Source organism: Amblyomma americanum, chromosome 1, assembly GCF_052857255.1.
Source record: "Amblyomma americanum isolate KBUSLIRL-KWMA chromosome 1, ASM5285725v1, whole genome shotgun sequence".
Lineage (NCBI taxonomy): Eukaryota > Metazoa > Arthropoda > Arachnida > Ixodida > Ixodidae > Amblyomma > Amblyomma americanum.
The window spans coordinates 274,066,240-274,138,124 of NC_135497.1; the positions used below are offsets into that span (position 1 = coordinate 274,066,240).

Here is a 71,885-nt window from a genome sequence, read left to right on the forward strand (position 1 = left end):
CTCCATCTCATGATCCGGATCAGCTGCCACTACCTGCCCTAAGTAGACGTATTCCGGCACAATTTCTAGGCTCTCGCTGCCAATTGTGAACTGTTGTTCCCTTGCTAGGCTGTTGAACATTACCTTGGTTTTCTGCATGTTAATTTTTAGACCCATCGATCTGCTCTGCCTGTCTAACTCGTTGATCATGATTTGCAGTTCACCTCCTGAGTGACTCAGCAAGGCAATGTCATCAGCAAATCTCAGATTATTTAGGTATTCTCCATATATTCTTATTCCCAACTGTTCCCAATTCAGGCCTCGAAATACCTCCTGAAAGACACGTGATAGCGTAGTAAAAGAGCACGTACGAGGGAGTTGAGGAACGGGTGCTCGAACGCAACGGAGTGCGCATCCCAAGAAGACACTGCGCATTTTAAACGGATGTAAAGGCACAGTGCTGTCTGTCACGGATCTCCCCGGAGAACACTAGGACCGAAAGAATGGACTAGGCGACAGGTGTACCCACACAAATGCACATTTAATACACCCTACCTGACACACACACTAGCACACAAAACTAACACAAAACACAAAGATTAAAAATACACACGACACGGGCTCACTGCTACCAGCGTCTACTACTAGCGTTCTACTGTTAGCGGTCGGCGTTCGTGCTCACGGTTGGTTCGGTGCGGCTGCGGCGTTGTATGGATCCAGTAGTCGGCGTCGAGTAGGCGTTCGACATGCTGCGGCTGGCGTCGCTGGCGGCGTCGTACAAGCTCTCGGTCCAACCGCCCTTGGAGCTGATGCCGGTGCTGTTGGCGTTGGGGGCACCACCCGGTTGGGTGGCAACAGGGCCGGAGACGTCCTTTACCGTAGCAGGTGGTAGCGTCCTCAGTTAACTCCCCGTAACGGGCTCAGGAACGGCACGGTGTCCACGATGCGAAGCCGTAGAACGCGAGCTCACCGGAGCAGTGGCCGGCGTCGCTCTCTTCCAGCCGAAGCATCCATGACTCGCCGCAGCCTCTGCATCTCCGTTCTTCCCCACCGTGCCTCGCTATCCCTCGCCCTTTTATAGCCTTCGGGATCGTCCACGTAATCCTTGTCGTCTTCTCCTTCTTCTCTTCTCCACCAATCATCTCTCTCCACCTCACCGAATGCTTCTCCACCAGTCATCTCTCTCCATCTCACCGAATGCTTCTTCATCTTCTTTATTCTTCGGTTAAACCACGCCGTCTTCTTCACACCTCTTTCCTTCATAATTTTATTCTAGACTCATTATTATATCTGACACTCTCAAGGAGTATCTTTAGTTATCTCGTGAAGATAGTGTGCAATCATAAGAGGACAGAGTATATCTCGTGTAAGTTCTCTTCTATATAAATCCCTGCTATCCCCGTTATACTTCGCTGCATACGAAATTAGCCCGTTTATAGCTGCGCTGTTGTGGTGCGTGCCGCATGAAATGGATGCGAACTATTACATGAGGATGGCCGGGGGTGAGGGCCGGGGGTGAGGGGTGTGGGTCAACACGAACCCATGCAAAACATCTACCACTGTTGTTTATCCCATTGACTGAAAACGCACCTTCAAGCCTTGAAAAACCGGTGCTCAGGGCTACCCCATGATGACGCCCCCGGCCCCTTTCCTACCTCGAGCCCGCTAGCGATTGTAGCGCCACCTCGGTTGTTTGTAAACATTCAGGAATTCTACAGCTGTTAAAAGTAGAAACACTTGTCTCCACTAAGAGGTCATCTCAACGCGAAGTCAACGTATTATTTTATGACCGTCAAATTATACGTATCAAAATATTAACGACGAAAGACAATGAATTAGAGCCACACGTCAGGGCATGAAACGAGTAGCATTTATACTAAGCTAAGGCCTCCGAGATCGGGTCTCAAGACAAGGTTTGCTGAACTGACCTGACGCCGGTGACGCCAGCTATAGTCGGATACAACTCAAGAACGAAGCGACAGACGCCCGTCAAAGGAGACCCTCGAGGCAATGGCGTTGACCGGTTTTTCATGACGCCACAGTTAATCCGATTTAGCCGTGGTTATTTCCTATCCTTCTGCCACCATCTGCTATTTCACGCTGGCAGCTTAGAAGTAAACGGTCAAGGGGAGAATCGGTCGACACCATTGGCCGGAGTGACTCCTCTGAGGGGAATCTGTCGCTTTGTTATTGAGTTGCATCCGAGTATAGTTTAAGAGTAACGTTGCCTGTCGCCATGGCACAAGGTATATTCGTTTGCTCAAGATGGGATCAAAGCCCCATTTTTCCTAGCATTTCACCCTGTTTAAGCCGAGCAGCAGGCCAGGGAAAGCTTGTACCCTTTGTATCACCGCTCGGTACCCAGCGACACTGGAGATCGAACCTCACACTTCATGCATGCGAGGCGGATGCTCAACCTCGCGACTGAACACTTGTAGCAACGGTTTTCGCCTCCACTAGCTCCACCACAGATCCTATCTTAGGCTTTATCGCGGAGCACATCTTTCCTAATCAAGTACAACTGGTAGCGTTGTTTCATGAAACTGTGGACAAATTTTTAGGCATGAAAAATTTCTCTTAGCTCACGAGACGTTGCCTGGCAGAGCGCGGGGTACTTCGCCACTGCTGCAGCGGATGCGTTGCTTTTATCGTCGTAGAGGTTTAACCCTAGACAGCCGTCAGAAATGCACAAGGTAATGAACAAAGTTCATCACAAGAACTCAATATGGCGGTGCTCTAGTACTGCCTTGTACAATTAAAGCCTGGACCACGGAAGGTTCCCGCTGGAACACCGGAACTAAACAGACGCTACTCGCCCATCCCTACCGAACGCCATTTTTGAACTCCATTCGAGCGTCATCCACAGGAATAACAACTACACATTTAATGTAGTGGCATTTCGAAAACGTTTCCGGTCATTCGCAGCTCTCACTTTTCAAACAAACATGTATGTAATCAACTTACCATCCCACCGGCTTACTCAGCTCTCTACGCAGTTTACATCAACAAGCGCCTTCTTCCGTTGCAATGTCCTAAGATAAAGCATTGTTCTCCTCAATGCAATTTCGATTCCCAAGTTCGCACTGTTTCTTGATTTCCGCAGCACACACCAGGTGTCGCCAGCTGTTCCGTGTTCGTTTTCGAGACAGATTGACGAAAAGAATTCTGCTTAGGGAGTAGCTGTGGCCAGCGAGGCAGGTGAAAACGACCTACAGAAGAACGTCGCGTTTCTCATCTTCTCACAAGCGTTTGCGGGTCGGTAGGCTGGAAACGCTGATTGGTCAAAAAAATGTGACGTCACGTTTGTAACGTCATGGTCACGTGACGTTTAATGACGTCATGTCCGGTTGGAGACAAGACAGCAGAGACCCCGTCCAGATGACCGAAGCGCAGCAACCAATTGCCTCCGCGACTAAAGAAATAGTCCCGCTCAAAAAATTGTGACTGCTTCTAAAACGCGTATTTCTCGGTATAAATAAGATTTGTGTATCTTGATGAGTGGTTTAGTAAAACTATCATGATGCAAATGCTTCAGCACATGCCGGATCGCGAGAGAAAAATAACTCCGTGCCTTCTACAACGCTGTGCGTCGTCTGCTACGGAGCGAGATCGACGGCACCGGGCGTGTAATTACAAAACAGTCTGGCTCAATAGCATAGGATTCATATGTACTTTTTGTGTGTTTTCACAAGCTTATTTTCTTAATGTGTGAGGCTTATTTTTCAATTGCTACTTGTTTCTTTTTTATTGCGGTTGCGAACCTACAATCTCGTGAGTTCGCGCACGGCATTCCGTACCTCTTTTCCGCCATGGAGCCCAGCGAGGTGACATCGGAACGCGAGCCTTTGTTGCCGAACGAGCCTTGTGTCGCATCGATGATCACACCACCAAGGAGCCTCGGCAAGAGCAAGAGCGGCCGCATCCTGAACAGCGATTCACGCAACATGATCTTCCACTGCTACACGTTTTGGCGTAACAGGGAGCCTGAACGCAGCGTAGAGGAGACGAGCAAGTTTGTCGCTGACATGCTCGGTGTCAGCGAAAGGACTGTGTTCAGGGTGAGGGAGGAAGTTAAAGCTTCGCATTTTTCGGGTAGAAAACTGACGACGCCGTCGCGAAAGCGTCCACGCAATGCGGAGAAGAGAAGACGCAGCGCGAAGTTTGACAGCCTCACGTTGTGCGCGCTGAGGTCATGTGTGCACGATTTCTTTCGCCGCAACGAGATACCGACGGTCGAGAAGATCACTATCGAGTTCTCGGACCGTATGGAGCTGCCATCACTAAGGCGGTGTACTGTGCGCCGCCTGCTTGCCGAGATCGGCTTAAAGCACAAAAAGAGAAGCCGCAACTCGCTGCTTATCGACCGGGATGACATCACCGATTGGCGGAATCGCTACCTCCGTGACGTGGAGCGCTACTGAGCGGAAGGCCGAAAGATCTTCTGCCTGGACGAGACATGGCTGACAGCGGGACACACTCGGTCGATCGTGTGGACAGACACCGTGGTGCAGAAGCGCGGACGCCTGTTCGCTCGAGCAAATGGCCTAACGACGGGTCTAAAACAACCTTCTGGGCAAGGTCAGCGCCTGATCGTCTCGCACATCGGCAGCAAGGATGGCTTCGTCGACGGCTGCTTGGATGTTTTCCGAGGCCAAAATACAGGCGACTACCACGAGGAAATAGACGGCAATCGCATTGAGGGCTGGTTTAATGGCGTTCTGCAGAAGTTGCCAGCTGGTAGCGTCATTCTTTTAGACAATGCACCTTACGATAGCTGGCGAGAAGAGAAATTGCCAACGACGGCCTGGAAGAAAGAGAAGATACAGGAGTGGCTCACAAGCAAGAACATCACCTCCGCTGAAAGGATGATAAAGAAGCAGCTGCTTGAGCTGGTGGCATCTGTAAAGTCACGCTTTCTGAGCTACATCGTAGACAATGCAGCTGTAAGCGCCGGTTGCATTGCACTCAGGCTCCCGCCATACCACTGCGAATTTAATCCCATTGAGCTTGTGTGGGCCTAGGGTGAAAAATGGCATCGCTGCGGACAACAGAAACTTCAAGCTGTCCACAGTCGACGCCATCTTGAGGAAGAAAATCAAGCACGTAGCGGTGGAAGACTGGGCGAAGAGCATTCGGCACATGATGGACTTGGAGGCAAAGTTCAGACTTGACACGTCTGGGAGTGAGCACATTCAACCCATCATCATCCAGCTGGGTGAAGATGACACTGAAGAAACCGACTCCGACTGCGAGCTGTCTGGCATTGAGCCACTCGACGAAGCATAACGGCTTCTTTTAACGAAAGAACAGCCTTTATTAGGGCTACCAAAATTTTTCCGGTTGGTTCGCAACAGACAGCCATCCATTCCGTGACCTCTGAAATAAATAAGCAGTTCCATTTATGGCGTATTCCTTATAATAGAAGCTCAATTCTGATAAGCAACGTCCTGCACACATTGTGCTTGATTTAAGAAGTAGCACAGAAACATGTTTAAATGCTGGTATATCTGAATTGAAACACAACTGTTAACTCTGATTATCTTTGGCGGGCTCAAAATGCTCATTCAGGCAGCCACCATCGAGTTTGACGGACCCCATGTTGAAATAACAGTATACAAGGCACGCTTTATAGCTCTGTTAGCAGTCTGCACTGGAAATCACAGTCATGTCATAGCCAGTGCTGCTGCGATACCAGTAATCAACACGAAACTGACAGCCACTGTTAGCAGCTTGCACGCCAAAGCACATTCATGTGGTTGCATAGTTTATTTTGGTTATCTGGCTCACACAAGTAATGAGAATAAGAGAATAAATATAAAACATCATTAGCTTATTGAGGCCCAAAATGCTCATTCAGGCAGCCATCGTCGAGTTTGACGGGCCCCATGTTGAAATAACAGTAGTCAGAGCACGCTTTATGGCTCTGTTAGCAGTATGCACCTAAAATCGCAGCCTTGTCAAAGCCAATTTTTAATTTATTTATCGGACTTTGGCACTAACGCGAATGCAAGCACAATTATTAACGTGAATAACTTTGCTAGCATTTTTTTGTCATATTTAGGTACCGGAAAAATGCTCAGCAAGGTTGAACGTGTTTTAGGGAGTCACTTTGTTGAATACAAGCCGTAGGCAAAATGACGGCCAGATTCAGACAGTGATATTGGTGCTTTGCTGGACTCCATTCACTAGAAAACTGCACTTGTAATGATGAAAGCGTCAAGACAGGAAATGATAATCCACTGCACAATGTTATGTGTACCCCCACATGTGACGGGCAGCGAAACCATCTACTGAATGCAACAACATTGCAAGATGCGGTTGCACAATATGGCACCCTTTCATGTGCACTCCTGGCGAGCTGCCGTATGCACTGATGCATAAACACATTAACAGGGGTAAGAGACAAAGTTATTGCGCAAGCCACGTGATGCTTTTAATATTTTGTATCGGTCAGTATTTCTGTTGTCACAGCTGATAGAAGTTTCTTTACTGCAAGTTGGTTAATCACGTTGCGACAACAGCACAAGAAGCAAGGTCAGAATAGTAGGAGAAAACACAGCAAGATGGCAGACTGAGGAGGCAAGGTAGACAAGAGTGTAAGGATTTAATGACACCGAAGAGGCCAGCCCTGCTATTCACAGGACTTGGTGCTTTGAATGAGACAAGTTAATGAAATTGTAAAGGAAGAGGTGGATGCAGCATGCTTACAAGAACAAACACAAAAATAAAAGGACAGAAATAGGAATAATAAACACATACACGCACAGAAGCACTCGCATATTCACACACATGCACACAAACGTGAGCGCGAAAACTAAGATCTAAAATGCAAAAAAGGGGAAAATAACAAATATAAACAAACACGCAAGAAAACATGCACACACATTTAACGCAGACGCGAGTAGAGGTATTAGGAGTCAGTTCACAAGCAGCTGTGCCTACTTTGTTGTACTTTTATTTGATGTACATATTGGCTCTGTTGCCTTCACTGACTTGGAATTTTTTTAGTAGCAACATATCATAACAATCGAAAAGCAGCGCAAAGCTGTGTTGTGGGAAAGCAAGTCGAGCGCTGGCAGCACAACTGATGTGCGATTGTGTCACAGCAGGCATTCTACAGCTGGCGCGTGCAGTGAGTGAAGAATTCTAAGCCATACAGAGACGCGAATTCATGCCAAGCTCCCTTGTAAAGGTACCAGTGTATCGGTCATAATTTTATATTAGTACTAAGGCTGACATTAAGGAAACAAACACTGCTCCCACACGCCTGGCCGTTAATCATCAAATGACATTCGCTCAAGCAGCGCGTGTTAGTCACTGATTGTTAGCACTGGTGGAAAGTGATCAATCGACGGTGCTACACAACACTCGAACGACGCCCTGCTAGACGCTCGGCTATCTTGTCATACTGCTGCCAACGATCGAACGTTTGCGCGCTGAGCTGGCAGCAACAAATGTTTGCGTTGGAGGTTGCTTCCGCAGATCTTTTCGGTTGAGGAACTCGTAGGTTGGTTTCATCCGCGCACGCTTTTCTCATTTATCCTCAGAATGGTTTTGCTCCATCACTTCGCCACGTCCGACGAGAAACGCAGGGGCACAGTACACAAACACACCCGCCGCTCACAGTAGGTACCAGACTTTGGCAAATTCTCCTTGTCGTAACTTCACTTAGGAGCAAAACAAAACACCACAGAACAAACACGCACGATATTTGTTTGCAGCGGTGTGCCGCTGCGGGATCCTGTTTCCAGACGAAGCGCAGCGCAGTCACGGATGTTCGCTGTAACCTTTTTTCGTCGCCTCACGGCTCAGAACAAACGCACGCGGCAGAAGTTCTGCAACGTAAGCTTGCAATAATATTTCCGGCATGACACGCCCACAAAAAATTCGATGTCACTCTGACGAAGGGAGACGCACACAGCTGACGCGGCCCGGCACAGTTCGAAGCGAGGGCGGCCATGTTAGGCATGTTCTCCGTCGGCGGGGTCACCGGCCGTCCGGCTCATGACGTCACCTGAAGTGCGCACATATTGGCGGAGGCTCGTGTGCATCCGCCTTTGAGGGGCAAATGCCGCTGCCTTCTTAAGTTGTACCCGACTATGGGCTCCGTGCGCTGCAGTTTGGCGCGCGCGAGTGGCGCCGCCTGGTTAACAGCGGTGGCGAAAGGCGGACGCAGCCAGCGCAGCTCTCTGGTTCAGTTTGCAGTGAGCGAGGCGAGCGGTGAGGTGTTTCGTCCGATGGCGAAAACAAACTTGGATAATTATGGGTGCTCTACCTACTGCTGTGTTTACTCAATGTCATAACCGCTATAAAAACACTACAGTCAAAGTACCGAGTATATTTAAACGCTTTTCTTTGACATCGTGGATGCGCGCTCATGCACAAAGGGTATACTGGAAATGAGTGCACTGTGGAATTAAATTCATGAGAGTGAACTGGAAAAGGGTTTACATTGACTAGGGTGTTTCGAACGTGACATCATTGGTAGGAGCTGCTTTATGTCTTTATGTAGAGCGAAGGAATGCGTTCAGTCAGTCACAGGAAATGGTCTGCGGTGAAGTTCTTGGAGCTAGCATCTGAAGTTTAAGTCTTCGTTTGTTATGCTCATCTGTGGTTCAGCGTGTCAATTTTGTTTCTAGTTTTTTTTTTTTCGTGCGTATGTGTATGCAGTGGGAGCGACGTCGTACTTCTGAGAGTGCTTATGTCGTTTTTCACATTGTTTCACCTAAGCTTTTGTGTATTTATTTGCATCATTTTATTTCCTTCAGTGGTTTAAAATTTTGTATCTTTATTTGTTGCATTTATGAGATCTCAAATCCTGTTCTAGACGAATAAAAAGAAAAATAGAGAGTGGTTCAAATTTCTCTCTCTCTCTCTCTCTCTCTCTCTCTCTCTATATATATATATATATATATATATATATATATATATATATATATATATATATATATATATATATATATATATATATATATATATATATATTCCTTGGATTTCACAACATCACTAAACCCTTAATTTCTGGAATTAATCTTTTGATTTTAATTAGGTTTATCGTCCCAATGCAACGAGAACTATAAGGGGCGCCATAGTAGGAGGTTCCAGATAATTGCAACCACTTGGAGTTCTTTAACGTGCACTGACATCGCGCAGAACGCGGGCCTCTAGGATTTTGCCTTCACCGAAATGCGACCGCCGCAACCAGGATCGAGCACGAGTCATTTGGGTCAGCAGCTGAGCACCATAACCACTGAGCCACCGCGGCGGACTCTCTATAGTTAAGTATTTACCAAAAGAGAAATACGACCAAAATAATTCATGTAATTGGTGTCTTCATGAAATTCCTGAAATGAAAGTCCTGTGGAAGATACGTAGCAAGAAATTCATCGTCTTTTTGCATGCTTAGAGCTATGCTTCTCTCAGAGGAATACAAAAAGTAAAGAAATGTCGATCCTGCAGGATGTAGAGCACTATCATCTGATATATATGTGTAGTAAGTTTGCGTTTTCGCATTTCTAGCCGACCATTCACATAGTCGATGTCACAGTGGATGTAAATTACATAGCTGATTTCATTATTTGGGTCAGAGCCTTGTTTCTCAAACTGTAAAGGTACTTAATTAATCTCAATAAGCTCAACTGCCCTGCCAAATATTGCAGTGCCGTCGGGACTGCAACACAATCATGGTTGCTCGGAATCGGTGATCAGCCCAACCTGAAAGCAATTGAAATGAAATGCAGCAGTGGTGGCGTCAAGGCTTTCAATGCGTTGAAATCCGCAGAGAAGGCGTTCACTTACCGCCGTATTCAAGAATGAATCTTAAGGTGTGACTTAAGTTCTGAGTAAAGTATGAGTGGCGAAGGAAGTTTCAAAAACGGCACTTAAGCAGCACTTATGAAAGTAGCGCTTTTAGATGTAAGTAGGCGCCATGGGAACGAGGCTAAGCAAACATTTCTGTATATCTAATAAATTCATGAACAAATAAAGAACAGAAGCGCCAAAACAGCGCTGCTAATACATAGTACAAGTCTCAACTAACGTTTTAACAACAACAAAAAGTTTTTTTCGCCTAGCTTTGGAGAACTAATATTACTTGTCTGGCCACAAACAAAGACGTCACTATAGTAGCGCGCGTAGTACTGCTCCTGTCGACGTCGTAGTCTTTCCGCTCGCGCGCGTCCATCGGTTGCATCATCGCCAGCATCGCCAGCTCTTTGTCTCTGCTTTATATTGTTATCGCGCATTTTAATTGTAAATTCACTGCTTGTATCGTATGTATTTTTGGTATTATATTTATTGATAGTGTGTAGTCATTTGTAGTGTGTTTTGTTTTCTGTACTGCGTTATTCTTTGGTGCTGTGTTGCGACGCGCGCGGGATGGAGAAAATGGAGAAGGGCAAAATTAACTTCTCCAGAGTAGAGCGAGCTCTTCTCCTCGACCTCGTCGACAAGCACAAGGCCGTACTAGAGAACAAGAGAACTGATGCAGTGTCAGTTGCACGGAAAAGGAAAGAGTGGGAGCTTATAGAAACCCAGTTCAACTCCAGTCACAACGTGAGCCCACGGACATGGCTCCAGCTGAAGAAATGCTGGGAGAACTGGAAAAATAAGTGGCGAAAGGCGAAAGCGGACGACAACCGGGAGATATTTAAGACCGGTAAGTCCTGTTTTCTTTCATCTTTGATTCTTTTTTGCTGACGAATTCAGAGGTTCTCTCCCAGATTACAGAACTGTTCCGATTGCTTGCTGCCTGCATTTTATGACTAGATTCCCCCTCCGCCCCTCAAAAAAAAAAAAATACAGAGAATGTTTACGACATTCGAATCTGAGCGAAAGCATGAATTTGTGCTACGTAGAAGACGACGGTGAGCAGGCAGTGCCGCGGGACGGAGCAAATAAAAGTCGAAGACGACGCTAATTCACGGCGCGAGAATGTGGAGCAGTTTAACAAGAGGTGTGTTCGCTCCGACGGTAGCGTAGTGGTCTCGCCCAACAGCCGTTAAAGATCTGTTCGCGCAGCCGCGGGTTCGATTCCCGTTCGTTGGTATTGATCGAATTTCCTTTTTCATAATTTGACCTCAGCTATATATATACCTCAGCACATGAGGAGTGATCGACTGCATTAAAAAAATGTTTATCCATACTATTTCAATGCTAGTAATCATGGTCATGAACAAAGCTCAGTTAACAGTTTCTGTTGGGACATGATGGATTTTGGTTACTTAAATTAAGCATTTTAAAGACTGTCTATGAAGCCAGTGAGCCCAGCTCCACTGTGCTCTACATTAATAACGCCCTAAAATTGAAAAGAAGTTGCCCACTCTGCCTGCTTCTGGTCTTTTGACGTTACACCTACCATTTTGCTTTCCGTCGCTCGCTGTGTTGTCCTTAAGCTGAACCCTTTTCGTTAGCCTCCACTTTTCTCTTGAGGAACAGTGGTACACTGACATTCATGATCTAAGAAAGCCTGCCATATGCACTCCATTCCATTCTTATCCTTCTATTATTTCCGTTGATGATTCGGATCAGCTGTCACTAGTTGCCCTAAGTGACCTGTTCCTCTGCCACTTCCAGCACCTCGCTACCAATTGTGAACTGTGAGGTGCTGGAACTTGTGCTGCCAATTTTCTTGCTGTGCGTTTTCACCGCCACAGTTAGTATCTAGCTTTCACGCACCCGCAGTTTGGAGTCAGCATGTTTAAGGTTGTTTCACCCGGAGAGTATTACTAAATAAATGCAAATATCGTGCTTCTGTCAGAGAAAAAGGCTCCTGCTTGCGCGAATAAAGATGCATGTTTTCGTTGCTTCGTAGCGCTTAAATTCTGAAAGATACTTTGGCGTTCATGTTGAATGTGCTTAGTGTTTGTGAATATTCATCGAGGGATTTTTCCAGTGGTTGTAACAGCGCTTTCTGTGAATACCTAGGCGGCGGCTCAGCGGCCCCCAGCCAGCTCACTGAAGACCTGCAAAGAGTTGGCAGTGTCGCATCCCACATGGGGGTTCGCTTGGCGAATCCCTTCGACAGTGATCGCCACCAAGCAGACCCAGGCGGCGAGTCCCAACCCACACGATCGGTGGCCGCCCTGCTTTCGCGCACTCAAGATGGTTCTATTCCAGGAGCCAGTGGTATGACTTATTATATATATATATATATATATATATATATATATATATATATATATATATATATATATATATATACATATATATATATATATATATATATATATATATATATATATATATATATATATATATATATATATATATATATATATATATATATATATATATATATATTGTACTGCAAGCTCCAAAAAATATATATGAAATTATTTTTCTTGGAATACATATTCTGTGTATGTACTGCTTTTCTGTTTTTATGCCTAGAGGATTAGATGAAACACTCCAGCAAAATTGAATTGCAACATCCCTGCCTGGCGCTTGTGTCTGACCATTTTTGCTGTTGTAGGCTGCTTCTGTGCTTATTATTTTGTTGTTGTTTTTCTGAGCATATGAGCTCTTCTGTCATTAAAAGTGTGCATAACAGCTGTAGCCATGTCCAATTTTCTGTGGCATCTGTGTTGTCTTGACCTGTCATAAAAATATTGGCCTGTGTGACCAGTGTTATCAAAGCTACAGCTAAGAGGTGCGAATGCACTGGCCGAACATATTTTCCAAGGTGGTCATCCAAGGAGCATGATTGGCAGTGTATGTGACGAATGTATTCCGGAAATGTTTCCCTTCTAAGCAGGCTAAGTGCATGTTTTATGCCTCCTGTTTTGTTACATAAACGAACTCTAACGGAAGCATTGATTGAGTTACTGCACGACCAAAAATGGTAAAATGTCACCTGAAGGACATTGAAAGCAACGAATACAAGCGTGCAAAATAGCGCAGAATGCGTTTAAAGTACCCACTTCATTGTAAACCAGTCAAAGGCTAAGGTAGCCTACAGTACTAGCAAAGGTTGAAGTGTTTCTTGATCTAAAGCGACATTGCATTGGATTTGCCCTCATTTCAAGGTCTAATAGCAAGCACTTCCTCCGCATTAGGTGATGCAGAGGACCCGCTGTGGTCCTGGCACTATGAAGAGGGTAGCCCGCAGCAAGATGAGCAAATGGAAGAGGAGCAAGTGGCCATGGCAGCCTCCTTAACATCAGCCACAACGGCAACCGCAGCACCCTCGGTGCTTCCTGCTGCCTCTACAGCAAGGGCAGCAGGTACCAGCCGCATGAGCTCACAGAGGCAGTCGCTTGCTGTGCCACCTGCGCCAAGTGCTTTTTTTGTTCCGGCAACACCGGCAGCCGCAGCACCCTCACCCTCAGTGCTTCCTGCTGCCTCTGCAGAAAGCGCAGCAGGTACCAGCCGCACTGCGGGCATGCATAGGCAGTCGCTGGTCGAGCAAGAGCTAGCAGCTCGCCTTAGCGATATTTCTACCGAGAGGGCACAAAAGTGTAAAGAGCACCGGCTGTGGATGCGACTCTTACGAGCAGACCACCGCGACAAGCTCGCAAAGCGAGCGGCAGTCCATCAGCTCGAGATGGAAAATCTTAAGCTTAAGAATGACGTGAAACGGTCCAAAAAGATCCTTTTGGAGCTTCAAATAAAAGCAGTAAAGGGGGAACTTTGAGGAGGGTGATGTTGGAGGTGGGGCAGGGGGACATAATCTGAAAAATGAAAGCACTGCAACTATGGCCAAGTCGCCTGAGAGAAGGGATGAAGTGGGGGGGTATACAAATAAGGAGCCAGATGAAGTCGGTATAATGCCAGACGGTGTTCTTTAATGTGCACTGACATTGCATAGAACACAGGAGTCTGCAATTTGCCCCTAACGAATGCAGCTGCCACAGCCAAGAGGCTAGTACCATAGCCCCTGAGCCATCGCAGCAGGTGAAAAATTTGTAACCTCTTATAGGAGCTCTGAAAGGGGCTCTAGTAAAGTTACAATATGCCTGGGACGTTAAAGCATGCCAGTTCACGAATATTGTGTAGCAAGAATTTTTTTAATGCGCTTTGTAGCGGCTGAGCTCTCTGCAGTCAAAATTTGAATTCTCTCCTCTCATCACACTTTGCACGCTGGAAGGTCGGCGCTCCTCTGCCGGCCCCACCTCCGGGGTGCGAAGCTTCCTGACCCACCAGAGCTACGCGGCTTACTGGCCGTGGCCATAGTAGCTGCCCGACGTCTGAAAGAATGCAACCAGTAGCCATCTCTCAACTTATATACGCATTTGTGAGCGATGGAGAAGGGCGCGAGCATGTAAGTCTCCGGGAAGTGCTGGCCAACTTTGGCGCGTGATTGTGGGTTCTCTGCAGGTGTAGAGGTGTATTATTTGGCTCGGATGTTCATGACAAGCAAATGCAGTGATTGAGAGAGTTGATGTGCTCTCCTCGGAAGGTGTTTCACAGCGCCTTTAAGTCTTGCTTGAATTTCAACCTCATCCAGCTTCTCTTAGTTGCTTTTTACTACAGAATGTCTGTGGTGTTTAGGATAGTCAAGCTGCCGCATTGCCTCAGTGGTTATGGCGCTCGGCTGCTTACGCAAAAGCCGTAGGTTCGATCCCAGCTGCTGCGGTTGAATTTTGGTGGAGGCGAAATTCTAGAGGTTTGTGTACCGTGTGATGTCAGTGCACGTTAACGAACCCCAAGGAGTTTATATTTACGGAGCCATTCACTACTGCGTTCCTCGTAACCCGACTCAGTTTGGGACATTAAACCCCCTTAAAGATAGCCAGTTGCTATATCCAGTTTGTAGTATGGTTTTATGCAGGGTAAAAGCATGCAGATTCTGTTTTTAGCTGCCACATGGTTGTGCAGTATGGTTTTAGTAATGTGTTCTGTTTGAACCAAATGTTTTGTCGTTCTTATTAATCAGTAGAGGAAAAGAGCGCGGACCTCCTGCCGTGAGTTATTTCATGAGGACGTAACTGCCACTTTGAGGCCGACTTGGCACTTTCTACGGGGTTGGTTGACTGCACTTTTTAGACATTCTTGTGGTCCAGCCACTTCTTTCCCGGAACCACGGCAGTAGACTAAAAGCTGGTTTAAAAAGCCCCTCTGCTACATTTCCTGTTTGATGTTTTGAAGTGTACGTAGTGCTATTTTTTGCTAATTCCCAGGTTTCCTGCATATGTAAGTGAATGCTGTTTTGAAATCTACTTTTCTTCCTTTGTTTGGTACAGTCGTTTTTCAGCAATATTTTTTTTCTCATTATTTCTTTTGCATAGCGCATAGGTTTCTTAACAGCTTTGTACCATGCATGATCATCTGTTGAATCTAATGTACAGTCATGCCATGTTAATTTTACCCCTATTGAAAGGGGCAGTTTTTCTGGGACCAAACTTTTGGATTGTATTTATGCCTCATTCAAATCCAATGTCTATGTCGAGACAATGGGCAGGGTGAAAATGCATATAGCCTATTGGGACATATGTATTTTTGTCTTGTTATTATGGACAGCGATGAAAACCAAATCCCAAGTGCCTCTACCAGATGTTGTACCCCTTGTATATTGATATTGATTGTTTTAAAGCTCCTCGCGATTACAATAACGCTCCCGTGTTTCCCAATTTCCACGTGCCACTATAGCAGGCTGCAGCCATAAAGCTTTATTTAAAGAATATTTGCTTCTTTTTCTTCACAATTCATTATTACGGCCAACTCACTCCGAAACTTTTACCCACTTTCCGAAACTTTTACCCACTTTCCGAATCTTTTACCCACTTTCCGGCTGTCCTGGTCCGAAGCTATTTTGCCAGTTTGTGGCGCCGCGAAGAAAAACACAAACTGTGGAAGAAAAACTCAAAGGATATTTATTTTTTCTATTGCATTTTGCTGGCAACTTCTCTACCGATATTTCGGAAGCGTGTGATAGCGCTCGAAACATTCTCCTGGGTGCAGGCCAGGGTTGTTACTGCAGGTTTTACAGAAAAACACAGTTTCCCTCCGGCCTCCGCTTGTTTTTCTATCGCTACAAACTGCACAGTCCTTGCTGCTTCGGCCTGGCAGCTTGTATATGAAATGGCTCTTCCCATCTAGCCTTTCCTTGCACTCCTTCCGCGCAGACGGGCCGCGCTTTTTGGCTCTAGCCCTCACGTCACCCACCAGCTGTTGGATGAGGTTGCGGCGGTACTGCAGGTGTCGCTGTTCTTTCTCACCACGATTCTGCAGCTGTGTGCGCCTCAAAATAAAGCTGTTTACGGTGGAAACTTCCAAAAGCCAAAAAAAAAGCTTTCGCCACCATTTCATTGTCTTTCAACAAAATGCATAGCTGGCGCAGTAATGGTCCGCACGGTCAACTGCACCCATGTTTTGTGTGTAGTCACATATGACCACTGGTTTCTTCAACGTCACTTTCTTTCCACCTGCTTGTGTCCTTGTCATTTCTTTGAGAGATACATTGTGGGCAGAACTGAGCATCGTCACTTGACGCTTGTCTCGCCACTAAAGCACCATGTAGGAGCGTCCTTTTCTGAAAGCTGCCACTTCGCCCTTTTTCAGTTTTTTCTTGACCTGCTGTGGCATTTGCTTGCGATTTGGCATCACGGTACCAGTCAATTGTACTCTCTGTAGAAGTAACTCCTCGGCAAGCACTGGAGAAGTGTAAAATCTGTCTGTGTAGAGGTGGTAGCCACTCCCCGGCGTAGCTTGCTGCACTTTCTGGAGCAAGTGAAGAACAATCCTGCAGGTGAAGGGCAGCTCGGGACGGCCGAGACTGTCAGTTGTTGTGCTGGCGTAGTAGGGCTCGATTGCCGAAATGTACCCCGTTTGGCAGTCAGCAAGTGCGTAAACACGCATGCCCCATTTGGTTGGCTTCTGTGGATTGTAGCATTTGAACGAGACACGGCCCTTGAAGCCAACAGTGCTCTCATCGATGCAAATTTTGGGGCCGGCTCTGAAATGCTCTCTGCATTTCGCGTCGATGTAATGCACGACGTCCCTGATCCTGCTTCCACGTGTTGCTGGCCGACCTGAAGAGGCATCATGGCACGGGGTAACGTGCAACATCCAAAACATTTGCAGAAATCTTTTCCGGCAGAAAACGTGCGGGAAGAAAGGCATCTTGTTGACAATATCTTGGCTAAAATACTCCTTCAGTTCTGGTCTTGGATTCAAGGCCATGTCTATGATTACACCAAGAAAAGCCTTGAATTCTGTCAAGGTCACGTCTTCCCAGTCCTTCCAAATTGAGTCCTTTGGAAGCTCACCGGCACTCGAAATCTTTTCACGCGCATAGCGGTTTGTTTCGCGCACAATATTGTCCGTCAGCTCGTCTGTAAAAAACAGCTGAAAATATTCCAGCTCAGAGTTGAGATTACAAGTGCTTACTTGTGATCCTGAGTTCGTGACAGTGAAGGGAAATTGTGTGAAATCGGGCATATTATCCGCGTACACCTACCAGTCCGCAGCACGTGGTCGAGCACTGTTCCCTTGTGTGTCAACAGAGGTGCTGTCTCCACCGCCGCCGTCGTCATCGTCACTCGCTTCAGTGGAAGAACTGTCATCACTGTCCGATGGAGGCACGTAATTCTCTTCCTCACTGAAGTCGTCTTCGCTTTCGCTAAATGCACCACCGAAAAACGCACGCGGTGAAAATGTTGCCATGCTTGTCAACGAACCGCGCCAACGTGCGTTCCGTGCTCAAGTGAGAACGCTCTGGCGGCTCTAGTATCGAGAACATTGTGCTGCGCCCTAGTGCAAAAAAAAAGTAAACTTCAAGAAACAAAGCTTACTTCACCCTCAAGAGATGGTGCATTATGTACACAAAAATGCGCACGATTCGTGGTGAGAAAAACCGCGAAATTTAACGGCGAACACCCTTGTCGGGCGTTGCCCGACAGCGGACCGCTACGGCCGTGTAGCGTTGTCGGGCCCTGCCCGACAACGGACCGCAAAGGGTTAAAGATAGCCAGTTGCTATATCCAGTTTGTAGTATGGTTTTATGCAGGGTAAAAGCCTGCAGATTCTGTTTTTAGCTGCCACATGGTTGTGCAGTATGGTTTTAGTAATGTGTTCTGTTTGAACCAAATGTTTTGTCGTTCTTATTAATCAGTAGAGGAAAAGAGCGCGGCACTCCTGCCGTGAGTTATTTCATGAGGACGTAACTGCCACTTTGAGGCCGACTTGGCACTTTCTACGGGGTTGGTTGACTGCACTTTTTAGACATTCTTGTGGTCCAGCCACTTCTTTCACGGAACCACGGCAGTAGACTATAAAAGCTGGTTTAAAAAGCGCCTCTGCTACATTTCCTGTTTGATGTTTTGAAGTGTACGTAGTGCTATTTTTTGCTAATTCTCAGGTTTCCTGCATATGTAAGTGAATGCTGTTTTGAAATCTACTTTTCTTCCTTTGTTTGGTACAGTCGTTTTCCAGCAATGTTTTTTTTTCTCATTATTTCTTTTGCATAGCGCATAGGTTTCTTTACAGCTTTGTACCATGTATGATCATCTGCTGAATCTAATGTACAGTCATGCCATGTTAATTTTACCCCTATTGAAAGGGGCAGGTTTTCTGGGACCAAACATTCGGATTGTATTTATGCCTCATTCAAATCCAATGTCTATGTCGAGACAATGGACAGGGTGAAAATGCATATAGCCTATTGGGACATATGTATTTTTGTCTTGTTATTATGGACAGCGATGACAACCAAATCCCAAGTGCCTCTACCAGATGTTGTACCCCTTGTATATTGATATTGATTGTTTTAAAGCTCCTCGCGATTACAATAACGCTCCCGTGTTTCCCAATTTCCATGTGCCACTATAGCAGGCTGCAGCCATAAAGCTTTATTTAAAGAATATTTGCTTCTTTTTCTTCACAATTCATTATTACGGCCAACTCACTTTATGGGCACTTTTGTTGGGGAACACTGTCAAGTTTTTTGCTTGTGTGTGATGTTCCTGCCCCAGTGTTGGCCACTGTGGGTATTGCATAAATAAGCAAATAAAATGCAGCACCAAGTGCACTCAGGGTTTTTTCTTCATTTTGTAACAGTGCAATTTACAAAACTTCCTTGAGTTGTGGAAAACACTGTTCACCAAACCATGGCATATGCTGAACAAATTTTAAGAGAACCTATAAACTTTCAAACTACACATGAGAGAAATGGGTGGGATGGTTTTCTCAGGAGGAGGAGGAGGAAAGGCAGGGAGGTTAACCAGTGAATAATCGGTTTGCTACCCTGCACGGGGGGAAAGTAGTGAGGAGAGAAAAAGATGAAGGAGAAAAGACAGTTGCAGGAAATTCAAGTCACTATGTAAAGTCACAGCATTCAGCAAAATCAGCCTATCGTGCAGGCCAGAAGTCTTCAAAAAGCGGAGCAGTGCCTTGCAGGCCTTCACCGCCGTGGCCAGTGACCGAGAATCTTCGTTTCCGTCAGTGGGTGCAGGTCTAGATTCTCCAGTGCACGGCAGCGAGACTGTCTTTCGGCGCTGTAGGCAGGGCATTCACAAAGAATGTGGGCTGTAGTCTCATCACACCCGCAGATGGCACAGCAGGGCTGTCACACATACCTATTAAGAAGGAGTAGTGCTTGGTGAAAGCTACACCAAGCCACAGGCGACGCAACAAAGTTGCTTCACATCGCGGTAGGCCAGATGGAAGCCAAAGCTTTAGATCTGGGTCTAAGGTTTTTAAAGGCAAATGCGAGAATTAGCCTGAATTCCACGCGGCAAGCGTGATGTCCCGCAACAGTGCTGCGTCGGGTCTCGTGATGGGGATGGACACACAATCACCCTCGTGGTGAGCAGTTCGCGCGGTCTCGTCCGCATGGTGGTTGCCTGTGATGCCGCTGTGTCCTTGCAGCCAATGGTAAACAATATCGTGCCCTTTGTTGGTGGCTGTGTGGTGGAGCTCTCGGATTTCGGCAACAAGGTGTTCATGGAACCCATGACGAGCAGATTGTAGCGCTTGGAGGGCTGCTTTTGAATCAGTGAAAACAGACCATTGCCGGGCTGTTTCTTCACTGATATGCCACTTGAGAGGTTCATTGATTACCATTGCCAACAATACTGGACCCATATTCCCAGCCTTCACCGAGGACAACCGCGTCATTTCCCCATTCTTATTTCCAAGTTGACCAGTTCAGTCTTGCACTGGCATCTGCTAGCCATCCTGATTAGCTTGGTTTCTAGAGCAACTGCCCCAACGGGCAGTAGTCATAGGCTTGGTCCTTGTACCGGGATGAATTTATGTTTCAGTTGGCCGTTAGAAAGATAGAACAATGTCCTTTTCACACTTTGGTACCTTTGGCCGCAACGAATGCAATTTTGTGTGATACAAAGCTTTGCACTGGCATTTTCTCATATCCATAACATAGAAGCTGTATGTCCGGGAGGTCACTTGAAATTAGGGGCTTGAGCTAGTGGCTTGCAAAAACCGCTTGTGTCTAACCTCCTAATTTTCCGGCACCACTCATGGATGTGCACAGTGAGTAGGTTTTTCTAAGTGCTGGCACAGGTGTTTTTAAACAACAAAATCTAGGCTCCAACTGCCGTTCTTCCAAGTGACATTGAAACTTTAAGGTTTCTTGGAGGCAGCTGTGTGCACCGTGAGTTGCATGATTCGCCATATCTTCGTCATAACTTATCCGTGCTTTGTTCAACAATTTACATACTCAAGAGTTCAACAAAGCTTTCTGTGGTCAGGTATTGCAATCGAAGTGAAGGAATGTAGTCACTGACCATAATTTTTTGTAGCTGTGTGGCAGGGTGTAGGTGCATGCTAATCAGCGATTCCTGCCTTGCTTGAAATCTATATGTCCTTAGAGGGTTTCGCTAAGCAATTTGGATGAAATTAGCATTTATTAGAAGCAGGAAGAATTATGGTGCATACGTAATCATATGCCGCCGAGGCTGTAAAAGTCTGAAGGCTTGAACCGGACGCTCGGTGGATCATTTACAAATGTACAACAAGCAAGTAAGTAATTAAGTGGTTTATTAAAATAATAATAATAAAAAAGAAAGGAAAATATTTTTGCTAGCCTACCATCGATACTGAAGCACCTGAGTTGGGCCAGCAGAAATAAACGATAGCAGGCAGAATGGAGAAATGAAATGAAAGAGGTGAGGGGACAGGAAGAGAGGATAGGGGGGAGAGGTAATGTACACAAAAACTATTTACACAATAATAAATATGTACAGGTTGCGCACGTGATTAGTTCATGGTGAAGCAATAAAAAAGCGCACAGCACAATGTTCACTACAGCTGCAGGGGGCGCCCAGCTGTTAGTCGGCCAAGGTAGCACTGCCAAGGTAGCACTCGCTGAGCATTCGGTCTCTGCGCGTAACTACCTGGCGGACACAACAACAAATAAGGAAATAAAAACTGGTGTAGTGCAACAGTGCATGAAAAAATCAGTGAAATATGATACAGTACAATATGATACATTATGATACAGAAAATGATACAGTACAGTCTCAGTACAACACTACTAATATTGTGAGAGCAGAAATACACAGGTGCAAGAGAAACAGTTTTTTCGCAGGTAATAAGGGCGAAAATGCAAGAACCAGAGAAGTGCACAATGCGTATGTCGTGCTATTCCATGTCGGCGCATGTTAAACGACTCCAGTTGTTCTAAATTATTCCCAAGCCTTCCATTAGAGCCTCTTTTATAACTCATGTCATATCAGGGCATTAAACACCACAATTTAAAATTTTTATACCAATTTTAAGAAATATTTGAAACATGTGCAATGCAACAAGAAACAATATTTCATGGGTAATAGTGAACTCTTGAAGGGAAGGCTAGGATGTAGATTTTTATGTAGAAACAAGGCAAGGAAAAAGATAGTTGTCCTTCACACATTACTTCTGCAAGTTGTATGTCCAGCATGATGATGCCCCTCAGTGAAAGTACTGGGCAATGATCCTGTCTCTAGTTCTAAAACCACTTGCCGAATCCACTAGTGGCACTGTGGCTGGCGGCTGGGCTGCTCTAGAGACAGGAACAGGCGCAGTACAATCACGAGTGGCATCGTACAGTAGAGCGGGTGGGACGGGGTCCTTGAGCAGCCGGCCCAAGTTGTGCAGCGCCGCACATGCCGTAATCACGATAGGCACCGTGGCCGTCTTGATTTGTAGTGTCATGTCGAGGCATGGAAACCTTCTCTTCCACACCCCGAAGGTTCGCTCGATGCTGCATCGCGTTCTTATTTGGGACTTGTTATACCTGTAGAAAATAAACGTTTTCTTTATTGAGAGCTGCCTTTACCTTTGTTAAAACTACAGCTTGAACTTACTTGTACTGTGGACTTCCTGGTAGAACATCATCTCTCAAAGGAGTCATCAGGTATGGCCTGCATGCATAGCCCATGTCACCAAGGAGGATGCCGGGAATGTCCCCCTGTTCGTACTGCACCCTGGCTCGACTGTTATCAAAAATGCGGCTGTCATGAGCCGAACCGGGCCAGCTGGCAACGAGGTCCAGAAACTGAAGTTTGGGACCTGTGATTGCCTGCAAAATAAATAAATTAGCACGAGTAAGATCGACTTGACCTGCACTGCGGCGAGAATGTTATTCTGGAATATGGAAGGAAATAGTGTAGGGCAGCTGAATAAAAATGTGTGCTTGTGTAAACCACTTGCATATAACATCAACACTGCTTGTTTTGAGCAATTTATATTCGTGGACACTGCATAAAAAAGTTGCAGCAACAATGCACACTTGTCTCGTACTGTTATGTTATTTTCATGCCTGTCATTACTGAAGGCATGTGCTACATATGCAAAACAACTCACTACTGTAATAGGTTACCTCTGCATTGAAAACAGTTAAAACGAAGGCTTATTTGTGATGAAATAGGACCAGGTAATTATTGTCAAAGCTTACTCTACTCAAAAATAAGAATTAAGTTTGCATACAACACAATATTCCTACGGCCTGTACTCAGCTGCAAATCCAGGAAAAATCGCCGATTTAAACATTTTTCACAGAACTGTTTGCTAGTAGCAACATATTCTTTTGTTATGCTGTTATTGTTGTGATTATCAGCAGCAACGACGTAACGATGGTGAAATTACGAATTTATGCTATCAATACTAATATAACGCGAGGAGAAGAGAAAATTAAAAATACAATTACGGTAGTAAGGCAGCCTCGACCCCTGTTTGCGCCAGGGCAACTGAAATGCTGGCTTCTCCAAGTATGGTATCGAAGGGTGGCTGACATGCAGTCATTAGCTCAATACTTCAATACCTTGGAACCGATTATAGTGCGAAGGGCATTCCGAAGCATTAAATGGTGCCTCCCGCCGAATACTGAACATTATTTTTTCTCAGTTCGCCGAACATAATTTTTTTTTTGTCGCAGAACTTACCTGAACATTGATGGAGAAGTATCCTTTCCTGTTGCGGAAGACTTCTGCATCATTTTCTCCCGGACTCTTTATCGGGATGTGGGTGCAGTCGATGCAGCCGGTCACGCCAGGGAACTTCGCCACTGCGTAAAATTCCTCCATAACTCCCGGGGCTTGGGCGGCGCTCGGGAACTTCACGAGCTCCGCGAACAATGTCTCGGCTATCATGTGCGATATGCGCGCGATGATCCGCGACACTGTCGGTTGAGACACGTTCACAAGATCACCGGTGACGATCTGGAAGGTCCCCGCGCCGTAGAACCGCAAGGCCACGAGCAGCTGAAGCAGCGGCGGCACCGGGAGACCGCGTTCGTCGGTGTTGGCGCGCAACGGAAGCCTCCCAAGCAGCTCCAGCACCGCTTGCTTCGAGAAGCGGTACCTGCTCAAGAATTCGGCATCGTTGTATATGTCCATGGCGTTTTGCCGATCCCTGAGCACTGGCCGCGGAGCGCGCGCGTACCTGTACGCTCTGTCCTCGGCGATTTCGGCGGCGCGAGCACAGAAGTTGACGAAGTCCGAAAAACTGCGGTAGGACTCGGCCATGTCGAAATGCGGAAAGTGTCACTTAAGCTAGCAGAGAGCCTAGCTTAAGTTGTCGTGTCGATAAGTGCGCCTTTGATCGTGACTTAAGTGAAAGTGCTGTTTATGAAATGCTTTAAGCACCGGAGAGTCACTTAAGTCGTACTTACAGCTTAAGTGCCGTTCTTGAATACGGCGGTTAGAATGGTATCGCGGTCAGTGCGCGTCTGCTATGCGGCCGGGCTGGCGCGAACGCATCGGGCATGGAGAAAGGCCCAGGGCCACCACGGCCAGTCTCGAGAGTGGCGCGCGCGCTCTCCCTTCAAGAGACCGGCGGTGACTGAGCGTCCGGTTAACGCGGCGAGTGCCACGAGGCAGCGCTGGCGATGTGGTCGCTGCTGGCGCCACCATACCAGCGCACGGAGCCCATAGGTTTTTCTCGGAATTCCCCACGTTTTTCCAACGCGCGCGGGATAAAAAAAAAGCGCATCTTGCACGTGTGCACGTCTCTCTAGTTAAGCTAACTGCGCCGCTGATTCCGCATTGACTATTCCTGCTGAAGAGGCTCCAGGGAAGTCTGCCCTGTCTGCGTTTGATTCTGTTTATTTGTTTACTCGTTTTGGCCAGCGGCACGCGAGTACATGCATCTATAATTCTTATCTGTTCCGCGAATCCGCCACCGTCTGTTTCTGTACTAGCCGCCGCTCTGCCTTGAGGGCGCCTATTCTCCCCTCCTGCTCCTCGTTTTCCTTTTTTTATTTCTCTTTTTTTTTCGGCCCGCTCTCCGCGGCTGCTCGGTGGACAGGGGGCGACAGTGCGTTTTTCTTTTCCCCTTTATTTCTCATTCTCCTTTGAAAAACGCTCTCCTTCGAGCAAACAAACAGATCACACATGAGACAAACAGCGAGCGACCAGACTCCTCTCTTCGACTGAGGGAAAGGAGTAGGATGGTCAAAGGAACAGACGAAAAAAAAAGGGGGGGGATAGAAATCAGAGGTTAGAGACAGCGGGGGCGGAGAGAGTGAATTGTCCGCAAGGAAAAAAAGAGGGGGGGGGGTCGCCAAGAATTATTATGGCGGAAGCTTCCTTCGGCGGAAGCGAGAGGTTAGAATACGAGGAAAGAAAATATCATAAACAAGAAAACAGCAAGAAAAGAACAAAGAAACGGAAAACAACACTGAGCGCATATGCCTCAGAGCGCGATGCGCTCCCCGCGGGTGCGGCTGTTAACAGTTCAAAATGTTAGTTACGGCGGCGGTGCGGCCGGCCAAACGCACCGCAGAAACCTGATCCCGCAGCCCGGCGCCGCAAAGCGCAAATGTCCCCGCGCTGCCTCGCGTGAGAAGGGCACCTCCGCCCCGCGTTCCGTCGCGGAGACAAAAAGAGGGCTCCTTCCTAGAATCTGAGAGAGAGAGGAGAGTAACAGATAGAAAATGGGGATCGAAGGCGCGAAATCGCCCAAGTGTCCGTTATTGCAATGGGTCCAATATGGAGCATCGCGCTCTACTATCTGCAAAATAGGAAAAAAGAAATAAAGAAAAGTAAAATATATAAAAATATAAAAAGTTGAGGGGGGAATAGGCAATATGCTTTGCTCTCAGAACTGTTTTCTCTGGTCATGAGCAAGAAACAATGGCAGGGGGAGGAGAAGGGCGGCATGTGGAAGCAAGCACGCAAATTGGCATGACCTCAGGCGATGTAGTCGCGGTGCTGTGAATTTCAGTAGGGCTAGGACTATGATCTCTGAAGTGTGGAGAGAGTACCAGGTTTTTCATTTATACCGGCCTGCACAGTATTAAACTGATATATAAAGTGTGATTCTCGTTGCTCACGCTCACGGGTATTTCGGAAGCCGCTCTGTAGCAGCGTAACATTGTTTGTGAAACTCGTGACCTTCCTGGGAAAGATGTTTCGACAGGGGGAGGAGAGGAAGAGATCTGGTGTGCGCGCGGTGGTTGTTGAATTTAATTCGAAAGGAATTCTCGGTTTGGCCAATGTATTGCATCTGACAATCGCCACACTCGAGCATGCATACTACGTTACTACTGTCACAGTTCAAGTTTTCACGGATGGAGTGTTTGAAGTTAGAGTGTGTGCATTGAGCTAGTGCTGTCCGCATATGCATGCTGGCAAACTTGACGTCGATTCTTCCTGCAAAGTAGGCAACCAACAGGCTTTCCCTTATAGACAGTAGAGTTTACTACGTAATCATGTATGTTTTTTGGTAGCCTGTAGGTAACGTGTGGAACTGTTGGAAAAATTTTTGACAGTCTATCGTTTTGTTCGATTATGTTGAAATGTTTTTTTTTTTAGAATTTTGTTGACATTAGAAAGGTTGCTTGCGAAGGCTAAGACGAGATTAGAGCCGTGTCATTTGCGGTTGCTGATGGGGGATCCCCAAACATTTCGTTACGATTTTTTGCTTCCGCTTTCTTAATGGCATCATCAAAAATAGAGGCCGCGGATAGTATTGGTCCCTCAGAACCTCCCGCATACAGTTAGAATTTTCTTTGAAGTCTTCTGGTCGTGAGTAGATCCGTTTGAATCTGATGACTTGGGAATATGGAATTGAACTTTTGCAGTGGCGTGGGTGGCAGCTCTTGCAATGAAGGTACTGTTGCCTATCCGTGGGCTTTCTATAGACACTGGTGATTAAGCTACCCTTCTCCACTCGAACTGAGACGTCCAAGAAATTAATTTGACTGGTGGAGTAAGTGTGTGTGAAACAGAGGTTTGGATGTATGTCGTTAAATGCTGAAATAAATAAGTTTAGAATGCTTGGAGCAGGCGACAGATTGTACCGTGTAAAAGCGGTGTCTGGAGTGGCAGCACTACGATGCACAATAGTGTCGAGCAACGGTTCCGCGAAGCACACTGGGGAGTTGAGCACAGATGTCGCCAATAAAAGCTGCCTGCGCATCTAAAAAACAACTCTGACGACTTTTCTGCATGCAGCTCACGGCGCGCTTTCCTCTCTCAGCGGGCCACGCCAACCTTCTTGCGTTAGTGAGGCCTGCGAGATAATTTTGGATGCGACGCTCACATCGCGGCTGCAGAAAACACGTATTATGTATATATGCAAGCACTAAATTCCACACAAACTAAACCAAATTGAACATTAATATTTCTCCCCTCCTCTGGCCTCGTTATAGGGTGCGCAAGTTGAAATAAACATATACAAAATATGCTCTGAGGACACGAAAATCTGATGGGATTGGTTCTTTAAAGGCAGTGAAGCATTTAAGGTTAATGCAGGCAGTGAGGCACACGCACGCACGCACACACGCACACACACACAAAGAGTAAGCAAGCAAAGCAAAGTAACGAATGGTTCCACGCTTAAGAAAGGCGATGCCGTGTCGGGCCATCTCATGCTGCAGCATGGACCCTTTTTTGCTGTAATGAGTCTAAATTTATATATCAAACGCATCTCGCAAGAGCAAAGCCGCTGCATTAAACACCACCCAGGAAAATTCGTACTATTCCTTCGGCAATTTCAAATCGCAACGGTCATCGGCTACTAAAAGGAAGGCACGAAGGACGCTAATGGTTTTGTTAACTTGATACGCAAATAGGAATATAATAGGTAGTGAATTTATAAATACCTATGGTGGGCAGGAACGTCGAAGAAGCGTTGTCCACTTCTGTCAGATGTGCTGCACCACTTCGCGCTGTTCCCGTGTGTACGTCGCGTCTGAAGCGTCGGAGACGTAAAGTTTCGTTTCTCCTGCTTTCGCTCGCCCGGTCGACTGCAGCTGTGCTGCTCGCAGCGATCCTGGCGGCGCGGACGCGATGTGTCTTCTTCGCAAATCTTTTCTTTCATATCTTTTTTTTTAATGCTCATGGCTGTTTATATTTCAGTTCATAAGCATGTTTTTCTGTTCTACTGTGGTCGAGAAATTTTACTTTTATCAGACTTAATTTCAGGCGCGCTTACCGCCTATATCAGGATCACTGCAATCGTTTTGACCGTGGCGGCACCCACGGTGCGCACGGCGCGGACCCGCAACTTGCAACAGGCTTTGCTTTACGTACGCATGCAGCGGCCTCAGCTTACGCGCACTGCCGCCCGATCTGTCAACGAGTTTTAGCGCTTTATTTCAAAGTGGCTAGCGTCATGGAGAAAAAAAAACTGAGGAAGGAGCATCCGGCGAGGGCCATGAAGCCTAGTCGTAAAAAGTAAAAATACACTAAAAAGATAAGAGTCGGTCCCCCTCGTGACCACGCACGTGATAGCGTGCGGTGATTTCTAGCCTCGCTAGGCGCGCGCATGCGCGTGTTAGCGCGGCAGACTAGCTGTAGATCGACCTTCTTGCTGTAGACGCCACACGGGCCGCCGAAGACGCGCGCACTAAAACATACCTACACAAAAATACTAAAGACTGACTGAGAGAGCGAAAAAACGGGGAGAGAGAGAGAGAGAAATAACATTTATTAGCACCCGTCAAAAGGATGATGGGTATCCGAGGCGCCGCTCGGTCCCAGCCATGTCCTCCCCCTCAGCCGTCGACCGGGATCTCTTGGATCTCAGCAGCGGCAAGGGCGAGACGGATGACTTCACGTTGTTTAGTTTCGTCCTCGTTGTGAAGCAGTGCCTCCCAGGACTTATGTTCTGTCAAGTTGTCCAAAGCTCGGACATGTCCATACCATATGGATCATGTCCGCTATGCCGTCGCAACGTTTGCACGTGGGGCTGAAAATCTCAGGGTGCCACTTGCTATAAAGCTGAGGGTTAGGGAATACTCCGGTTTGGAGCTTGCGCCACACAACCTCTTCGTTTTTGGTTAGCTGCTTACTTGCTTTTGGAAGTACCGCTCGGCCTAATTTGTAATGGTTTAGGATTTCCTGTTACGTGTTAAGGTCGTCATCGAACTGTAGGAGCTCCTCATCGCGCGAGGGGGAAGGGGTTGTGCACAAGACGCCACTGGGATCCCGGAAAGTAGCTAATCCTCGGGCCAGTGCGTGCGCTTTCTCGTTTCCCCTCAACCCTTGGTGCGCGGGTGTCCAGATGAGCGCTACCAGTTCTGCCGGTGGTGGACTGCCGGCCAACACTCGTGCTGCTGTAGCTGAAATGCAGCCCGCGTCAAAGTTTCTAATTGCTGATTTTGAGTCACTCACGATAATTTTAACCTGTTGTTGAGTTAGAGCCAGCGCAATGGCCAACTCTTCCGCCTCCGTTACTGTCGAGTGTCTGGTGCTGCAGCACGCTACCGGGCCTCCGTTTTCCCTAGTGGCTACCGAAATGTGCCCCGAACTGTTTGTGCATTGTGCGGCATCCGTATACAAGACATCCTGTCTGCCCTGAAAGCGGGCTTGCAACGCTACTGCTCTTTCCTTCCTCCGGCTCTCATGGTAGATGGGATGCATGTTTTTGGGGAGTGGGGGTATCTTTAGTTTGTCCCTAACCTGTCTAGGAACCGGGTCCGTACGTCTCGAGCACGCTCGAGGCTCGTGCCCCAGCTTCTCCAGAATGCTGCGACCAGTACGACTGCGTAAAAGTCTCTGATACTGCGAGGTCCTTGCAGCCTCAATGAGCTCTTCGAGGGTATTCGAAACCCCTAGACTCAAAATCTTTTTTGTTGGCGCACAGGGTGGTAAACCTAGTGCTGTTTCTATCCCTTTACTGATTAAAACATCCAGTTTGTCCTTTTCCGCCTGGTAAAGCCGCAAATAAGGTGCCACGTAGACTATCCTGCTGATTATAAAAGATTGCACTAGCCTAAGGAGGTTAGCTTCTTTCATACCCGCATGTTTGTTAGCGATTCGTTTTAGGAGTCGGCAAGTTTGACTGGTGCTAGCCTCTAGTCTCTGAATCGTTTCCGAGTTCCTGCCGTTCGCCTGAATTCGTAATCCTAGAACCCTCTTGCTTTCCACCGCTGGAATTACATTACCGTTGACCCTGAGTGTGATTCCCGCGTTATACGGTCCGTCCTGCTTTATGCGCCGACGCTGTGGCGACCGCATGGGCGCGAGAAATAGCGCTTCCGATTTCTCGGCCGAGCACCTGAGACCCATTGGTTCTAAGTATTTTTCTGTTACATCTATAGCTCTTTGAAGCGTCAGTTCAATTTGGCTATCACTGACCCTGCACATCCACAGAGTCAGGTCATCTGCGTACAACGTATGGTTCAGCCCCGGAATGTTGTCCAGTTGTGCGGGGAGGCCAAGCATGGCGATATTAAACAGGGTCGGGGACAACACCGATCCCTGCGGTGTGCCCTTGTTGCCCAGTTGAATACCCGTCAGTGTGTTACCCCCCATGCTTATAGATGCCGTTCTGTTTGTAAGGAAATCGCGTATGTAGTTGTAGGTACGAACACCCACGTCTAACGCAGCCAGACCCTCCAGAATGGCCGAGTGCTTTACGTTGTCGAAAGCTTTCGACACGTCTAGACCAACGATCACCCTGGTGTCTAGCGTTGGATTTTCTATTATCTGTTCTTTTAGCTGCAGCATGACATCACATGCCGACAAATGCGGTCTAAATCCAATCATGGTATTTGGATATAAACACTTGTCCTCAAAAAATCGGTTCAGCCGGGTCTGAATCACATGTTCCATCAGTTTGCCCACGCACGACGTGAGCGAAATGGGACGCAGGTGCTCGAAACCCGGCTGTTTTCCCGGCTTCGGGAGGAACAGAAGGTTCGCGTCCTTCCATGCTGTCGGCAGTCGACCGGCTTCCCAACACTCCTGCATAAAGGCAGCGAGATGTCGGATCGACGTGTCGTCCAAATTTCTTAGAATTCGGTTGCTGACCTTGTCCGGACCCACGGCAGTCCTGGTCCTCAATCTGTTTATTTCTGCCCGGACTTCGGCAACCGTTATCGGTTTATCTAAGTCCGGGTTTTCCTGCCCCCCGTAATCTGGTAGCGGTTCAGCTGTACCCGTCGCGCAGCTCAAGTACCGGTCCCGGACTTGGGATATGAGCGTATCCGTGGTCCCGTCAAATGTATGTACTAGCCGGTGAAGTTGTTGCCTGGCCTCCAGTTTGGACTTGTCCGGATCTAGAAGATGCCGAAGCAAGTGCCACGTACCTGCCTTCCCGATGTTTCGGTCCAGTTGGTCGCAAATGTTGTTCCAGTTTTGCCTTGTTAAAACGAGCGCGTACTCTTCGATTTCCTTGTTAAGCAAGGCCAATTGTCTTCGCAAGTTCCTGTTCCCCCTCTTGTGCGCGATCCGCGTTTCAAGATCCTTCTTCTTGCGCCAGAGACGGACCATGTGACGATCTACTCCCTGGACTTCTTCGTCAACCTCTACCTCCTCGGTTGCCTCGCGGACCGATTGAAGGACATTTTTACTCCAGTCATCAATGTTGCTTATGCCTTCCTCCTGCCCCGTGCGGCCATTTCGGAAAGCTTCCCAGTTCACCGAAGCCACCTTCTTGGTGCGGGCAACCGGTGGTCCGTTGTCGACTACAATTTCGATAATTTTATGATCGCTACCCAAGTTTTCGTCCGTGTTGCACCAGGTGGCAGAGATGCGGCCTCCGGTTAGAGTTAAGTACGGGGACGTGTCTGTCGAAACACTGTTGCCCTGACGGGTAGGTCTTAGGGGATCCGTCAGAAGCACTAGGCCATTCTGCTGAATACTAGTCCATAGTTCGCGTCCCTTTACCTGCGTGTACTTATACCCCCATGCCGGGTGATGCGCGTTAATGTCCCCGACTATCAAAAGGGGCCCTCCCTTCGAGATCACGCGCGCTTTCGCGAAGAGCTCATCGAAGCCGCAAGGACTTTTTTGGCGTGGCGGGCTATACACATTTAGAATGAACAGACTATTGAGTTTCCTCTTTTGCGAGATTATCTCAATCAGAATATGGTCCAGATTTGTAGTCCCGGTATCATGCTGCAACACCGTTATATTCCTTTTGACGAGAGTGGCTACTCGCGTGTTGTCACCTCGTCCTACGTACGATTTGTAACTCGCCAGCTTGGCGTGCTTACCGCACTCCTGCAACGCGATTAATTCGGGTTTGTCACTGCTCATCAAAAAAGTCTGGAGTACCGCGCGTTTGCGACCGAAGCCCCTACAGTTCCACTGCCAAATGGTATGTGTACGGTGACGCAGAGCCATTTTGAAGGTTAATAATTTCCTGATATACCCACTGAATTCTCTCGTCTCTGCTTGCCATATCGGCGCGCAGCTGTTCCATAGCAGCCCTCAGGTGCTCCAAAGCGGCCATAACTTGCTGTTGAAAAATCTGATCATCCTGTTCCTTTTTATTGAGTCGTCTTTCTAATCCTTGTATACGGGTTTCAAGATCCTCCTCTGAACCTCTCTTCTTTTTTGTTGCTGGAGGACTTTCCCTAGGGAGCTCTGCCTGCTCCTTCCGCGGCAGCTCCCCCGGCTGCGTTACATCATTCATCGGCTGCGAAGTCCTGCCTATCGCCATAACCTGTTCCTGCAGCGCCTTAACTTTCGCTTGTAATAATCGGTTCTGGTCTTTGAGAGCCTTGACTTCATCTGAGTCCTGAGAGACACTACTTACACAATCCACTTTTGACGCCTGCTGCTGCTTCTGCTGCTGCTGCCGCTGCTGCTGGTGCTGCTGCTGGTGCTGCTGCTGCTGCTGCCGCTGCTGGTGCTGCCGCTGCTGGTGCTGCTGCTGGTGCTGGTGCTGCTGCTGCTGCTGCTGTTGCTTCAATCGAGAGCCCTCCGTCGTCGTCTTGGACGAAGGCGGCTGCAGGCGAGGAAACGAAGCGGAACGGTACCTCGGATGGCTCGAGGGTCGCTCGTGGGACGCACTGCGGCCATCTCTACGACTGAAACGGACTTGCTGCTGCTTCTTGGCCTCCTCCTCGGCAGCTAACTTTGCTTCCCACTGTTTCTTCTTGATTACGTATGGCGTACGGAAGAGTTCCTTGCAATGCTTGTCACCCGTCAGATGGCCTTTTCCACATAGGCGACACTTGGGAACGCATTGATGATCTTCGGCCGGCGACACCACCGCACAGCCACGACACTTTGGGTTTTCACTGTCGCACACATCGGAGCGATGACCAAGTTCTCCACACCTGAAGCAGACTTCATATCTCTTTTTGAACAACCAGCAGGGCATGAGCATGCCTTCAATCCTGACAAACCTTGGAACGTCAGCTTCCAGAAAGGTGATAATAATAGTAGAAGTCTTGCCCATCCGACGCACTCCAGCGACGTCTGGATTCTTCGGATCCTTTCTCAGTGCTTGCAGCAACTGTTCTTCCGTGAACCTCTCAGAGATCCCGTGGACTACCGCTCGCCCGCAATCCTCCGGTGCGATCATATTGGCCACAACTTCGTGCTCGTTGTCGTCGAGTTTAAAGCAACGGATTGCAGCTACCTTCACGCCTCGGTTAAAGTCCAAGGAATGAAAGAGCACCGTACCTTGCTTTCCGTTTACACACCATGAGTCCTGCTCCGACCAGCCGAGTCCGGCAGCCTTGGCGAGGGCCTGACTGATCAGCGGGCCCGACGTGCGTTTAATCACGCCCAGACCTTCACGAGGCCTAAAAATCACCTTGATGCCTTCATCCGGGAATCTCGGAACATTCATAGCGATCGATCGTTCAGCCGCTTTCCTCCGGACCGCTTTGGTAGGGCCTAAAACGGCCCCACCTGCAATTTTGTATCCGGCTTCCCCGCGTCCGACACGGCGCGTCTCCACCTTGGCGTTCTCCTTGGAACCTTCGAGAAGCTTCCGTTGGTGTTTCGCTTCAACCTTTCGTTGGAGCACTTTGACCCAGCTGCTGTCATAATGTTCCGGATCCAGGTCCGTACCTTCGACGGTCACCTCCATCGACATGGTGGGTCCACAGAATCGGCGGTTGACCGGCGGCGCAGGGGCCTCCGGGCCGGCGTCTCCGGCCGAAGATGGGCTAGGCCTAACGGACGCCTAGCGCGTCCCAGGCGGTCCGCACAAAATCGATAGCAACAGACAAACGGTTGCACTCACAGTAACAAATTTGGTATCCACGTGGTCCTGACGTGTTCCCATGCACAAGGTATCATTGAATCCAACATCCGATAAACGTTTCTGGCACAACGAGACAGAATTTCCGGAGCCGACGTGAATCACATCCGCGCTCCTCGGCCCCAGGTTGCCAACCTCAAAAAACGGGGAAGGGAGCGGATTCACGAGCGCTTGGCTTGTGAAGGCTGGCCGCCTGGCGTCGCGCTCCCTCCTCAGTTTTTTTCCTCCATGGCTAGTGTAGTGCCCGACAACGATAGATGGAACGAAGGAGCGACCGCTTGGAAACGCGTGGTGGCAGTCGCTACCATGGTGGGTTTTCTTTATTTAACTATGTTGTAAATCGTTATTTCGATTCACCATTTTCTTTAAATACGTTTTTCTGCTCCTCTAATTTACCCGCCGAAGTGACTCAGTAGTTAGGGCGCTCGGCTACTAGCTGATCCGGAGATCCCGGGTTCGAACCCGACCGCGGCGGCTGCGTTTTTATGGAGGAAAAACGCTGAGGCGCTCGTGTGCTGTGCGATGTCAGTGCACGTTAAAGATCCCCAGGTGGTCGAAATTATTCCGAAGCCCTCTACTGCGACACCTCCTTCGTCCTTTCTTCTTTCACTCCCTCCTTTATCCCTTCCCTTACGGCGCGCTTCGGGTGTCCGACAATATATGAGACAGATACCGCGCCATTTTGTTTCCCCAAAAACCAATTATATTGTATACTCCTCCTCTAACCTTATATCGCCTCCCTGCTTATGAGCCACCGATCTTTCAGTCGCTTTTTGCTAACTTCCACCTAAGATTTATTTGCATGACCATTGTTACCCCTTAAACATCCATAGGGCGTCAGAAAATGGTGAGAGTGTGATTGAGCCTGAATCGACATTCTTACCGTCACAAGCGTGACATACTATGGCGCCATCTAGTGACAGCAAGTCAAAAATCCTGAACTGTGTGCCGAAGGCACCCTCTTATGTTTTGGTAAAGGCAGCATTGAATGCACTGAAAACTGCTTTTTAGGGCCGCGTTTTTATGGCGGAAAAACGCTAAGGCGCCCGTTTGCTGTGCGATGTCAGTGCACATTAAAGATCCCCAGGTGGTCGAAATTAATCTGTAGCCCTCCACTACGGCACCTCTTTCTTCCTTTCTTCTTTCACTCCCTCCTTTATCCCTGCCCTTACGGCGCGGTTCAAGTGTCCAACGATATATGAGACAGATACTGCGCCATTTTCTTTCCCCAAAAACCAATTATTATTATTATTATTATTATTATTATTATTATTATTATTATTATTATAAGGGAAAGGAAATGGCGCAGTATCTGTCTCACATAGCGGCGGACACCTAAACAGCGCCCTAAGGGAAGGGATAAAGGAGGGAGTGAAAGAAGAAAAGAAGAAATAGGTGCCGTAGTGGAGGGCTCCGAAAAAATTTCGGCCACCTGGGGATCTTTAGCGTGCACTGACATCGCGCAGCACACGGGCGCCTTAGCGTTTCGCCTCCATCGAAACGCAGCCGCCGTGGTCGGGTTGGAACCCGGGAACTCCGGATCAGTAGCCGTGTGCTCTAACCATGCACTGAGCCACCGCGGTGGTTTTGAATGTATTCAAAGGCTTTGTCTTCTTTATATCGTAAACCAATGGAATCAATTGAAAATGTAAACTCCGGTGTAAAGTTGGAGAAGTCCTTCACTTGGTGTCGTTGTTAGGAACACCAAGAAATTCTTCAGTTTATCTGAAAAATGACGACTATTTCTCACCTAGGTCATTACGGAGGGGTGAGAATGCGCAAAATAAAAGCGAATACAACCGTTTAAAACGAGCTATCGCGTCGAAAAACACAGCAGCGGCGCAGTTTCTGGTTGGAAGCGGGCGGGCAGGGCGCTGGCGTGTTGTCAACGTTACGCAAGACACAAGGCTCGGGCTTGCGTTCTGCACATGCGCACTGCCTTCTCTTCAAGCTCCTTGCGCACTCTAAGCCGTTGCGGACGCACAGCTAAAACTCTAATGTAATACAGCAGCAATAGCCGCAACACTTAAGACGTACGAGGGACGGTTCCCACATATACAGCATGTGATGAATGTCTATCCACGTCATGCGAACGAGGGTCCTTAGGCTCAGGAAGCGGTAGACATGATGTTTGGCTTAAACATTTTAATTACGCAATAAATCACAATAAGTGACTAAGTTCGCTGCTCCGAGACCTGCACCCAGAGTATCACAGAATTTTTCTAAAATCTCCGTAGCCAACATTTGAATGGCCACTGGTAAGATGGCCGACTATTACAGCCATTGGAATCCTGGGTGTCCTCTAAAAACTGCACAGGGGAAAAGGACCGACGTCGAACGTCCGCTCGCTTTCGTCCCAGTGGTGGTCGCCAGGTCATGGACTCCGCGAGAGCGCAGCGCTGCAGCGCCTGCCGTGCTGTTCCACCGACGTGGCACAGGATGGAGTCGAGGGCATACTTGCGCACTTCCTGCTTTCTCTGGATGGCAAGCTCCTGCGTCGTTGTTTTGATCACTGACAGGGCCATCTGCAAAGACTTGTTCGAAGGGTCCTCCGAGGTGCTGTCTGTTAGGAGGAAAGACACTGTGCTGTGCGCCAATGTCGGCGTTGGCGGACCGTGTCTGGGTTCTCTTGAAGTCCCAGTTCGAGGCAGTCATCTTGACGATGTATTCCTTGAAGGACACCGACGTGACGTGTTCGACGCTTTCACGATTGGGCTGCTGCAGCTTCCACACGTCCATGCACAAGAAGAATTAACGAGAGCAAGCGTCTCACACGTAGACAATTGTGCTGCCCTGGGCAATGACGATGCTTCCAGATGCACTTAAGAACGTTCGGTACGTCCACGTCAACTTGCAGCGATGGCAATAGTGCTGGCAGGAAAGAAATTTCGAGAGAATTTTAACGTGTGTTCGAAAAGCTTGAAATATGAATGTTTCGGGAATGTTATTGATGCAAACGATAAATTTATTTCAGGCAGTGATTACGTCATTTTACTAATGTGGTTGTCGTGTTGCTTATGGGGAAATGCGCCTCATCCTCCTCTGCCCTCCTTCGTTCGGCGTAGATTTTTTTTTTATTCGAGGAGGGTGCCATTAGGCATAAGTTGAGAAATCGGGGAATGGAATGTAGAGGATAGGAAGTTGTCGCGCCCTGGCGCAGTGCGACGGTAGCGCCACTGGTGCTGTGCCTGCCGTAGCAGACGACGGCTGACATGTTATTGGAGGAAATGCGTGAGTAGCTTTGTTCCAACCTCGTGGAGCTGTTTTTCAGGCATGATTTTTTCTTCGGCAGGCAGTAGACAGTCCAATAAATGCGGTGAAAGAGAGAGATTGGAGGCGTTTTTTAAAGAAGGAAAGCGCCGCAATTGAGAGTGTGTGCGGCTTTCAAGTACCTCGAAGCGCGCAGGAAGCACTTCGAAATAAGCCGAGTTTGAAGCCTTCAATGCGCAAAAGGGGTATCGTAGGTCTCTTTACCGTTCTTAAATAGCTGCAGAAGTCATTTTGTTTGTTCGGCGTGTGAAACCTTCTGACGGTCTTGCATCAGCAGCGCTCAGTAACAGGGTCGTCTCTGCACTGGCCGTGTTGCAGATGCTTGAAGCTAAAGCGCGAGGACCAAGGGCGTCATGAGCGACAGGTGAGATTTGCAAACGCGGACGGTATCGGCAACAAGGTGCAGAACATTGCACCGGTAGTTTTCTTAGCACATGGAATCTTCAATTTCCCGAATAAGGGAGTAAGGAAGAAAATTGAAAATTGGCTTTTGAGGAAAGGAAATGGCGCATGTATCTGTCTCACACATCGACGCACCCCTGAACCACGCCGTAAGGGAAGGGATAAAGAAAGGACTAAGAAAAGAAAGGAGGAAAGAGATGCCGTAGCTGAGGGCTCCGGAATAATTTCGACCATTTGGGCTCTTTAAAGTTCACTGACATCGCACAGCAGACGGGCGCCTTTTGCGTTTCGCCTCCATCGAAACGCTGCCCCGGGTACTCCGGATCAGTAGCCGAGCACGCTAACCATTGAGCCACCACGGCAAACCGCCGGATTCACCAGCCGCAAACGTTGCGCGACCGATTGCGGGCAAGTAGTTACGGTTTCCGAAGCACTAGGAAAGCAGGTAGGGAGCGTGGCAAATCGATTTAAACCGGTCGCGCGACCTCCGCGACCCGCCAGTGTGAATACGCCTGTAAACCGGCCGCTGTGCCGTCCCGACTACTGGGCGCGCGCGCGCGGTCGCGTGATGGGGGATCACATTTCTTCAAGTGCCAACTTTGCCTTCGTCTTCCCAAGGGACAGCAGCACTGCATTACAATGGAGTTATGTAGTTTCTATTATGAATACTCAATCGATAGTCCGCAATACGTTTGCAAATGGAGCTTTCAAGTCACAAAGGCATGAAAATGGCGATCAGCGCTCTCCAGAGACAGAGAGAGAAAAAAAACAGGCAATGCAAACTTTTGCTGCTAAGCGCATAAATTTTAGGGAAGAGGCGGTTTACTCAGCACTTCGCTGTGCCGCTTTGCTTTTTTACCTCCGTAGCGCAGAGCAGCCGCTGTAAACACTGGCGCGTTATGCTGTGCCACACGTTTCAACTGGCTGACGAGCTCGAAGAAACCGTCGCCAAAACATCAGCCTACCGCTGCAACGGGACCGTCGAGTCACGGCCGCAGCTGATTTCGTTCACTCCAACCACAGTTGAAGCAGCACGAAGTTGTCGCGCGACTGCGCTATTCACATGCCTTTTTTTTTTTGCATTTCGTGGTCTTTTTGTTGGAGCTGGTAATAAGGATACTCATGAGGTTTTCTTTTTTTTTTTTTGCAAATATTGAAAAGGGGTTTCTGAAGGTTTTCGCCGACTTCGAAAATTCCATTTGTTGTCTAAAGTCGACGTTGAGTAATTTAGGTGAATAACCTTTAACAACTAATTAATTGCAAAAACCAAAAATTGCCTGTGGGGCTCTAGGCGGCTGCCAGAAATATGCAACTGGTTTCCCTCGCCTGCCGCTATATTTTATTTTTTACCCCTTGGCTCAAGTTACCTAGGGCACCCGGTATATAAAACAGACGTATTGACTCAGGGTGACGAGATTACTTTATTACATTAAATGTCTGCAGAACGAAATCCTGACGTTATGAAGTTTTCTTATTTTTAGGTCCGTGTAGCGTATGAAAAGCGTCGCGAAGTTGGCAGAAGAAGCAATGCATACGCATAAAAATGTTGACCTTGGACTTGTTGGAACTCATTTCTCTGACAAAGTGCAGTGCGTGCCGACTAAGACTTCATAGGAAATCCGCAGGTAGCAAGAATGGTATCTTCAGAAGGTTGATCTGAATACAGACTGCCGATGCCAATTATGCTTATAATAGACCTGCTGAAAATAAAATTTAAAAAATATGCGGTTCAAGTTTTCTCAGGATCATTGGACACAATAAAACTGGAGATATTCTAAAAAAATACCCAGCATTTCGCTTTTTATGGATTCAGATTCAATAACAGCAAAAGAACGTAATAAATCATCATTGGAGATCGAAAATTCAAGCATTCGTGAGAAGCGCTAAATTCATCGAAACCTCCTTGCTGTAGTAAAAAAAAATCTAGTTTAGATAACGACGTTGTCTATATAGCAGCAATCGCTGAGGTTGTATCAGGCCTCACTAGTAGTAACAACCTGTACGAACCTTACTCCATGTACGACTACGGCTGCCAGCTCGAGTGCTACGTTGCAGGACGCTCAATTCAGAATAGATGCTTTCTTTTGTTACGTGGCGCAAATATGCACAGAAACCTTCTTGTAATAAAGCAGGCAGAGGAGCGTTGCCTTCGTTTGTTGCAATCATCAATTTTCATCTCTCATTATGACTCTTCAGTGCACGGAGTATGGCAATATCACATTTCATAACGGCTTTCTTACTCCGCAAAAGCATGTGTCCTGTATGCACCATTAAGTAAATTATTATTCTTTATTATCGCCTCCTAACGTCAAGTGCAAATTTACCTCCTCGGTAAGCTTGGGCGGTGCCGACAGTTCACATGAACGCATTAAGCCCCCTCGCCATTTCATCCTGGTCACATGATTACGCAGTTACGCATCGCTGTTTTGTACGCGTGGTTGACGTGGCACAACAGGTCACAGAGAACTAGTGATTATTTTCCGCCAGTTCATTTTATTTTCACGTGGTTACGTTAAAACTGCGCACACACCTTGCATATGATATATAAATTAGCATGGTCAACTTCGGCAGCTTTTTTTTAGCGGCGCCTCGCAGTAAAGCCGTAACCAGAAGCTTTTCGCAAAGTATGATGTATTATCTCCTCTGATACTCTTCCTAGTGGCAAGACTTCGTGCACAAGTCTATATACTGCCATCTACAGCTGCCTCCCAACATCGCGAGTCACCATGGCGGAGTTGCTTTTAGCAATAGACGGCGCCAAACCGAAGACAGCACCCGGCCCCAGATGCCATTCTGTATATGAGGTTTTTAAGCATCTGAGTAGCCCTGTTCTCCCTCAGTTCCCTGACGCAATTAAAAATACATGGCTTGACGTAATCGTCCCGGACACCTGAAAATCGGCTATTGTAATTCCCATTCCGCAACCACGGAAGCCGTTAACGGACCTTGGTAACATCCGGCTCAAATCAATTACGTCAGCACTCTGCAAGCTAGCAGTGAAAATGTTAACCACTCGATTGCCGCGGTGGTCTTACTCCCACGGTTTCTGCCGCTCCGCCCAAATTGGTTGCCGTTCATCCCTGGGCTCTGAAGACAGGTTTGCTGTCTCGGCGCCATTAGTCCTTTCATCAGCTAGCAGCCACACTGTACGTACCATCCACGAAATGGATGTCGCAAAAGCATATGGCAACATCAGACATGGCTTGGCTGGGACTCGACTGACATGCTACACCTAGCGTTTCGGCTGCGCGTCTTTGTAAAATCCTTGCTTGAAGGCAAGACATTTGCAATACGTCTAAGGGCGATGCTGTGGGATCCTTTGTGCCGCTACATGCTGCACCCCAGGGATCGGTAGCCACCAACATTATTCAACATGGCTTTTATCCCTAGACATCGTGCTTACATGATGTCCCTTAAGTTCATATTGTGTGTAGTGCCTATGTATAGTGCCTGTGTGTAATTGTCCTTTGATATTACTGCTACCTATGAGTCGTCAGTCGGTCTTAAGCCATCTGTGAACAAAAGTACGTACATACACCTCAGTCACCGTCCGCTGGGGCCACCATAAACTGGCTGCAACATCAATTCGTCTTCAACTGTCCGGGGCCACAATTCAAAAAAAAGCTCTACCGTTAAAATTCTGGATTAGGTGATGCATCAGTCGGGGACATGGACTACTTGGGTGGGTCAGGCTAAAGAATAGGCGACTCAGACATTAGGCATGGCCCTTCGTATTGCTCCCAATAATGATGGAGCCTGCTTACATGTCGCACGCATACGGTGAGGGCGGTTCTGTAGCCGCGCCTCATTTATCAAGCTCAGTTCCAGCATTTAATTAGTGCTCAACGTAATCATCTCGAAATCGCCAATCGAGAGGCTATGAGAGCCATCACCTGCCTCCCTAGTACCACCCCGATCATGTTTTACAAGAGCATGCACAGCCCAACACAACGAATGCACTATATAGTTGGGCATCGACGTAAGGCTGCATGGTTGGCTAAATGGCAGGCTTATGCGCTTAAAGCGAACACTCACGTCTTACGCTTCATCGCACTCAGCTGCTGCCGGTTCTTGCACCTTGGAATTTCAAATAACTTAGCGACAATAAACCAATCGATATTCGACACCCAACGTAAAGTCATGCAGCGTCGTCTCTTCGCGACCGTATTCCAAACCAATGTCCCCACATGCCCCATCGCTCCATCGTTGTCTAAGTGTATGCCAGTATCCAGGGCTGCGAAATAACAGCAGCTATTCACTGGCGTTGCAAGCTTGTGCTTGATCAGACGTCGAGGTTTAGATTAAACAAACATCCATCCTCGTGTTGTGCCAAGCATGGTAGCAGTCACGAGACGCTTTCCTATGTGGCCGTCCATACCTTGCCTCCTTTGGCCTCCATTGTCAGCCACACCGGCTCCCTTCAGGCAATACGCCAAGTACAACGCGTTAGCTACAGCCCAGTGATTTACGAAAATATCCATCCTCTGGCAGCCCGCACCCCTCGGCAAAGACGAATTAAATAGGTACCCCAGCAGCTTTTGAGTTCACAACGCCAGACTGATTTGCGACTCGCCTTGCCTCCAAACACTCGTCACCGCTTATATTCTCGATTTGGATGTCAGAACCCTCATTTTGACAAGGAGGGTCACTTACAAGGAGGGAGCACTTACCGCGCCGAACACGGGCTCTATAGTCCATCCGTCTGCGGCAACTACCCCTCGCAGTCTCACCCGCAAAAGGAGGTTGCGCTTCGGAGGATTGGGGTCAGGGTCGCCCTCACTACGGCTGTCACTCGGAACTGGCTTCCCTTCCAAGGCTTTTGTCCCCTACCTGTGTATTCGGTATGTCAGTACCAGGAAGTGGAAGAATTTCACCATCTACTGTGGGTCTGCCCAGCCTTAAAACCAACAGTGACTGTGCCCCTCGGTCCTTCTCTCTTTCCATACTCAATCCCATCATCGCTCTTCCCCTGTGCCGGGTAGCCAACCAGAACACTCTTCTGGTTAACATCTATGCCTTCCCTTTTACTCTTTATCTCTCTCTCAATACAGTAATCGGCATCGTGCCGCAGCGGGTCTTTCGCCGGACAGTTCTGAATCCTATGATACTTGGACGCAATAACCGCATCATCGATCACTGCTAGACGTCGTTCGATCAGCTAGCCTCGTTTCATTTATACCGGGTGTCTCACGTGAGACGTTCTGGAATTTTAAAAAAAATTCGTCTTTTTTATGTTAGAAAAGTGCTTTTTGCGGCATAGCGTCCTGAGCGGTGTAGCACATCAGAATACAGCTAAGACGTGCTAACTATTAGTCTTGTTTAACTAATACTGAATAGTGAACTTTTTAACTACTGCTGTTCATATCCTTATTTACTGAGAGGCGTGTAGCGCCCACCGTGAGTAATATCCATATCAGGTTTTATGATTTCCAAAATGCAGTTGCCCTCAGTTCTGTGACCAAACAAATTTTGGCTATTTCGACGACTGGAGGGGTTGCTTCGCCTGCGAGCTTCCTGAAACCGCATGTATTTTGGCGCGATGTAGGCAAAATTTGTTGGACCACAGCACCAAGGGTGACTGGGTTTTCAAAATTCTAAAAAGTGATATGGATATTACTTACGATGGGCTACACGCCTCTAAATAAATAATGAGTTTAACAGCAATAGTTAAAAAGTTCACTATTCAGTATTAGTTAACCAGCCTCTAGTTAACGCATCTTAGCTGTATTATGATGCGCTATACCGCTGACAGCGCTATGCTGAAAAACGTGGTCTTTTAACTCAAGAAGCGTATTTAAAAAATAAAATTGCAGAACATCTCATGTGAAACACCCGGCATAACCATCTCCGTTGTTTAATTCTCATAGCCATTACTCTTTTATTCCCCGAGGCAATTAACACCACTCAAATAAACAAACAAACAAAAACGCACTGCGTCCGCGATGCGTGAGCCTCTCACGAAAATGCAATGCACAGACGAATGGAAACTTGTTCCTTGCCGTGCCCAATGGCAACCTTCAGTTGGAGTAATGAATAAATAAAATACAATACTAAATTGAATGACACATTGGACGATGAATACCTGTTACGGGCCTTACGCAAAAGTTCCAGCCGTCATAACTTGCCTCATATACAGTGACAGCGCAAAGGGGAGGCGAGGGGTGTCGATCACCATCACAAAAAGTTGCCAGCCCACCGGAAAATTTGCCGAGCGCTGCGTATAGACCTTCGCAAGTAGGACGTTTCATGGTAGTGCAGCTCGCACTGGGCCTCCTTGCTGTGGGCCCACTGCATTTTGTTCATTTATTTTATTTTAATGAAAAGCAAAGCATCAGAGGCAACATGCCTACCCAACATTTTACCCCGCCCCCCCCCCCCCCCGCTTATCCATGCCACCACACCATTAGTACTGTTGTTTTGATAATCGTATTAGTTTAAACATTTAGGAAAACTCTGCTGGTGAAAATATATCGAAAGGCGTAATGTCAGGGTAACCATGCCGGTAAATTAGTGTGAACAAAACATAATGAAACCAACGCTGTCCTGTGTACTTTTTTTCGTATTTTGTTCCCGTTTTTGTTGCTGTTTCATTATGTCAGATATCAGGGTGTATCTTGCGAACACATTATTTATTTATTTATTTATTTATTTATTTATTTATTTATTTATTACCTCAAAACCCCCCGGATATGGGGCATTACATGAGGGTAATGTGACACTTGTCTGTCACATTCGCTTCTTTAATATTTCTTTGGGGTGATTGTTTTCCTAGTAGCCTCCAGCCAAAGGTACAGTCGTTTTCAAAAGTGAAGACAGTAATTAAGGCCATTAATTATGAGCCCAGAAGCTGTTTAGGTCATTGCGTACGATGGTTCTGGGCTCATAACAGGCCATTCTGCAGCACTCCTAGCGCTCCACATCTCAGTGAGCTTGACAAGAACAGTCTGCCCACGGCTTTTGAAACGGCCCAGCATACTATACTAGCCTCCCCAACACCCGTAATACGTCCCTGATAGTGCTTACGCGAGTAGTGGACCCATTCACTCTTAGGGGCCGTTTAATGAGTTTTCAGGATGAAAGTGGCGCACGCCGTGCTATATGAACCTTCATACAAGCCAAAGTCGGCGTTTGGGCTCGTAGGTATAGCACATAAACGCTATAGGAATCCGATTATGAGGTTGGTATAACATGTGCATTAATTTTTAGGAAACACGCTGTTTGCAAACCAGTAAAGAGACTAACTTAGCGGATTTTCAAATTTGTCCGAAGCTACCGCTTCGGCGTGTCCAATTTGGAGGTGACGGCGGCTACATGACCCTTCGTTGAGTGTTCTGAGTATTGTACGTGGGACTTGGAGATCGTGCAGTCATGAAGGTGTACTACCTACTCGCTATGCTGGTCTCGCGGTTCGCACAACTATAGGCATTAGGCCTCAGTTTCTAAGTCTTGAAGCAAACGCGGCAGATTTGAGCACATGTGAATCAGAAACGTTGTAGGAGATACTTATACCTGGATGTATAAAGGAGCACATTACTCTTATACAATGTCACATTGCGCCGCGAGAGGAAAAGGCTGCATGCGAGTTTTGACAAACACGGTGCCGGCTGTACACTCGGCCTATATCGCCCGAAGCTACACCATCGCTTAAAGTTGTGACATTTCTCGGGGAGCATGAGATCAGCATTGAATATTCTCTAATACACGCTATACGTAGTCTATATGCGAAGGCACATGCGCGGATGGCTGTTCTCGTGCAACGACTTTCATTCGTAAGCCTTGGGGGGTAGGCCACATTGCGCCCTTTCATCACAGCGAAGTCCAACATTCTTGCACATCACTTTTAATTCTGAGGCAACTGTGGAATATCGAGAGAAACTGTTATGAACTTACTGTTGGAAATTGTTTTACCTTCCGGTGCGTAGCAAAATCTTGGCTTTAAAATTTGTTCCGCTCTCGCACCGAGTATTCAAGACTGCCACAGAAAACAAATGAGGTGCGCTTCTGACAACAATCAATCGTGAGGCAGCTGTGGAATACTGTAGATTACTGTTATCATCGGACTGACGAGAATGGCCGAATCTTTCGATGTGTAACAAAATCTTGCTTTTAAAGTTTGCCCTCAGCTCGCACCGAGTAGTTGAAAGACTGCCTTTGAAAACCAGTGGGGTGCGTTTTCGACAGCAGATGGGAGAATACTGCAAGCGTCCCGAAGAGGGATGAGCGGATATATTCACTGTTATGGTGCAGCCTTATGATATGCGGAATAATTCCTTTTATCAACACCTTCCCGTTGAAAAAAAAAAAAAATCCGCTCGTCCGGAACTTGTGAAAATGTCTCTGCCTCACGTTCATGGGCGATGGAAAGCAAATTCCATCAGTACCTTGGAAACCGAAAGCGTATGAAGCCACTGGAAGCTCCAGCTCATCTTGTAAGGCTCGTCCTCAGAAACAGCGCCCGCGACGATACACGTGCGGCCAATCGATCTAAGACCCCCCAATGAAGAATTTTCTCTTATTGAGAATGGGCAGAAAGTAATCGATGAAAGACCGCCAGCCCCGTTCAGACAACCAGCAGAGTTTTGGTCGTAGGAAGAGAAGGAGGGAGCGGCGGCAGCCAAGTATGAATAATGGCGTTGCCGAGGGGCGCAGTATATGCGGGACGGTGATCGCGACGCCTACTCTCCCAAACCTTGTTCCCTCGGGAATCGAGATTCGGAACTGCGGTGTTGCATTGGCGGGGCCTCAGAAAACGAGAAACACAGAGAGGGTGTGTGAGCAGAGAGAGAGAGCCCGGGATTGAGACAGTTAAAGAGGGCCGGCCAAGTCATGCGCGAAAGCGGCGATTCACTGTCACGGTCCGGCAGTCTTGTCGAGTCGCAGCGGAACGGCTGGGCCGCCCGGCGCGCCGCCCTGGCATCGTGCGACGACGGCCACGCACCGAGCGCCTTGTCCCGCATTGCCTCTGCACAACGCGGTGGAGCCGGCGAACGCGGCGCTGAATAAACAAACGGCACTAACTATAGGCGCAATCGCGGGAGCCTGAGGCTGCTTTTTCACCGAGGGCCTCGGCACTGCGTTTGCTTGCTAATTGAGAGACAAGAAAGTGAAGGACCGAAAGGAGGCTGTCGCGGAGATAACGGAAAGGGCTTCCTCGATGAAATCGCACCGCGGAGACCGTGAGCGTCTCTATAGCCAAAGAAAAAGGTCACGTATAGGATACGAATGAACGAACCAAGAAGGACAGGCGGCGCAAGCAGGCACGGCAGGAGCCAGTCAGGCGGCAGCCACATTGCGGCCAAAGAGTGTGATGAACTAACTTGGTACACGATGACCACAAGGGCCAAACCTGGGCAACAAAGCGTGACCGATAACAGCGTTCGGCCCGGAAGACCCAAGTGTTTATTGTACGCAGGGAGAAATTCTTCGCTTTCGTCTTTTGTAGTGATAGCTACATTACGGTAGCATTTCGAGCCTTCAGCGTGGCGGCGTGCAACCTTCTGGCGGCGCCGCCAATCTGTGGCTGCGCCGCCACGCTGTCACGTGGTTGGTGACGTGGCGCGGAGCCGCTGCCGGCGGCGTGGTGCCGTGGCTGATCACCTGGTTCATCACGTGGTTGGTCACGTGACCAAGTTCCACTCGGCCAGCTGTAGCTGTCGCGTCACTCCAGGTTTAACCAAAGCTAAGCCCCTGCCAATTTTTTCCTTCTAATTACGTTCGACTAACCAAATCATGATATGGTAGAGCTGCAGGTAAATGGACAACCGCTGTTTTGCGCGCGCTCCTTCATACAACTTAATTACCCAAGCCGAAACTACACTCCGGCGTCCTCATTAGTACGAAAATGGGACACGGCCGGTATACTGCAATGACCAAAGCCCGACTCCACTCCTTCGTAATATATGGGCTTTGCGCAGCGCTGTTTCCGATAATTTTCACTCGGGAGGTCTTTAGAAATGATACGCCTTGTTCCGCCTTGTTGCTGCGCGTGCATTGCCACTTGAACAAGGAAAAAATAAATTAATTCCAATACGTATAATTCGACACTTTTCATAGTCCACCGTTGTTTTGCACTCCTTTATAAAACACTGGAGGAAACAATTTTTTGTATACCTTGACCTTAGAGCATAAGAGCCTTAGATGCTTATGTGCCGCTAAACTAAACACCTAATCATCCCTATTCATGATATTCTTGTTACGTTCCGCATGATACTAAGTACTACTACATTTTATACCCCTTGACGAATCAACATCTTCAGATAGCAGGTCGTAAAAACCTGGGGCCTTCTTAACCACATTCTTAATGGAGAAAGTGCAATATTATTTAGATGGTGACTACAAAGAGTGTCTGCGTTTGCATTGTGAATATTTCCCCAAAGCAGAGGTTGGAATAGGTTTCATTGCCATTATATTGTACGCATGAGTGATTACATTCTAGAAGGTTGTGTAGCCTTCAATTGGAATATCATATCGAATTATGCTAATCCTTCCCACTAATGCAGCTCATTTTTTTCAAGCGATGTTTATTGCCTCAGGGCATAAAGGTTATGAAATGAGAGATGAGTAAGATGCTTAAATAAATAAAAAAAAGTTGGGCTGATGTAATGAAATCAAGAAGTGAACGATGATATGGACTTTGTGTCCAGGCAATATAGGAATCCATTTTGTCGAGTTAGAGACCCACCGCCAACAGCTGCCGAATTCTCATCGGCTTGAGCGCCGGGCAAACCCACAACAGGTGGTGGATATCCGCCTCACAGTCTCTGATCTTGCAGATTGGACATCCGGGGCGGGGATATAAATCTTTGAAATGCGGCCACTTGCCCGTCACAGCTGGAGTTTGGGCAACCCCGACCCGTATCCTCCGAAGCGCAACCTCCTCTGCACGGGTAAGACCACGGGGGATGGTTACCGCACACGGAGGGATTAGAGCACGTGTTCCTTTCTTGCTAAAAAGAGGGGGGTGTCATCCAGAGTGAGGACTCGAGGCAAAGACGAGGTTGGGGTCGAAAGGCGGATCGCAAAATCTGCGCGGCTTTGTGAGCTCAGGAGGTCAAGCGGGACCCACTCAATACGGGTTTGCTGCGGGATGCGTGCCGCTAGACGATGGATGTCTTGGCAGATTTCTGGGGTGCTACTGACTCGTCGTAGTAGGCGTGTGACGTGAAGGGCGTCGGTGCGAATGACAATGCGGGCCGTAGGTATGGGAACGGCGGCCACAGAGCAAAGTGCCTCTTGAACCGCAAGCATCTCCGCACAGAAGGAGGAAGGAGGTTATGAGAGGCGAAACCTTGACCTTTTGTTCAGAGCAGGCTTGCCAGAACAGTAAATTGTCATTGTTTCGCAGGCCTGGAGGCTTGCGTCCACGTATATAACGATGGAGCCATGCGGCAGATTGGCGTCTTGCTCTGTAATTCGGTCGCGAAACGACGATGCCGCGCGGGTAGATGATGGCCGACGTAAATCAGTTGGTTTGTTGTCGCTTAGCTGCACAAAACGCCAGAGAGGAAGAACTGCCGGGGGCGGCTGTAGAATGGAGTACGATGAAGCATATGCCCTGAGTGCACACGTTGTGTGTGTAACGTTTGACTTTAGGCGGCGAGCATCGCGTCGTTGCTGCCCCAGCTCATCTAGTGTATTCAGCTGCGCATGTTCTTGGAGCGCCACGATCGGGGTAATGCGGGGAAGGCAAGTGATGACCCTCACTGCCTCTCGATTAACAGCTTCTAGACGATCCCATTGAGCCCTCGCAAATGCTGGAATTGGGCTTGGTAAACGAAGCACGGTTGCACAACCGCCCGCACCAACTGCCGTGCAACATGAGAGAGGGCTCCGCCTGTTTTAGGAGCAATGCGTCTAATCTGACCCAACGCCTGAATTGCTTGCTTTTTAGCCCGAGAAAGCCAAGCAGCACCTGTTCCTGACTCGTGCATTGTCAAGCCCAAGATTTTTACGGTCGAACTTTCTTGAATTTGAGTTCCGGAAGAATTTGTGTTGCAGCGAGTTTACGGCGCCCCCAGCAGTTGGCGAATGACACGAACTTGGTTTTGCTCACTGAAAGCTGCAGACCAATTGAAGAAGCAAAAGTCGACGTAATATCTATGGCTGATTGTAGGCCTGCTGCTTGAGTCATCAGGTCGTTGTGAGTGCTCCACACCGTTATGTCCTCAGCATACAATAAGAACTTAATCTCAGAGACATCATGTAAGTGCCAAGCAAGGGGGATAAAAGCAATATTAAATAATGTTGGCGATAACACCGATCCCCGTGGAACGCCGCGTAGAGGCACAAATGATCCGACGGCCTCACCACTGAGGTGTATGGGAAGGAGTCGGCGTTCCAGGAAGGATTAAACAAATTTGCGCACTCTAACAGGTAAATGCAGCATTTCAAGCGATTACAGGATGGCAGCATGACTGATATTATTGTACGCCTTTTTAACGTCTTAGGCCAGTACAGTATCATTGTCGCTGCGAGTTGAAACCAGAACTGTTGACGCCGAGACAGCCAGTCCATCTTCTGTACCTATGGACGTACGAAAGCCAGTTTGGGCGCGATGGTAGAAATCATGGTGCTCAAGCCACCACGACAGTCGTGTGGCAAGCATTTGTTCTGTAAGCTTGCGTAATGTTGGCGTAAGCGATAGAGGCCGGAAATTTCCGAGGTCTGTCGGCGGTTTCCCCGGCTTTGGTATGGGGATCACAATAGCCAATTTCCAGGTTTCTGGTACGACGCCGTCTATCCGCACCTTGTTAATGGTGGCGAGGAGTTGAGCCAGTACAGCGGAACTTAATTTCTTGTAAACCTCGTACGGAATGGGGTCCGGACCGGGCGCAGTCTTCCGACGGGCCTCGTCTATTGCTGCAAGCAACTCGGGCATTGAAAATGGGCTTGCAATTCCCTCGGCGTCGGCTGTAGATGGGAGCTTATCGACATATGCTGGAATGGCAGCCAAGGGGGCTCCCATGACCCTTGAAGGCAACACATCATGCTTGGGGAAGAACTTCCGCGCTGCCTCTCTGGCGAAATCATCCGGACCTTAGTTAGCTGCGAAGCATGCTGTAACCGCTGCGTCAGGATGACGGGAACGAAGTTCCATTGCACGAAACGTTCGCCAGAGAGCAGCATGCGATGACTTTCTCGAAAACTGCTCCCACCACGCATGCCACTGCCGTCGCGAAAAGTCCGTTCATATCTGCGAGCCTTAGCAGAAATGTAATTCAGCCTTGTCCGTGCTTGCGCAGAAGTCTGGTCTCGGGAAGCTGCCATCTCCGCTTGTCGGCGCGCAGCCCACAGGTTAAGCAGACCCACATCCGGCGCCGGGCGATTCACATCCGTCCAGGTGACAGCAGTAGCCGTATTCGCGCAGTTTGTATGCAGTCCACAAGTAGTGTAGATGATTGCAGAGAGAGAGATCTTCGACGGTGGTGCGAAACGTGTCCCAATTGACCACAGGACACCTAAGGTGTAATCGGCGGGCGCTTGATGGATGGAGACCGATGATGTTAGGATGGTGGTGTCTACCCCAGCAGTCTGGCTACAGGTGCCACGAGGGAGTCCTGGATCCTGACCACCACGTAAGGTTCGGAGCATATGTTGGACTGCGAGCATGGCGCACAGTCCGCGTTGCTGAACCTGAATGGTTGAGTAAAACAAACAGCGCATTCGCGAATGCTTCTCGCACACGCCTACCACAGGGGCTTGATGTGTGGTACCCCAGTCCGGATGAGGGGTACCCCAGCCCGGATGAGGGGCGTTAAAGTCACCACCGACAAAAATAGGCCACCCTGTGTGTTGTCGTCGTAGGGTTAATAACCACCCCAGATTAATGCGCGAGGGAGCTCCACCGGCGGGTCTTACATAGTATGACACGACCACAACCGTTGCCTTGGGAAGCTTGACAGCGACTGCGACTACCTCTTGATATGAGGTGCACCAGTTTCCTAGAGAGAGGCGAACTTGAGGAAAACGCGCATCAACGTACACCGCCGCCTTTCCCGGAGGGGCATCAGTGTGCACACGACGGTCGTTCATTGAAGGAGACATGTCTCCATTAAAGCCCGGAATGGATGGTAAGGCATTGGTCTCCTGCAGTAGCAGGGCCCACACCTGGAGCCTGTTCATGCGAAGTCGAGATTTGAGCTCTCCCAGCTTTCTGGAGAGGCCTCTGCAGTTCGATTGGATCACACCAGAACTACGTGTACTCGCCATTTTCGACTAGGCTTCCAAGCGTTGTAATAAACTGATGTCAGATTTGATAACTGGGTTACCGTAAATCGGAGGAGGGATGTTGTTGAGTTATCCTGCAGTGCTGCAGAAGACGTGGTAGAGTCTGCGAAAAACGCATGAGGGCTGGGCGTAGTCGAAGGCGCTGCAGCGTTGATTGGCGTGGAGTGGGATTCCGCTGGTTGTCTACGGCGAGCAAGCAGTTCACGGTGTTGCCGTAGCTTGTAGACCTCGGCTAGAAGGCATGCAATTTGGTCGTAAACTGCTGCCATGTCCTCACGCAGAGGTTCCAGTATGCTGTGCTTTTGTGTAGCTTGAAGGCGGCGGCGATCCTTGCGCACTTTATCACTGTACGACTGCTGGGCAGCTGCTGCAGGTGGATTGGGCTCGGAAAGTTCCGCCAAGTCATCTTCATCCCACTGGAGAGCCGCAAACCTGTTGGATGTCTGTATCAGGGCCCTGTTCTCATTCAGAGGCACTTGCTTACGGATCCCACGCCGAACTTTCTCAGTTGCTTTCTGTTTTGTTGGGCAAGTTGTAGAGGTGATCTCGTGGTCGTCAGTCTTGCAAAGTCCGCACCTGTAAGACGGTGTGCCTTGTGGCTGGGCCTCATCTTGCGTTCTAAAACGGCATAATTAATCGGCGCATGTGGCCAGGTCTGAAACAGCTGTAGCAATAAACAGCACTCGGTTTGTAAGGGCGAGGCCGCAGGATACAGCCATAGTAGTAAAGTCGGTCTGGAAGAGTTGGTGGGCCTTGTATTGATACGATGCACGAGCGCACCTTTCCCATATACTGCGCTTAGACGACACGATGGGTTGGACAGTACAACTCACGCTGGAGGGTCGTCTGGTCTTCGGCAACGTAGACGTTGTAAACAACACAGCGTTGTAGGCCCGAACCTTCTAGTAGGTAGACCTGGACCGGCACCGAGATCTCGCTTGTAATCGATATGCACTTCAGCGTTTGCAGACGCTCGACAGCAGCCAAAGTCGGGAGCCACACAGCGATGGTATTAGATTTCTTTCTAGCCGTGAAGCCACGAAAACCTTTGGTCCCAAGACACTTGTCCAGGTTCGCCTGAAGAATCCTGTTCGGAATGTCTGTCAGTCTTTTGGCTCCCAGAGCTTTAATGGGCACTTTATACGATACCGATCCCGATGTCGGCACAGCCACCTGGTTGGCATACGCTGGGCAGGAACGCTACCCTTGTGAGCTGCAGTTGGCAGAATACGAATCCTGTGCAGTATCCCCTGTTGGGCGCTTTTGAGAACTGCGGGGAGCCGGTGGCACGGATGGAGGTGCTGAAGACAGGTCCATTGGAGAGCTCTCCTCCTCAGGCTGCACGGTTGAAGCCCCATCCAGCAGTGGAGGCTGGGCAGCCATTGCCGATTTCCGCCCAGAGGGCAGATCGCTCACCGGCTGAGGTGCATTTGGAGAAGGCGGGATGTGCGCTGCCGCTGATGGACCGGGAGCCGGAACCAGGAGCTGGGACACAGGCTCAGTTGTCAGAAAAGGTGTTGCTGAAGCCGTCGTGACCGACGCCGGCGAAGCCACCTCTGCCGGCGCGTCACCAGTGGCCCTAGGCCTAGACTCGCAGCCCATTCTAGCTGCCGGGATGACTGAAGGGCATTTGTTTACTACCACCCAGTCAGATGGCGCATGAGCTTCGGGAGCTTCCTCAGATGGTGTGAAGTTAATTCTCTTGTTATAAGGAAAGTATTTACGCCGATGGCGAGATTTTTCACTGGAGCAATGTGCAGCCACCTTAGCAGGGACACTTCGTCTTCTTCCATAAATCGCATTTAACCCGCTAATTTCCACTAATCCACCTCAGCCCATTTTTTGAGGTGGGCCTGCTTTCAAAATTTTGTGAGTCCTCAGATTTTGAAATTTGGTGGTGCTCTGTGTCGTGACGTCCACAACACTGGCTATCACATAGTGTTGATGACGTCACGACCCTCTCGATCGAAATCAAAGATCGCGGGGAGTCCTTATACCACTACTGGCGCCTTGGTGCAACTGTTAAAGGGGCTCTGAAACGCCTTTCGAGGAGAGCGCATTAACTCACTTAAACACTGCACTGTGTTGCCATGAAAACCGGAGCCAAATAATACTCTTCTACACGCAGCAGACGACCCACAATCCCGCGTCAAATTTGGCGAGCACTGACCGGCGACTTTTTCAGGCTCGCGCCCTCCTCCGTCCCTCGCATCTGCGTAGACATGGTGAGAGGTGGCCATTGGTCAGATTCTTTCAGACGTCAGGCAGCTACCGCGGCCGATAATCCGCCTAGCTCCGGCGGGTCGGGAAGTCTGCTCCCAGAGGGAGTCGGGGGGGGGGGGGGGGGGGGTCGGCGAAGGAGCGCCTACCTTCCGGCGTGCAAAAAGTGACGAGAGGAGAGGGAAAGGCGCGAAGACACTTAAATTCCAATTTTAGCTACAGATAACTCAGCTTATACAAAGCTAATTTAAAAAATCCTTGCTGGACACTATTCGTGAAGCGGCGTTCATCAATATCCCAGGCATGCCGCAACTTTATTAGAGCCCCCTTCACAGCTCCTTTAAGCATACACATACATACGCATACCATTCATACACTGCAGTCACCGATGCGGGCTTGTGAGACTCAAGTTGCTCTTTCCCGTAAGGCTCATGCGCAGCGGCACGGTGGCCAGATGGCAAGTGCATCAAATTTGTTTGAGTTAATTTCATTGCGACGCGTCGGGGGGAGGGGGAGGGGGAGGTAGCGCACACTCGTTAGGCACGTTGCCACGTGCCATGATGGCCAGGTTGTGATGGCGTCGCAAGGTTACGTGACCTCTCTTGACCAATAAGAGAATTTCGTGACAAAGAAGCCGGAAGTTCTTTTTGAGACGACAGCCTAAACGCTATCGTATTAAAAGAGGAAAAAGAAGGTATGTCATTCTTTGTGGAAGGAGCTTCTTTTTGAGGCGGAATGCAGCTGAGTACTTCCTTAAAGAATTGTAGTCGCTCCAGACAGCTCAATGCCCAAAATAGGGGCCGTAAATAGTATTTTTTTATTTATTCCTTTGCCTCGAACACTGACATGCGCCACCGATGATAGTAGAGCTGGCGACGTACAGTCGCACTAAGTACGAGCTGGAACGCCCGGCTTTGTAGAAATTGAATGCTGCGTGTTACGTACTGCAGACAGCCCTGCCCTCTCGATTGCATCTGAGTCTTAGCTTTTTCAATACCACTGGACTCTCACTGCTTGCTAGCTTTCAGCTTTGATACCACCGTTCTGCCAGGCTTTCACTAATTTTTATCCGCGAAATTGCGGGCACCCCAATTCAGAAACAGCGAAACGCGCGAACCTCCGCAGCGCCATACTTTCGCTTATGAAACTTCGGGATGCCAATGAACCACCGCGTTGGCTCAGTGATTATGGTGCTCGGATGCTGACCCGAAAGACACGGGTTCGATCCCGTCCGGGCAGTCGCATTTCGATGGAGGCGAAATGCTATAGGTGCCCATGTAATATTCGATGTCAGTGCACGTTAAGGAACCCCCGGTGGTTAAAATTATCGGCAGCCCTGCACTAAGTACGGCGTCCCTCATAACTTGATTCGCTTTGGGACGTTAAACCCTCATAAACCAAACCATAATATTGTTTGCTTAAAGTAGGCATGGCTACATAACTATTTAGCTAGTATTATAAGCAGTAGCCGTGGGTATTCGCTTTCGCACTTGCCTTAGCCGTCGTAGCTGCAGCTAGGTCGTGTTTCGCGGAGCAGCGCAATGACTTTTGCTTTAGGTTTAGCAGCAGAAAGTTTTATGTTTGGAATGCTAAATTTCGGCATTTTCTTTAAAGAAGTGCTAAGCACACACTACATGCGCACAGTATTCAATATTGTGAAATAAAGGCCATCTAAAGGCGTTTCAAAAGGTTCATCAAAATAAACCGCTGAATGCATATTTGAGTTCAACGAACTTTAATTTTCGCGAACATTCTCTTGAGCTTCTCTGATGCTCATCCGACTCAGCTCAGACAGGCCCTCTTGACTCACATATATAGTACAGAGTATAGCAAAAGTACGTCGCAGCAGCATGCGTGCCACATTAGAGTCAGCAGCTCAGTTCACATCAAACACACGAAGTCACTTTTTTTCCGCTGTGGCGTAACTTCCAGGCACAGGGCCATGCATTTAGACAAGCATGGCCGAACGTCGCGGCGATCTTTGCAGCAACAAGCGGTATATAACGAAATTCGGTAATTACTTCTGCGCCCCCGGCCAAGCCCGCGGGCCGGTTCTTATCGCGGCGTTTGGTCAAGTATTTTTTGTTGTGCAAGCCGTCTCCACTGCACAAATGTTAGAGCGTATGCCACCGTCGAAAATATACAGCCCAAGGGGTTTCCTAGTGAGCTGTTTAGCGGGGCCCCCCTATAGTAAATCTAGAAGCCCAAAGCACCGGAGGATCGAGGACGCGAAGGAATTACTCTTTCGAGACAGTATACGGTCGCTGAGGATGCCCAAGGCATGCTAAAGGCCTCGCAAGCAAACCCCTTGTGCTGTATACTTCTGCCGGGGGGTGTGCCTGTGCGCTGATTACTCCGCCGGACAGCGCATCAGCATTTCGTTGTGTGGTCACGGTTCGTGTGAATCGAAGCGTGCGACGCGTTTCTTTGTTCTGTGCTTCAGTGACCGTCAACTCGGAGGCCTTTTTCTAAACAGAAACGCTCGTTTATGGAGCATAAATGTGGCCTATAAGTAATGACATCTCATGGCAGGCGTATACTCTCTGGGCGCGACTAGAATCCAAAAATTATTACTGGGTAGAAGCAAAGCAATGAACTTGCCTGTTCAGTCTGAAGCAACAAGCAGACGTGTTGGACATAGTGTGTCGACAGAGTTCGACTAATGATTAAGCAGAGTTCCTTAGTGCTACTGCGACTTTAGCGTGAAAATGACGTGCACTATGCAAGAAGTAAAATCTAGCTGCGTCGGTTAAATTTTTGCCTTCGTCTAATAATAAGATAAAAACGGAGAAAGTAAGCTGGGATAGAGCCCTCGCATGCATTGATTGGAGCCTGCAGCGCATGCACTCTTCTCCGAATCGCTCCTCATTGCTGCAGCTGCATTCGCAACAAGTATTGCAAAATAGTCAACATAGCAGCCCATTCGGAAAGGCGTTCAAATGGGTGTACTGTTGCTGACACAAGAGTAACAGCCCGTGATTTCTTGAAAGGCTTCCAACTACCAGAGTTGGTGGCGCACACGCCTTGGGCGACAGCGCTGATTGCATCCAAACTCGGACATTCTGAGCACAAAAAGGCGCAAAAAGCGCCAGGTGCTCAAGCGAACGCGACAAGAGACTCATATAAACGCAAAAAAAAAACCGGCAATTGACTGTAACGAGGTGCATTTCGTGCACACGTCCCGCTTTTAGACGAATGACGTTCCAGTCGATTGAAGACATTGACAGACGGCCGGCCTAGAAACCGGGAGCTGGAGGGGAGTTTAAAACTTACGAGCCGTAGCAATCATTTATTTTCTTTCTTAAATGATTGTTATTTCTTTGTTCCGACTTACACAGCATGTCATTGCTGCTGCCTTTATCTGCGGCTGTTTGCTCAGGGCTGGGTGTGGAAACATGTGGCGCGCGAGATGCTTTGTGGCAACTCGCGTGACTGCTGAGCGAATTAAGTAATTTTATCAAAGCTTTGATCTCTGCATACATCGTGGCAGTTTTGAAATCAATTAAAGTCATGCTGCCGCTGCAAGGGTAGCGAACCGAACGCTGCGCATGAAGTTCGGAAACACTGTAAGGCACTGCCATTGCTTTTCGATCAAAAAATGTACTCTTTGTTGGCATAGCAACTGAAGCGTGTAAAACTAGCGCACATTGCAGAGAACCGCAAGCGTGTTTTTCTTTTTTTCTCTCCAAATGAGATGCGAAAGTGGGAAAGTGTTGCGTGCTCAGGTGGCGCAAGCGGAGAACCGTCTTGTGGACTGCCAGCGTGACTTGGAGCGCAACCCTTTCGAGCAACATACGGGCGAGCTGCAGCTTTATTCATCAAATATTAGGTTAGGGCAACCTAAAAAGAATGAAAAATAATAAGCCCCTACCTGCACCACTGACGTATAACCTTTACCAGTCAGAAAAGATAAGGAAATCCGGTCTTTCATGGCAGACAACGCTTTGCGAGATGCGTGCAAGTGGCAACAAATGCGATGATGCCAGACGTTAAATCTGAGGAGAACAAATAGATTAACCGCGCAAAAATGTAAGCCATGTGTTGCTCGTGCTGCTAATGTGTTGCAGGCAATAAGACTCGCCCCTGTAACCAAGGCGCTCGACAATGCTGCCTTCGAATAATGCTTAACGAGATGAAAACCATTCACCCCCTTTTCCTGAAATCTCAAATACAATATGCCCACTGCCTTCCATACCCATCTGCCTCTTCCGAGGCTCACATAGATCTAGACCTCTCGACGGAAAAAAATAAGCTGGGTGCAAGCTCGTTTGCATGAACTCGATAACGTCGGGGCGAGTCGGTTATCAGGCTCACATGTGCCTGTCGGGCTCATGTAAACACTAGCGGGTTGGCATGAGTGGTCACCGGTTCGATCCTATTGCCGGATATGTGGCCCCACGTGCATTTAGGCAGGTTACCACTAAAACTATGCTTTCGTACAACCCCGCCCCCCCCACCCCCCACAAAAAAAAATGTTGTCCTCCCTTACTTCTAGCCTTTACCAAGGGTAAAACCCGATCTTACCCAATTTTTAGATTTCTTAAAAATGGGGTTAAACCCGATATCTCCCCGAAATTAAGCCTTCTAGACGATGTTGGTTTTTAAGTTTGCAAAGTTAGACACCGCAAGAAAATTCGTGGACATCTAGCTCTTATTACTTTGGGGTGTCTTCGGTCAATTAGGAACCTTAAACCTTTTTTAACGCTTGTTTTCATAAGGCGCATGAATTTCAGGATAAGTTCGAAAAGGGCACTTTAGAAGCGAAAGGTCATTACATGGCTGCCGGTAAGACGTCTTATCAGAGTCACTGTATGAAGCACTACGGCACCCTTATCAAAGGGCCTTGCTCGTTTAAAATCGTCGCTATAATGCTGAATGTTTTCGCACCGTACGAATAAATGCAGGTCGCGGTATATCTCAGACGCCGGACTGCTTCGTAGGAGACTGGTAAAGTATGCGACGAAATATTTGTAACAGATCGGGAAAAGGTAATTAAACTGTCTAGTGCTGCAAAAAATGAGTCGAAAAAACCTGAACTACGGAATTTTTTCTGGATAACTCTATTTTTCACTCGAATTTTAACTCGAAAAATATCTCCCGATTTTTACCCCCCCCCCCCCCCCCCCCTCACGCAATCCCGGGAAACATAAAACCCGAAAACATGTACCTTCATAATTACCCAGAGCGCGCCCACTGTCATAACCGCCTGTAAATCATTGTCTTCAGGAGAGGGGAAGGAAGGAGGAGGGGAGTATTTGGTTGCGGCATATTACAACGCCTACTCCGAGCCGACAGCGACACCATGCACCCTGGTGTAAGCTCCTCAAACAGTTACTTCTGTAAAATGACCTTGAGCACCTCGCTGCTACCCCTTCTCTCTTGGAGACGGAATTCTAGATCAAAGGTGGGTACCTTTTTCTGTTTTTGGGTCAGCAGCAGGACGTTCCTGCAGCCTCATCCAAGTCTGCAGTCTAGGGAACAGCTCCCTGACAGTTCACCTGTTGTCATGTTTTGACAAATAAACAAAATAGCCAATAAACAAGAGTGACGCTCTCGAAAAGCAAGAAAAAGATACGATTATGGAGGTGTTCGCACATATTGGCGCTTTGTTGTTGTTGTTGTTAGCCTATCAACAGTGTTCACATTCTGCGCATGATGGGCCCTCTTCATCCTCCTCTCGTTAATCACAATTGATGAGGATGGAGAGAAATGTGATACGCACAAGAACCTCGTCACAGCCGTCGTCACTTCAGGCGCACTTCTGTAGTTGGACAGATCTCGTGAAGAAACCGAAAAGCTCAGTCGGTAAACAACAACTGTCATAAACAGGAACATGCGGCAATATCTTTTTTTATGTTCCTTTAGAGTGGAGGAAAAAAATAAGTCAGACGATGAAATGTACTTAATGCGTTCCTGCGCACTTCTGAACTTTCCATTCTTCGGCATTCCTAGAACAAAAACAAACGAAAAACAGAAGCTAAACGCATTTTATGTTTAAATCTGAAGGATTACATGCAGATTTGTGCAGCCTACGCACTATATGCTACATCTTCGTAGTGCAGCATACTGTAGCGCACCTTACCGTTATCCAGTAGGTACTTTGTAGTGAGGTGTAGGAAAGTGTACTCAGGGCATTGTCCCGGGTGTATGCCGGCATGGGTAGCATTACCTACCTATGCCGGGTAGCATTACCTACTCCCCGCCCCCCTCACACACACCAGGTGTTTCAGGGAAGCCTGCCGCTAATGTTTAAATGTACGGTTTTTGAGGCAAAGAGAAGCTTTTTGCGGCACTAATCGTTGCGCCGCTGTGGCTCAATTAATTTGTGCCATTTCACGCGCCATTTGAAAACAGCGTGCCTGCGGGGAGCGCAAAGCGATATCCACCAAATCGCGACATGACGTGACGCACGTGCCAAATAACATTCTTTGCCCCGCCCGCGCTGGAGCATCGAAGTGGCGAGCGGGGAGCACGCGCCATAGTTTCTTATTATTAACTAGAGGGAAAGATGGCGCCCCGCCTATGAGAGTTTGCATGGAACTTCCCCGAAACCACCTGTACCCACATGAGCGCTCTAAGCATCATGGGGCGGAGAGCTACCGACTGCAGAACTACAACTTTTGGCCAAAAAATAATGAAAAAAAACAAACGTTTTTCGGCAATCAAGAATGTTCTGTCATTTAATATGCTGTCTATAAATTGCAACAAACGAGCAGAAAGGCATGTAAATGCAAACTGCTCAAAATAAGCTATGCCTTGCTCTCCTTTTGCCCAAGCATTGCAGACCACAAAAAGCCAATATTTCGTGCTTAACAGGCGCACTTTTAAAAAGAAATATGTTTTTGAAAAAAAAAAATGTCGCTTCAACATTTTAAAAGGCTTTTCTACCGCATTTCGGAAAACAAAAACCTTTTATTGGCGTCGTGTGCGGTTGCGTTTTCGATACTATGGTTTTTGCACACTACTTCTACGCCGAAATCGTCTGCGCGCGGAGCGCACCGTGGATACGAAATGGGACACCTCTGTAACGTCACTCAGTGTTCCTGAAAAAAACCTACTGTCGTGCACCAAGTCGCTCATCGCCCCATGATGCTTTGCGCGCCCATGGAGGTACAGGTGCATTGCCGCCAGCTTTCCCCCTAGTTAATAGTAAGAAACTCTATGGCACCGGCGGGACGATTGCGCCCTCTGTCAAAGCGGTTCGTACCCCCCCCCCCCCCCCCTCCACCCTCCAGCAGAATGGGTGCGCTTGTGACACCAAGCCGAACGGCGCCTCAGCCCGGCAGCGAGCAAACCATGTTTAGCTCTAGAACTATAGCAGACAAGGCAATGGCGTTTTTAGCTGTGCAACTGAACCCCCTCCACCTAACCCGCTGCCCGCATTCCTTTTTCAACGACGTACGGGAGAACGATATCTTTACAAACAACCAACGAGAATTTGTTTGCAACTACATAAAGAGAAACGAGAGAGCCTCGCTTCTCCGGGGTCGCTGAGTGTCTGCAGCTTTGCTGACCTTGGTAAAGCGATCGTCCCCTCCGCGCAACCGGCCCTCACACACATCCACACCGCTCTCCCTCGTAGGGACTAGTGGGCGCTTCCCAACTGTTCGTGGAAGCGGCCGAGGCGTCCTTTCCTCAGACACAGTGAGCGGGTCGGAATGTTGTGCCGTGAAGACATATTGGGGGGCGTCACTGTCTCAGAATATTTAACACACAGAAAGAAACTACTCTTCCTCCAAAGTGACAGTCTGGATTCGCCACTGGTTAGCTCCAATATTAGACAGTTGAATCCATGCTATATACTCGTCTTCAGCAGCATGCATTTCGACTGGTTACATGCACTAGAAAGGTTGCTTTGCCTGCAAGCTTCTCGAAAGGGTGCCTCATGTATTTTCGCACGGTGCAGCCAAACTTTGTCGAACCACAGCGCCGAGGATAATCGCGTTTTTTAAATTCTAAGCACTGATATGGCTATTAATAATGACCGGCTACAAATATCTAATTCCAACTAGGTGCCCAACTCTACAAGTTAAAAGATAATTATCAAAAGTTAGTTAAGCAGCTTACTACTTAGGACTATTCACCGGCTTTCTGGTGTCCGCCAACACTGGTAATAGTATGCCGCAAAAGCCATATTTTTACCCCAAAAAGCCTATTTTTGAAAACTTTTAAAGTGTTCGCTGACAAGCCCGTCATAACGCTCCGTTTAACCAGCTGTACGAACGTGCCTGCTTGGCCTATAGTGTTTAATTATGAAATAGCTATGAAGATATCGGCTAAGAGGTTGCAAACCGTAATCAGAGATATTGCTGGCCCTCATCAGACATGTGGCATAAAAGGTCATCAATTTTTGCTCACATTCAAGTGGCCAGGAGCAAACTTGAACGCTGTGATTGTACGAGTGGTGTCGTAGCCATGCTCCAGATTGATCTGGAGAAGGCATTTGACCGGGTCTCACATGAAGTTCTGTTTGCAATGTTAGAGCATGTAAATGTTGGATCGGTCTTTTTGGAGGGCGGGTGCATGGCGTACAATATGAAGCAGTACTATGCTAATATTGAACAAAGTACTTAGATGATTCCAGTTCAACGCCCAGTGCGACGGAGGTGTCTATTTTCACCGCTGCTTTTCGGTATATAGATCGAATCCTTATGCAGGGGTGTTCTCGCGAATAATTCAGTTTTTAGGTTTTATTTTTTTTTTGCAGTCATGCGAAGTGCGAATGTTAGCATATGCCACTGTTACAGCAATATTTTTTGCATACCAGGGGCCAGATTACGCAACTGTCAATTAGGAAAATTGTCAAAAACTTGCCACAAAGGTGTCAATAAGCCTCGCTCCTATTAGTCGGTCGTGGCCGGCGGCCATTTTGCTTTTTTTGCGTCATGGGTGGCTGCTGATTACGTCACGGATGTGGCAGAAGTGGTGACGTTGCACACCTAATTATGCAGCCGCTAATTGAGTTTTTGTCACAGTTTCGAGGCCGTCAATTTGACCGTTACGTTTGTGACAGAAAATGGCGGCGGTGTGCGCGGCCATACGACTGAGGCGGCTGTGCTGGCGCGAGCAACGGCGAAGGAGGGCGCACGAAGACGCGTTTGACTTACCGGCCGAGCTGTTTCGACGCCTTTTTCGACTGTAGAAGCAGACAGTGAAGTGGCTGGGCGACGAAGTTGCCGATGAACTGGGAGGTTGGCGTGCGAGCGCGCTGTTGGTGCGGCGGCAGGTGCTGTGTGCACTGCGGTTCTTTGCCATGGGCGGCTTTCAGGCTGCCGTTGGTAGCGAGGCGCACGTCGGCATCGCACAACCGACGGTGAGCAAATGCGTGCGGCAGGTATTGTAGGCAATCTGCTAACTTAGCGCGCAGAAGGGGTGGGTTCCCGCGGTCACCTCCGTGCCAAAAATATATAAATAAAATAAGCTTATGCTGGCAAACCACTTTATTTTTCCCAGCAAATCGCACTTCGTGGTTGTCTTCTGTTTCACAAGGGAAAAGGAACAGACAACCACTCGTCGCATACTGCAGCACCTCGCCTTTTGGCATTTTTGTCATCGATCGAAAGAGCCGAGCAGCGCAGACTTCTACAAGTCGTCTTCGTCGATTTCGTTCCGTGCGCTTCTTGCAAGTTAGCTCGGCAGGCACGTAGCCTTCACTGCATTCGTTCAAATTTTTCTGCGCACTTAGGTCGACCGCACAGTAGCTTGACTTCAGACGCCGCGTAACAAACAATAAACACGGCGTAGAATCGGCTTCTTTCTTGCAAAGCGGCTTGAAGTTTTGCCGCCGTCAGCACACCCCCGCGGCAGCAAAAGTTACCTACCAGCCAATTTATTAGCACAACTTCGAACACTTTTTGTTTTGCTTAATATTTTCGAACTTCAAACACGTTTTGGCAAAAGAAAATATTAGTTGTTTTCATAGTTGCTTATTTCTTATTTCTTTCTACAAAAAATTTAACTTACAGCCCCTCGAATGCTCTCGGGGCGCTGCATTGCTGTAATTGGCTGATTCATCGTTGGGTCACGTGGTGACGTCTCATCGTTTCGTCATTTTAACGTCACTGTCAATAACTTTTGACAGAATTTGTCACAGTTGCGTAATCTGACCCCTGGATAGCATTAATCAAGCATTAAATGGGCTCAAGAAATTTTTTAGGGTAAGTGGAAGTTCTGTCAGTTGGCAAAAAAGTCCAGGGTTGTGACGTGGAGATTAGGAAACAAAGCCTCGGATATTTGAGAATCTGACTTCTTTATCGACTCCGATTAAGTATCTTCTCGGAGTCCCACTACAAAACTACAAGAACAGTCACCCATATTGAAGACAGCAGACAGAGGATTTGAGGAACAAAGCAGAAAAAAAAAGGGGGGGGGGAACAAATGTCAGAGTTTGCTCGCGCAACTGCGTGTAATTTGTTTCTTGTCAGTAAAGTTTTAACCCGTTTTCTAATCCTCCGCTTCACGTTGGACGTAGCCACTCTTTCGACCAATCCGGGTTTTTTGTTCACAACGCACCCCGCTGGATTTCCTTAATATTATCGCTATAAAAACTGCGTGTTAGCTTTTCACCAGCCAATTATTTTCGCCCCCTGCACTGGCCACCGCGGCTCGAGGCGGGGCTCGTATAGGATGAGGACCAAGGAGAGTGCGTTTTTTTGGCGACAATGTGAAAGTGTGTGCGCGTGTGGCAGTCGACTCCTGTGTGTTCCATGTGCGACGAACGTGCGTTCCTGTGTGCGTTTTTTTTTGTTTTCTTTTCATTAAACCACCTTTTATGTCTTCTCTAGCCGGCCCATGGCTCAGTGGATTTGCGAATCCGAGGAAATAACATGTGGTGGTTTTTCCGCTTAACGAAAACTTAACAGTATCGCGTTAAAATTTGACACCACTGTTAGGCTGGTATGAAAACTTGCGCACCCTTTCTGCGAGGTTTGCCGCGAATAAAGAGCCGTATAATTACGGCTGAATGCACGCTTCATGCCCAAAAATAAGTAAAGGGTAAGGGGGGAGGGGGCGCTCTAAACGTCGGACAACTTTCCACTACATGCGGAGCCGGATGTTCGTAACTGAGATTGCGCTAGGGTGGCTCCAATCCCTGACTGCGCCGTTGCGTTGAGCGTCCTCGAACGGCGTAAATATCAGTGCCAGCGGTAGCGCAGTGCCCTCTCTCGGTTGGGGCGGCAGTTGTGCGCACTGAAGACGTGTTTAATCGTTTTGTCTTCCTTCTCAAAGGCCTTGAGCCATCTCGGTTGCACCTCTGCAGCGGGGTCGAAGCGGCGGCGGTAGAACAACGTGCGGAGCTCAGAGGTCGCTATCGAAGGGTCATCTTGGAGGTCTGTTGCTGTGGAACGCAACGACACAGCTCGTGAAACGAAAGTGAAGCGCCAGTATCCCCCGCTATCGTTCGTTCTCTGGCAACGCATGGAGAGCAGCGCACTTAGGGGTCGGTTGTTATTTTCACCGCTCTCAGGCCTGCAATGGTCTCCTAAATGCGGTCGCATTTGAACGGTAATCAGTGTAGTGATTTCTACAGCAATATTTTTCTCTACTGTACAACACTTGACTGATTCAAGCTTTTACGCTTTGAAGTTAGTTCAAATTTTCTATGAAAAATGGTGGTGATAGTTTTAGATCGTTCACAAGAGTGGCGGTCATATCCGAAGGCTTTCGAGGTGCACTTTCACAAGAGCTCCAATTTCATAAACTTTCAGGAAATGCATCAAATGATGCTCCGCGGGCTTACGCGCGGCGTGAATTTCATCGCTGATGAAGTTCCATGGCCGCGCTAAGGCTAGCGCACCCATGCGATGGCGCGAAGACGAAACTATAAAGCGCGAGAGGGCGCGGGCAAGCGATCTACGAGACACACCTGGGAGGGCTGGCCTGGAGGTTTTTGTCTCCGTCTTTTGTGTTTTCATATCCTATGTGGTCTAGAAGGACATTCTAATAGGCACAAACTGTGCAGGGTGAAAGTGCTCGATGCGAATACACAGCTTCGCCCGCCCCGCTAGCATCTGAAATCCCTGTTCATGCATGCGCGCGCCGCGCGTCGGGGAGATCGAAAACGGCAGGGGGATTGGCGTCTGTTCACATTCATCGTTAGCGCGCTCACGGCCAAAGGTCGGCTGCACCGTGGCACGACGCAAGGAACCGACGCGTGGTGCCGCACTTCGTTTTCTGGTCCTTGAGCGCAGAGCGGCCGCGACGGCTATCGATGGCCGCATGACTTTCTACCGCACGTGCTCTCGTTCCGCTTGCTGGTGATCGGCCACACGAGGAAAGTACAATTCCATTCATTGGACAAGCACAAGATCGTGCATTCCAAGCCAGTGAATGCTGTTTAGAAACTCAAAATTTTTGACCGCGAGTTGAGGGGAGCGAGGAACTCGCGATTTTCGGGTATTTTAGTGTGGAATGACTACTCCACTAGCAAAGCTGAAAAAACCAGGATATGTGTGCAGGCTCTGCTTTTGATCTTTGACGAAGCGCCAGCGCCGGAGGCCTTGCGCAGCTGCTCCGTCAACGCGCAGAACTCCGCCTAATTTGCGCGAGAGATTATAACCTAGATCGCTTTCTTGAAACATTTCAATATTTATCATACAAATCATGAAGAGTGGCGGTGATAACGGACAACCCTACCTTAGTTCTTTGTATACCTCGACTTTCGTCGCACTTCTTATCCCCTCCCTTGCAATTTCAACCTTATTATCTTGGTATATTTCATTCAGAAATTCTATTATCTCATGACCAGTACCTTCACATTTGAGCATGCTCTACAGGAGTTTGCCCTATTTAGGGTGTCGTACGCCCAGCTTAAGTCCGGCCAGGCTGAATACTGAGGTGTGCTTTCTGCTCTGGCTATTTCTACAAGCTGGTAAGGGTGGTGCCAGGCGGCATACCGCTGCCTGGCATAACAGACGGCTGCACTGGCAAGCATTGGTTCAGCCAAGAGTGAACGCGGTGTGGGTGGACAGTGGGGTCTCTGATTAGTCTCGAGTCTATCTCTGGTGTAGTCTTAGTTCTATCTATTTCCTTTGTATACAGCTCTTGTGCTTGACTTAGCTGCTGGGTCCACTCCTCGATTGAGGAGATCTCCCCTTTTATCTGTTTACATTTCCTGCGGAAGTTACCCCAACCCGTAATTTTGGCCGCACCTATTTTTCTTTTGACGTATTTGGTCTCTATCGTGGTTCTGATTATGTAGTGGTCGCTTCCTAGGTTCTCTAATAGATTTGTCCACTCTGCCTGTGCTCCTTTTACGAAGGTTAGGTCTGGGCATGTATCTACGCTGACGCTATTGCCAATGCGGGTGGGTTGATTTTCATCTGTGAGGAGGGTGCATCCTGTGAGTTCTGCCGCTTCGTTTACTCTTGCGCCCTTCTTTTCCCCATTATGGTACCCCCATTTTGGGTCTCTCGCATTGAAATCTCCGGCTATAACGATGATGTTGTTCTTAGCTTTCTTGCTTATTTCTTTAAAGAGTTTGTTGAAATCTGCGTCCTTCTGTCTTGGGGGGCTGTATAGGTTGACAATGAAGATGCTTTTTGCTTTCAGCTTACGTTTCGGTGTGACTTCTGTTATTGTGTGTCCGATTTTTGTGTCCGGAATCTCTCCATGATCTATCGTATTTAGCCTTTTGTTGATGAGGGTTGCTATCCTGCCGTTTTCTTGGCATGTGAAACCCTTTAGTGATGGTGGTGTGGCTCCTTTTGATTCCTGCAGTAGGAGGAAGTCCGGTGGCGTTCCTTGTGTGTAAATGAATTGCTGTAGGAGTCCTTGTTTCCTCTTAAATCCTCTGCAGTTCCACTGCGAAACGTTTATTTGGTTTTGTCCAGCCATGATAGTTCGTTAGAGGTGCTGCTGGAGTTTTCGGTGTTGAATCTTCTTTCGTTGTATAGCCTGTCTCGGGCTTCACTCGTTATCTTTTGTGTGTTCTGAGTTTTTATGTAGCTTCGGATGTACTGTATGTCCTGATCGTGGGCTGCCTGTTTTAGCATTAGTTGCTCTATTTTTTTACTCTGTTGTTCTATCTGTTTACTCTGCTGTTCTTGTATCTGCTTAAATTGCTGCATAGCCTGAATTAGTGGTTTTAGCTGTTCTGCTAAATTGGGTTCTTTAGGTTGCTGGAGCCTATATTCTGGGGCTGGGGGTGATTTTTGGCGGCTGCTTTCTTTTAACCTCCTCACCTCCCTTCTGAGCTCTTCTATTTCTCCTAGTAGCTGTTTGTTGATCATTTCCAGTTCCCTGTCTTTTCCTTCCTGCGGAGACAGTGATTTGGGAGGACCCGCTTCCCAGCTCACCTTGGTTTCGTTGGTTTTCTTTTGCTGCGGTGCCGCGTCTTCTTTTTCCTGTTGTTTCCCTAGAGGTGGATACGAGTCGTCCCCCTTCTCTCCTCTGGGTTTGCCTTTGGTTCCTTCCTGGGGGCCCTTGCTTCTGCTTCTGCTTCTGGATCTTTCATCGAAGTTGCTGCCGTTGTGGTCTTCTCTTTCCAAGCTGAACCATCTTGGTCTTCGGTTGCGGCTCCTGCTCCTTCTCGACTGTCCCATGGTTCTTCCGTTGCTGATGTGTTGCCGTCCTCTCAGCTCCTCTTTAGTTTTCAGTCGTTTCTTGCAGTCGCTGCTGCCTGTGATGTGGGCTTCCCCGCACATCATGCACTTGATCTGGCATTCGTGTTCCGTTGCCGGGTTCTTGTTTCCACATTGCCTGCAGGTTCTTGCTTCCGGCGTGGGGCAGACGTCGGAGCGATGCCCCTGCTGGCCGCAGACGAAACAACACTGCCTGGTTGGTCTATACGGATATGTCTTATGCTCCACTGTGTCGAGTATCACCCATTTTGGTATAAAGAATCCGTCGAAGGTGATGAGAGCTGTTGGGCGTCTCCCCAGAGCTCTTGCGGCCAGGATTTTCACCCCCTTGGTCTGGACTCGGAGGTTTTCTTCCAGTTCTTTCGGCGTAAGGCCTAATGGTATGCCGTGAATTACTGCTCTTTTGACTTCCTCCGGCATTGCTACGTATGTTTGGACGTCGTAGCTTGTGCCCTCGAAGGTCAGCTGATTGATTTTCCTAATGTTGTCTGCTATTTCTTCTTCCGCTGCGCTGGCTATAATGATATTGGATCCCGGTCTCAGCCTGGTTAGAAAGCTTCCTCTACTGATCTTCCCGCCGCTTGCCTCGTAAATGGCCTGTGCGACCTGATACGGGTATTTATCTCCCACCTTGAGTCCACCACGTGGTCTCATTATGATTTTGACTTGCTCCCGCGGGAGTGGTGGCAGCGCTTGCGTAGGTCGTCGTTGCTCTTTCGCCAGATGTTCTTGTTGCGCCGCAGGCGTTGCTGCGTCGCGTCTGACGTCACCGGCAGCTGCGTTTGCCGGCGCCATCTTGCCATTGTTCTTCCCTTGTAGAGGCTCCCTTGTTTTCGAAATGGCAGCTTCCTTGGCTTCTCGCCTAGCATGCTTCATGAATCGTTTGGATTGGACTACCTTCCAATGCTTGTCTTTCATGCTGTCGTAGGATCCGCTGATATCAGTTCCTTGCTGTACCTCCATGGTTTTGTGGGGGCCTGTGCGTTCCGCCTCCGTGCGTTGCGCATCCTCCAATTCCGCATCTTTGGTGACCTCCATTCCTGATTCTGCCTCTCGATCTTGGGCTGGATCGGATATCGGGTTTCCTGCCGTGGTTTGATTTTGCGTTCGCATCTTCACCCCAGTCATCTCGGGTTTCCGCATGGCCGGTCGCCCCTGCGGACGCGGGGCTGCTAGGCCTTGTCTGTAGGCCTAGCTCCCCCGGTCACTCGGCCCGATTTCGCAGACCGGTAGAAAAGCCAAAAATTGGCTTACCGGGATGAAAAAGCTTTCCTCGTGACCCTCTTGTCTTGTGGTTTCGATTCCGCCAAAATTATTTGGTGGCCAGGTGAACTGTCCGGTTGAGGAATTGCTTTTTCGCGGAGCCCATGCACCGCACGTCCGCTCCGCGTGGCGATCGCAGCGCCCTCCGCCGCTGTACCGTAGACGCGGTTCGTAAACGCACGCCTTATTCCTCAAGAAACGCTTACGAAACTTGCTGTAGTTTGTCGCTGCCAAAATAAACATCTAAAGCGTCAACTAAATGCACAAAAAAAAGTTCCGTGCAAGCTTCTGGATGGCATTCAGGAAGTTGGCCGAAAACATCAAGTCGCTGTGGAGACCGGCCGCGTCGTCCTCGGATTTAATCCACGCACAGCACGTCTTGCTAAAGGCCCATACAAGACGTGAGCCTGGTTCTGCCCACCATCGAGAAGCGCAACTTCCCGAAGGTGTTGCCCTTCTCGGCAAAATCTTTCAGCCTCCCGGTGGTGGCCGCGAGGACGTGGGCTTCCAGGGAGAGTCAGCGCCTGCAGCTGCAGCTGCTGCTGCTGATCCACCAACGTGCCACCGTAGACGTCAGCTGCATTCGGGATAGAGTCGAGGGCACATTTGTGCGCGTACTGCACTCTCGAGAGGGGCGTCGGAGATGGACTCAGTGGTCGAAGAACGTGCACCGACTTGTTCGTCCGGCTCTTGGAGTTCTGGCCTACCAGCGTACGCAGTGCAGTGCCTGCTGCGTGCATGCCGACGCTGCGCCGTACCCTGTCTTGGCACCAGCCATGGAGTCTCTACGAGCGAGAGCTGCCTTGACGGCTGCGGTCCAGGCGGGCGTGGACACAGCAAAGTGAGCTCGCAGTAGATTTGGTCACAGCAGACTTCGCGTCAACAAGATTATTGTCGTCGTTGTAATGGCGATGTTCGCGGAGATGTCAGAGCCATCCACGTAAGCTGGGAGCGATCGCAATAGGGCTGCTGACTCCGGGGGCGCTACACGTGCGCCGAAATTGTTTCTATTGTGACAAGCAGGGATTAGGCCTGAAATCCATGGCCATTTATTTTATTGCTAATTATTCAATAAAATGTGATTATATCTACTTGAAAGAAATTGTGGTCGAGCGTTCTTTTCCTTCTTTCGGCATTTTTCTTTCAGGCACTTCGGTTTCTCGAGAGTGGACCCAGCGTTGGTGGTGCCCATGCGAGTTTATAATACCTGAAAAAGACGCAGTTATCGTCGAGTATGCGCGCGCAACAATTGTGTCGAGGTTAGAAGCCCAGGTGGTGATATTTCCTCCCTAGTGCTGTTCAGCGCACCAATTATTGCATCTGAAGTTCTCTTTTCTTGACAGGGTTCGGCGAAAATTTCGCGTTACTTCCTTTTATAGTCATCTTAGCAGTGGCTACCATTGCGTGTTCAAAAGCACCTGAAGCTCATGACGATTGCGAATGGCGAATTGCACGTTGCAGGTATTGTGTTAAAAAGTTGCCATAAGAAGGGAAATGACCACCAGTGCGAGAGTCGTGCAAATTCAGAAACATTTCTGCAGGTCTGGAGCGGAGAATTTTCATTTTTAAAATATTGTTACGTGCTTTGCACGCACGGGGGTTTATTCAAAGAGGGGACCGGTCGAAGCAGGATGGAAGCAGGAAGCCTAGCAGCGTCCTTCAGCTCTCTCTTTTTTTTCCTCTTTCTCCGCGGGTCAGTCCTTCATCTTCTGCTTCTTCCGTCGAGGTTCTGTGGAAGCACGTTACATTTCCCTCCTCGCAGACGATGCCCGTCGGGCGAGTTAAACAGACCGTCTGGGATGGAATCGCTTGAGGCGGGCTACATGCACCACCTGAGATTGGCGTGACCGTCGACCACTAGCAGTTAGTCGTGCTATAACGTAATTAACGTCACTTATGCACTCCAACACAACAAATGGTCCAGTGTAGTGGGATAGCAGTTTCTGACACAGACCACGCTTGCGTAGAGGGGTCCACAACCACACAATGTCACCAGGAACATAAGAAACTTCTTGGTGTTGGACGTCGTAGCGGTTCTTGGAACGCTCTTGCGAAGATAAAATTCGAACGCGGGCAAACTGGCGAGCTTCTTCAGCTCTGCAGAGTGTGGTC

The 71,885-nt window shown here is 48.4% G+C and overlaps 1 protein-coding gene across 1 annotated transcript; it reads right to left on the minus strand.

Moving 5' to 3' along the window:
* Positions 1 to 18,356: 18,356 nt before the first annotated feature.
* Positions 18,357 to 46,439, minus strand: LOC144117896 (uncharacterized). Its single transcript, XM_077651255.1, has 6 exons — positions 46,331 to 46,439; positions 36,240 to 36,373; positions 33,505 to 33,732; positions 23,301 to 23,366; positions 22,224 to 22,438; positions 18,357 to 22,153 (listed from the first exon to the last, which is right to left on the minus strand). The coding sequence occupies exons 1-6, from the start codon at positions 46,437 to 46,439 to the stop codon at positions 21,829 to 21,831; spliced, it is 1,077 nt and encodes a 358-aa protein (XP_077507381.1). The 3' UTR covers positions 18,357 to 21,828.
* Positions 46,440 to 71,885: the final 25,446 nt, after the last annotated feature.

What these genes read in the sequence shown, in the direction of transcription:
- LOC144117896 (XM_077651255.1), bottom strand. Translation starts at nt 46,439, where the DNA reads ATGCGGGACAAGGCGCTCGGTGCGTGGCCGTCGTCGCACGATGCCAGG. An exon ending in TCGACTCCATCCTGTGCCAC is followed by an intron (nt 33,733 to 36,239) that starts GTCGGTGGAACA and finishes GGGACGCGCTAG; the next exon opens with GCGTCCGTTAGGCCTAGCCC. An exon ending in ACTTCTCCATCAATGTTCAG is followed by an intron (nt 22,439 to 23,300) that starts GTAAGTTCTGCG and finishes TTTATTTTGCAG; the next exon opens with GCAATCACAGGTCCCAAACT.